We start from the raw sequence: 72,089 nt of genomic DNA, 5'->3' as shown, positions 1-72,089 counted from the left end.
TCATGGGGAACAGCATACGTATGAGTGGTTTGTTTGTTTGTTTGTTTACCTTTATTTGATTTGAGTGCTTAAAAAGAGTAAATAGAGTGCATTTGCCAAATGTGATATGTTGAAAGGCTTTCCCACTCAACTGTGCTAAAGACGCAACAGAAAGTGGAAAATCAACCTTTTCACATTTCTACAAGTTACACAATATATAGATATTGAATTCGGAAGGATAAATGACTATTTTTCTCAGATAATCATGTTCATCAATGCATACAAACAACTACAGCTCAGGGCTTTACGGAAATTCTACATTTACATTTACTCATTTGGCAGACGCTTTTTACCCAAAGTGACTTACAGTTGAGGAATACAACAAGCGATTCATCATAAGATGGCAATAATCATTAGAAGTGCCTATTATACAAGGTTTCAGTCTTTGTTCAGAATAGTAAAAGCTAGGAAAGAAAGGCATAAAGGGATAATGAGAGCATAGAAAAGATGAAAGCTTAGAGAATTTATATCTATTTTATTTTTAGGAGGATGCAGTTCGATGCTCACGGGAGAGATTCGTTTTCAGTTGTTTCTTGAAGATCGTAACGGATTCAGCTGTCTGGGTGGATTTTGGTGGGTCACTCCACAGTGTGCAAACCTGCATGATCGTGCTGTTTTTGCAATATGATATTTAAAGGTTAGCTGATCATCAAGATTCAGGCCGAGATGTCGGCCATTCTGTTGTAAAAAGTTTTTGCTTTTTTATGTCATCCAGTGAAAGCTGAGTAACAAAACGAGAACATTGTTGGAGATAATGTGGAACAATAATAATGGCTGATCATGGGCTTTTTTATGGCCTTGACTAAAATGTCCAATCAAATCAAAGAAGGCAAGCTTAATGCATTTTAATATCTAAGAAATGTTTTACATAGAAATGTAAAGTTATCAGCAGTAATATCCTGTGAAGCAAACTTTTTCATTATTATTATTATTATTATTATTATTATTATTATTATTATTATTATTATTTTATTTTACAGTTTTGGATTGAAAATATAGGATGACACAATTACGTGATTGAAGTAATTCATAACTGAATGTGATGAGAGAAGAAACCTTTAGCCATTTTAAAATACAAATATTAGTTAAAAATAGTTGAAACTGATTACAAAAAAATAATAATAATAATTAATTTAAATAAAAAGACAATTACAACATCATGTCAACTCTGCTGAACCCAAGGCGCTGCAATAAACTTAAATACTAATAAACTTAAATACTAATAATAGCTTTTAAATAGGCTACAGAAGTCCATTTAGCCTTAGAGCAAAAAAAGACCCACAAAAAAGATGCAACTTTATTTAACTATTACACTATTGAATGTATAGTTCACTCATGAAAAAAAGTTAATACTTGTGCTAGATGTGCAATTATTATGTATAAAATATAAAGGTAATATTAATTAAATAAAGGCCAATTAAAGGTCAGCAAAGTAACTTACCTTTTATTTAATTGTAATAACATGTAATTCATGAAAGCAGTTCACACTTAAGTATATTCTTTTAAAATGCAGTGTATACTTCAGTTTTACAAGGGTATATCTTGCAGTTGCTGCTTTATTTATCATAATTGCAACTTCATATCTCATAATAAGACTCTGTTTCTTATTTTAAACTTTGTTTTGCAGTTACCGTTTGATGCAGAAACAGACTTTGTTAATGTTTAAATGGCTAAAAATTCCAGAGAGTTAATGTGCAGCAAGATCACAAACATGTACTCCACTCATTTTCTGCCCTTTCTGAAATACTGCTAATTTAAATGTGAGTTCTAATGCAGTAAATGTAATAAATTATGATTGTAAATTCTGAAAAAAATAATGTGTGATTAATGAGATATATTGCAAGAAGCCTACTTGTATAATTACACATTCATTAGAATTTATTTTTAATGTTCTGTTAGTAATGTTTGTGTGAAGTAAATCATACTTAAAAATGATGCTTTATTGGCCCACAAACATCAGCATAAAATCATTAGCTAAACATGTCACACTATCAGTGGTGTCACAAAAGGACATGAACCATCAGAAAAATGACACCTCAGTTTTCAGTTTCTGGAAATATCACAGTTAGGTATATCACGGTTTGTTGGTCTTCCCCTGTGCAGAAAAGAGAGAGAGAGAAACAATTAAACTCTAATAATCATACATTTCATACTGAGTCATCGAGTTTCTCCTAATTTTGGAATGACATAAAACTGTATTGTGGATTATTACTGTGCTAATGCATTTGAAATGGTTCTCCCCTTTACTATTCCTATTCATCACTATGTATCATTAAGACACTCAACAAAATATTTGGATTCCCTTCTAGTGTGTCTAAATATTTAAAATTGGATGGCAAAAAAGTTCCTAATTTTAAATTAAGAAAAGACAGAGGTTATTGCTTTTGGCCAGCCAAACGATTCTACCAAATTACTTTTAGACTCAAGCCCATTGGCACCATATAAACATCGGTAAGAGATTTGGGTTTTCAAATTTAATATAATTGTAAAATATGTGTGTATGTGGTAGGCCTATATGCGATACCTTATATGGACCTTGACACTGTTATTTATTTGGCAGTCTATGGGACAGTCTCAAGCCTCCAGGTTTTCATCCAAAATATCTTAAATTGTGTTCTGAAGATGAACGGAGCTTTTACGATTATATAACCACATTTTTAAAACCCATAAAAACTAAACAGTACGAATGAGGATTTTCAAATAAATGCTGTAATGTAGGAAACTAAGATGATATGTTCCTGTTCTTTATACCCATAAAAAGTCTACCTGCTGCATTTTAAACTGTTTGCAGTCGAGAAATGGACGACTGACTAAAGCGAGTAACAGTAATCCATTCTTGAGGAGATCAAATAATGTATCACCATTTTATTTCAAGACTTCTGAACATCATGCACGATTTCATCTGGGCTAAATTACGGAAGTGAAAATGTTTTATTTTTCAACGCAATGTGCTTATCCAACATGAGGAGGCTTGATGGACATAAAAGGAAGGAAATAGAAAGCTATGAAAGCATAAGGAACCGTTTATCACTCATTCCGGACATTTTGTTGAAACACGTGTGTGAGCCAATCTTTGCCATATCAAAAACACTAATAAATTCTCCCTTTAATTAACCCTCAACAGTTCAACCTTTATGTTTTATATTCACTGACATTTCATTTTTTTTAATATGTCTTGTATGCTATATATCAATTTGTAGCCTTGATATACACCACAGTGTACTTTTAGTTTCGGTTTTCAATGTAAGCTATTTGTTCGAAGTTTTAAAACAAATTCATGCATAAATATCAATGTCCATGGCTTACAGGATTATAAACATTATGTTATTATGGTGGCAGTAAAAGTAACTAAACTAATCGCATGAATGTTTCTTTAAAAAGTTTCAAACTTAACAATGCATACGCTTATCGTCATGCCATTACACCACAAGGGTTTGAGGTTTAGCTCTATATATATATATATATATATATATATATATATATATATATATATATATATATATATATATATATATATATACACACACACATACATATAAACTTAACACGGCATACGCTTATCGTCATGCCACTATACCACAAGGGTTTTTTTTTTACTAATGTTATAGATAAAAAATGCTTTGAATACATTTAGTTCATGTTAGCTAATGCATTAAGAAATGTTAACAAATTAGACTTTATAAAAATTAATTAACATAATCACTAAATAAATAACAAAAACAACAAATATAACAAAAAAACAACTTCAAACACAATTATATACCCTCTATATATATATATATATATATATATATATATATATATATATATATATATATATATATTATATATATAAATAGCCTACTGTTACAAATGTTTTGTTCATTGTTAGTTCATGTTAGTTAATACATTAATGTTAACAAATGGCACCTTATTGTAAAGAGTTACCAACTAAATCTATTACAGCTGTCGCAAATAAAGTGAAAATGAAAAGTGTTGATTGCGGCATTACATTTAGATCGATCGTATCGGATCACGTTTCTTTTTACGCATTTTAACAACCATGGAATTTAAACAAAATAATGAAATAATTAGTAGGCCCTAACTTACAATGTATAAACTGTGATCACGTCCAATATGAATTCAGTTGTATAAATATTTTATGACAGGAGGACACCCATATCTGGTATTGTTTAAAAAGATGTGTTTATGATGTGCGTAGTTAATAGATTGCACAAACATTAGGTTCCTTTTAGCCTTATACCCTGGAGTTAGTTCACCGCTTATGCTGAATCATCTGAAGCGGTTTCTCAGTCAGACAAACAATCAAGAACCGAGAACAAACTGTGCTGGATGAAGTGGACAGACAAATAAACCACTGAAACAAAAGACGACATATTGTACATTTTAAAAGTTAACTTTGGTTACATTTTATTTTAAGGTGTCCTTGTTACAGTGTAATTATACATTTAAGTATGCTACTGAGTAATTTGGTTTGACTTAGGGTTACAAGTACATGTAACATGTGTAACAAGGACACCTTAAAATAAAGTGTTACCTTAACTTTAAAAAAATCAGCTGAGAATTTCGGCCCCTGAAGCTATAGGTGTCTTGAATGATAAAGTATTAACTTAAAGCTGCAGTCCATAACCTTTTTGAGTAAACCATGAATCCATTTTCCAGACGGTGTTTTTGGCTTGTCCTGAATCACTACGGTACACCTAAAATATGTGTTTAGAATGGTTCGGGTGGGTAGGCACTGCTGCAGAGTAGCCCGGTACCTGGGTGATTCGCCATTGACATAAACATAAAAAATTAGCTCCAAACACAATGTTCTTCCGCAAGACGCACGCAGTTCTGTTTATAAACTGCTAGAGCAGTTTACGGACTGCGGCTTTAAAGTCGGTGTGAAACAGAAATTGTGGTTGTCTTTTCTCCACTATTGTGATGTTTATCTGAGTGAAACGGCTTCTAGAACAAGAACAGATGTACATATCTCAGTTAGCAGATGATACAGTGCTGTTCTCGAAAGATGACCATCGGGTCCAAGCTCTTAAACAAACAGATGCATCCTTGGTTTAAACATTAGCAAATGTGAATTTTTGTCCACAGAAGACAGTCAGTTAACATATATAGATCCCAGTGAGGGAATCATTGGCAAAAAGGTCAAAAATCTAGGTGCAAGTTAAATTTTGATCCCATTCTTCAGAAAACCAAGGCAAAGTTTAATCTTTTGAATGATATTTGTCCCTAAAAGGAAGAGTTTTGCTATGTAAATCTGAGGGTCTGTCGAGATTAGTTTATGCTGCACTTCACTCAGTGTTTCTAATGAGATGTGTAAAGCTGTTGATACCACTTTGTTGAATTTTTCCTTGGAGAAACAAAACACATTTGTGACGAGTGCGTGGGAATGGAGCGAAACTTCCTGTTTTATTACACTCATTTTATTCTAATTTGTTGTAATAAAAATAAGCTTCTGTTTCATAAACTTGGTGCTGATAGCACCTTAACTTTACCATAGCCTGCCTTTGGGGTCTTTGCTATATTCCAATATCATTATGCCTCAGTTAGCTATTTATACTGTAGATTAAGAGTTGTTGTTTTAGGTGTACTGATGGCCTGCTACTATGTTTAATAATTTATGATGTTATGTTGTTAAAATAACATTCTGTTCTATTAATGCATTGTTTGCTGGTTTATTTAGCTACTTTTCAGTACACCGCATTAAGTATGCTACTTAGTACTGTAAGACTTTGAATGATAATGTACAAATTAACACCTGATCACTCTTCTGGGTTTGCTACTGTTACAGTTAAAAATCGTATAAGGGTAAAGACATGACAGGCACACAATGGTATGATGAAAGCAACACAGATACAAGAAATAAAACTGATAAGTGGTGTGTTAGACTTATAGTGTGTGAATAATCAAGCATTGACAATAATCAGTCGTATTGGCGACAACAAGAAGCCCCCAAATAAAATTCTGCTTAGGGCCCCATAAGGCTTGGTCTGGCCCTGAGTATAGTTCACTGGAATATTGAATGGTTTGTTATGGAAGGCCATCTGGACTTTACCAAACAAATATTTATTGGCAAACAAAGTGAAGGACGTAACCTTTAAAATATTACACAGATTATATATATTTTTTGTTAAATTAAAAAAGGATATTGGGTTGAACTGTATAATGAATATAATGACTGAAACTTTATTTCATTTATTTTGGCATTAAGGAAACTCTGATAAGATTTATTAAGATTTATAATAAATGATATTGAGTCCACTTTTCTTTGTGCTTGGAGAATGTTTTATTTGGTTTTACTAATATTCCCGCAAATAAAAGACAATGATGCTTTTGCTAAATTATATATTCACAAGAGTAAATTTTGTGAAATCTGACCTTTGTTTTTTGGTTCTTGAAAAATAAATTCAGTTATGTATTCAAACTATTTTTTTTTTATTCATATAATAAGCAATTAAGACACATGTTTATCTGTATTATTGCAGTTCTGACAGTATAATGACTATGTCTGTTTAATAAAAAAATAAAATAAAAAAAGAAAGAAAGAAAGAAAATGTAGGGCAGGACTGACTGACAGTAAAACACCAGAGAAGAGAAAAACATGCCACTGCAAGAAGGAGGGGAAGGTATTCTGTTTATAGATTACAAAGCACATGAATAAAAATAAAATAAAAAAATAAAAAAGATGTTCAGGGATAAATCATTTATTATAAATATGGCAATATTTCATTAAAAATAAATAAATATGGGATCGTTCTGTATTTAAAGTTGAAATTATAGTCCTGTATCATATAAACATGGCATGTGATTTATACACAGGCCTACAAATAATTTAATAAATAAAAAAAGACTTTGCAGTGTGCAGAATAATAACAGCAAATCAGTTTCACAAGAAGTAGCAAAGAAGCTCATGTGCAAACATGACTGCACTGAAGCATCTTTGCTTCCGTAGCAATAGAATCTAAGTGTCAGGGAAAATAAAGAAGGATTCAGTAGCGAGTGTAAATCTCAGTTCTTTATTAAGAAAACAATAAGAGTAGTAGCAGTGGGTCAGACGGGAGCAAGTACACAAGGGTCCTCTCCTGGCAGCACAGGGACGCAGATGGGCAACCAGTCTTCCGTGGAGCCCGAGGAACGACCATGAAGACAACACAGGAACCAGAACAATCACGCAGGAACAAGACAGCCAGAAACAGGACGACTCACAGTAAACTCCAAAACGATCTGACAAAGACAGGAAGTGGGATGAGAACATATATAGGCAGGTGAAAGTGACTGCAGCTGTTGGTGGTGATCAGGTGAGTGGTAATCAGTGGCCACACCTCCAACACAACCAAACACACACAGAGAGTATGAGCCAGCAAATTCAAGAACCAAGACAGTACCCCAGGAGAACCTACCCATCGATTGTAATCATCGATAAGGGAGTGATGCAGTATGTTCCTTGCAGGAACCCAACTCCCCTCCTCCGGACCGTAACCTTTCCAGTCCATCAAGTACTGGAATCCGCATCCCCTCCGTCTAGAGTCCAGAATACGATTTACCGTATAAGTTGTTTCCCCATCTACGAGTCGTGACTGGGGAGGAACTGGAGCAGGCGGATGTGTGAATGAAATACTGGCTTTAATTTGGAAACATGAAATACGGGGTGAATCCTCTCATACGCTGGAGGCAGTATGAGGTGTACTGTTACCGGACTAAGGATCTTGGCAACAGGGAATGGACCGATGAATTTAGGAGCAAGCTTATTACACACGGAGTGGAGAGGAATATTTCTTGATGAAAGCCACACCTTTTGACCCACAACATAGACAGGAGGCCTAGACTGGTGGCGATAGGCTTGAGCCTTGGTGCATGCCCCCACCTGGAGCAGAGTCTCACGGGCTCTATTCCATGTGTGACGACACCTCTGGATGAAGGCGTGAGCAGAAGGGACCGTGACTTCGGATTCCAGACTAGGAAAAATTGGTGGCTGGTAACCTAAACTAGCTTCAAACGGAGAAAGGCCCTTGGATGACACTGGTAACAAGTTATGTGCATACTCAACCCAAGAAAGCTGTTGGCTCCAGGAGGAAGGGAAGGAGGAAGGGTTCTTGGACACCAAACATTGCAGCACTCTCTCAAGATCTTGGTTGGCTCACTCGGTTTGAGCATTGCTTTGGGGATGGAAACCCGAGGACAGACTCACACTCACCCCCAGTAATCTGCAAAACTCCCTCCAGAATTTGTTTATAAACTGGGGCCCCCTGTCAGAGACCACATCTGTCGGGAGGCCATGTATATGAAAGACATGATCTACGACAGCCACCACTGTCTCCTTAGCAGAAGGTAATTAGGGGAAGGGAATAAACTGAGTTGCCTTGCCCCCAGTAACAAAATCGAGCACAATGTGGGACCAGGATCTCAAAGGGACTGGCAGCGGTTGGAGCAACCCATCTGGAGGTCGATTGGAAGTTTTACCTCATGCACAAACCAAACAGGCCAAAACAAAATCCCGAATGTCGCGAACCATACCTGGCCACCAAAATTGTTGCTTTACCAAAAAAACTGGTTTGATTAACTCCTGGATGACATGGCACTTTGGAGCAATGACCCCATCGAATAACGTCTGACCGTAATCTCTCAGGCATGAATAATCGACTTGGTGGACCGCCGGGCGGAGGCGTTACTCCTTCTAAGGCCGATTTGACCTTCGACTCGATCTCCCACGTGAGTATGGAAACAATGAGTTTCTCAGGTAAATTGCACTCAGGAGTAGATGGGCAATCTGGGCGGTCAAAAATGCATGAAAAAGCATTGGGTTTGATGTTCTTAGACCCCCAATAGTAAAAAATCTAAAAATCAAAAAAAAATAAAAAAAAAAGACCCCACCGAGCCTCCCAGTATTCTTTTAGCTGATCTGATATATTCCAAGTTCTTATGATCGGTCCAGACGATAAAGGGAACCCCCGACCCCTCTAACCAATGATGCCACTCCTCCAATGTAAATTTGACTGCAAACAACTCTCTATTACCAATGTCGTAGTTACGTTCGGCTGGCAACAGACGATGGGAATAAAACGCGAAGGGATGCATCTTGTCATCCGAAGGAGAGCCCTGAGAAAGAACCTCTGACGGGTCGACCTCCACCACGAACTGACGTGAGGAATCAGGGGCAATCAGAATGGGAGCCGAAACAAAGCGGCTCTTGAGTTTGGTAAATGCAGCTTCGGCTGCACCAAACCACCTGAACGTCGTTCGGGAGGATGTCAAGGTCTTCAGAGGTGCGGCTAGTTGGCTGAAATTCCGAATAAAACGTCGGTAAAAATTGGCGAACCCCAGAAACCTCTGTAGGGCCTTACGGGAATCTGGACTTGGCCAATCTACCACAGCCTTGATCTTGTCGGGATCCATGCGCACTCCCTCGGATGAGATGATGTACCCTAGGAACGCACATTTCTCTGCCTTGACAAAAAGCCCATTCTCTACCAACCTCTGGAGCACTCGTCTGACGTGCTGAACTTGCTCCTTGAGAGAAGAAGAAAATATCAATATGTCATCCAGGTAGACATAAATGAACTGATCAACCATATCTCTCACCACGTCATTGACGAGTGCTTGGAAGACAGCAGGGAGTTGGACAGCCCGAAGGGCATGACCAAATATTCAAAATGGCCCCTGGGGGTATTAAACGCAGTCTTCCACTCATCCCCCTCCCTGATGTGGACCAAGTTATATGCATTACATAAATCCAGTTTCATGAATACGGATGCTCCCTGCAACCTCTCGCAGGCGGAAGACATCAACGGCAAAGGATAGGTATTCTTTACCGTGATGTTATTCAGCCCTCGGAAATCAATGCAAGGTCGCAGAGAACCAACCTTCTTACCCACGCAAAAGAACCCCGTCCCCGCTGGAGAAGAAGAAGGGCGAATAAACCCGGTTGCTAGAGAATCAGAAATGTATTTCTCCATGGCCTCCCTTTCCGGGAAGGAAAGTGAATATAACTTGCCCTTAGGTGGAGACGTACCTGGTAGTAACTCTATAGCACAGTCATAGGGACCATGAGGAAGTAAAGAAGCAGCCTGGGACTTACTGAACACTTCCTTTAGGTCGAGGTACTCCTGGGGCACGTTTGATAAATTCACTGGCTCATCCTGCAACACAGAAGTAGACACAGACGAACAGGCAGACACAAGACATGAGGCAGAGCACTGAGATCATGTGCCATAACCTTCTCAAGTCAGCGCATGAAACATAAGATTCTCTTCAAGGCTGAATGGCTACTAATGGGGGAAAACATTAATGAATCAGGTAAAAGAAAAAAAAAAAAAAAAAAAAAACAGGGAAGTACGGGGGCGATGAGTTGACTCCAAACACTTTGGGAGTCTAAGATAAATATACAGCACCTGCCAGTATTTTTACGGGAGAATGCTTAACAAATTTTCTAGAAATCACTAAATCATAATTTCCATCATTAGACAACTATAGAATTCACACCCTCATCAAGATTAAGGTTTGATTGCTTTAGTTAAAATAGCTAACATAGCACATAGAGTATTTGCATTTAAACACAATAAGGGAAAAGATTACTTGTCACTATACTGCCTAAAGAATGGCAATTGTTTCTTAAATTTGACATAATTGCCTTTTCTTCCCTGTTGGTTAGGTGCATATAACAGCCATGTTGGATTTCTGGTCTTGTGAGTGTGTGCATAGACACTTCCGGTTTTGCTAAAAGAAGTGCAAAAAGCCAGAGAAACCCAAATCTTATCTTTGATATATGTTTACAGGATCTATACTATTGTTAATACTATTAATATTATTTGAGCCATTGGCATTTGAAGCTTTGCATATGTTTAGGTCAGTTAAATGAAATATATAATCCGCATTTGACTTGAACTCATGGTTTGTGCTCGTACACAAAGTCTTGTTCCCTTACCAATTATGTACATGTACAAATTATTGTAGATATACAAATAGTCTAAATATAACTAAAATACAAATTTGCAAAAAAACAAAAACAAAACACAAACAATACATAAAGATGTATGCGCTACTTATAGACACCGGACAGATAATGATTTATGCAAAAGATGCTCCTAAACTAATTTGCACAAAACAGATACATATGATTTAATAAAAAACTAGGGCTTTAAAGGGGTCACCGGATGCTACATGCACTTTTACAAGTCGTCTGAACTGAAATCTGTGTTGACAGTGTGTGTACACAACCACCCTATAATGATAAAAATCCACCCAGTGATTTTTTTTTTTTTTCAGATCTCGTTAAATCACTTCCCCTTTCTCAAATCGAGCCGATCTCAGATGCCTGTCTGTGTGATGTTGTTGTTGTATGTAATAATGAACACAGCAGTTGTCATTTACTCTCGACATCTGAGCCACTGAAGATGCAGTGGATAACGTTTGTTTTTGAAGGGAATGCACCCCTGATCTGCCTAAATGCATCTATGTTCGTGTGAATTCATTCGTGATCCAGCTTCACCTACAAAAGTGGGTGGGAAGATCATTCCACAAGCCAGGAATGGTGGACGAGAATGTTCTGGAAAGTGATTTTGAGACTCTCTGCAATAGTACCATGAGGCGTCGCTCACTAGCGGATCTCAGACTTCTGGAGGGGATGTTGATTCGTAGTAGTGAGTGGAAGTAGGCGGGTGCTGAGCCTGTGGCTGTTCTATATGCAAGCATCAGTGTCTTGAACTTGATGCGAGCCGCAACCAGTAGCCAGTGCAAGGAGATAAAGAGAGGTGTAACATGGAATCTTTTGGGCTTGTTGAAGACCAGCCGTACTGCTGCATTCTGAATTATTTGTAGAGGTTTGATTGTGCTTGATGGAAGTCCAGCCAGAAGAGCATTGCAGTAGTCCAGCCTAGAAATGACAAAGGCCTGGACAAGGGAAGAGAGGGGGGCAGGGTCAGCAGAGCTCATTTACATTTAAAGGAAAATGCTACAAAATGGCGTGCTCTAAAAAGAGCTGTTTTTGACAGGGTAAAAGGGTGTTTTTTACACTACAATTGAGAATTTTTTACCAAACTATGTTACAGAATTTTCACTAAGACCCTAAAGAATCATATCAACTTGTGGAAAATGGGCATCCAATTCGATTCTTTTAATTCGATTAATTACACAATGTGGTGATAAATTAGTCTAATTCATTGCATATTAATTGCAAAGATTTCAGAATTAGAGAGATTATCCAAACTTTAATTGAGGACAGTAAGAATGTGAGGGCTCTAGATACGGCTTTGGATGCGACTAGCTCAGGGAGTCCTGTACATTGTTTGGTTCTGGTAATAGCACCTCTGCAGCAGGGCAACTGGGTGACTGTGAGGCGCCATAGTCGGGAGTCAAAACACCGCTCTTCCAATCTGATCAAAACATTAAACAGGTTCCCCCACTAAGTGAAGCACCCACTGAGAAACCTGATGAAAGTGCTCTAGTTATTGGCGATTCTATTGTACTGAATGTGAAAATAGACACCAGCCACCATAGTCCAATGTTTACCAGGAGCCAGAGCGCCTGACATCTTGGCAAATTTAAAAGTGCAGGCTAATGCTAAACGTAAATACAGTAAGATTGTTATTCACGACGGCACTAATGATGTTCGACTTCGCCAGTCGGAGATCACTAAAAATAACATTAAAGAGGTGTGTGAACTTGCAAGCACGATGTCAGACACTGTAATATGCTCTGGTCCCCTCCCTGCTTACCGTGGTGATGAGATATATAGCAGATTGTCATCACTCAATGGCTGAATGTCTAAGTGGTGCCCGCAGGACAACATAGGTTTCATAGACAATTGGACAAGCTTTTGGGGCAGACCTGACCTGTTGAAAAGAGATGGTCTTCATCCCTCCTGGGGTGATGCCGCTCTTCTCACTAGAAATATGGCACATAGTCTTAGAGTTTGTACTTGACTAACTGAGGTCCAGGTCAGGAAGCAGACAGACTGGCTAAAACATTTTTCTATCTCAAAAATATATCTAAATTACTACCTATGCTCTCAATGTCAAATGCAGAAATGTTAATCCATGCGTTTATGACCTCAAGGTTAGATTATTATAATGCTTTATTGGGTGGTTGTTCTGCACGCTTAATAAACAAACTCCAGCTAGTCCAAAATGCAGCAGCTACAGTTCTTACTAGAACCAGGAAGTATGACCATATTAGCCCGGTTCTGTCAACACTGCACTGGCTCTGTATTAAACATCGTGTAGATTTTAAAATCTTGATTATTACTTATAAAGCCCTGAATAGTTTAGCACATCAGTATTTGAACGAGCTCTTGTTACATTATAATCCTCCACGTCCGCTGCGTTCTCAAAACTCAGGCAATTTGATAATACCTAGAATATCAAAATCAACTGTCTGAAATATCCTACCTTATATTGTTCAGGAGGCAGACACACTCTTGCAGTTTAAATCTAGATTAAAGACCCATCTCTTTAACCTGGCTTACACATAACACACTAATACGCTTCTAATATCCAAATCCGTTAAAGGATTTTAGGCTGCATTAATTAGGTAAACTGGAACCGGGAACACTTCCCATAACACACAATGTACTTGCTACATCGTTAGAAGAATGGCATCTACACTAAATTTAGTCTGTTTCTCTCTTATTCCGAGGTCACCATAGCGACCAGATCCAGTCTGTATCCAGATCAGATGGTCACTGCAGTCACCCGGATCCAGTTTTTATCCAGCCCAGATAGTGGATCAGCACCTAGAAAGGATCTCTACAGCCCTGAAAGACAGCGGAGACCAGGACAACTAGATAAGCCCCAGAGACAGATCCCCTGTAAAGACCTTGTCTCAGAAGAACCCCAGGACAAGACCACAGGAACCAGTTGATTCCTCTGCACAATGTGACTTTGCTGCAGCCTGGAATTGAACTGCTGGTTTCGTCTGATCAGAGGAGAACTGGCCCCCGACTGAGACTGGTTTGTCCTAAGGTTTTTTCTCCATTCTGTCACCGATGGAGTTTTGGTTCCTTGCCGCTGTCGCCTCTGGCTTGCTTAGATGGGACACTTCATTTACAGCGATATCGTTGACTTGATTGCAAATGATTGCAGATATACTATTTAAACTGAACTGAGCTGAATGATGACATCACTGAATTCAAAGATGAACTGCTTTTAACTGTCATTTTGCATTATTGACACACTGTTTTCCTAATTAATGTTGTTCAGTTGCTTTGACACAATCTGTTTTGTATAAAGCACTATATAAATAAAGGTGACTTGACTTGACTTGACGATTAAAAAGCACATTAAAGTGTCTACAGGCTGGGAGATAGATATATCACCAGGTCAGCTGCATTACTACGGGCAAATCCCGGCTCTTAATGACTGTGTTTTTCGTTATACAGTATGTACCAAACTTGCTATCTGGCTCTACAAGACATGGATGAATTAATTCTGCCTATCAAAGTAAAAAACCTGAATGGAACTGTTTCCTGAGCTTGAGAACATGTACGGTACTGATGTGGGCTTTGAGTTTGAGAATAATCAATTCTGGTTTACTGCAAAGCCTCATGTGGATCACGACATGGAAGCATGTAAAGGGAATAAATATTTTAAATTATATTGATTGAGTACCCAACATCCCCGGTGCTTTCAACAATTACAAGATTATAGTAAATCCTCATCTGGTTAAGGAGGCTACTTTCCATGGCCTGCTGAAAAGTGTGAACGGAAAGCCCACGGTCCGGGTGGATAATGCCATCGCTCGCATGTACCACTTCAAAAACTTCACATACTCACCAAACACAGACCTTATAGGAGATGATCATCTCTGGGACTACACCAATGATCTTATACCAGCTGTTTCTAAAGTTCTACAGGATTACAAGATTATATTAAATATTAAAAATAGTGTGTCATAATGTTTCTACAGTATGCTCAAATGTGTCACTGTAAAAACCAAGTTGTTTATGCACTGTAAAAAGTTTACTGTGAAATTTGCAGTAACTTGCTGGCAGCAATTGGCAAGTAAGTTGCTGTAATATATTCCATACTATGCTGGCTGTAAGTTTAATCACAGTAACTTACTGTATGTTTTATTACAGTTGTTACGTCCCAAGGCATAATTATTTTTATTTGTTTTATGTGGTGTTATAGCTGTGCAGTATTTGATATTGCTGCTATGCTGATACAGTTTGTCTTGGCAGTGTTGTGTTTTGTTTTCTGTCTCTCTCTTCTCTCTACTCCATGCAAAAGCTTAATGAAGATCAGCTGGTCCTAGTTATCATCAACCACTCACTTGCTCTGATTGGCTGCTGGAGGGAGAGCATGTGGATAAAGCTGGAAACTCCAGCTGAGGTGGTACCCTTCTTGGCCTTTGTGGCACTTGGAGACTGGTTTTTGCCCACCCCAGACAATAGCAGGTGTGCTAGCTATTGCCTGTTTGCATTGTTGTCAGTGTAATAAAATAATTGTTGTCATTATTTGCTCTGTGACTAGCTCAGTTTTTTTTTTTTTTTTTTTTTTTTTTAAACTTAAACCAATTTCTAGACTGTTATGAAAGTCTGTGTGTGATTTCTGTGGAGTGCTGGGACCGAGATAGACAGGGGAGGCATGTAACAATTGGGGGCTCGTCCAGGATTTGACCCTGGGACCGCTCGCACCCCAAGCGAGAATCATACCCCTAGACAGTACCATAATTGCAATCAGAGTAATAAAAATATTATTTTAATATTACTGTTTATTGTGTGTAGTGTAAAAGGAAGACATGGTTTTTGCCACAAATAACATTTATTGACTTTAAAATGTGAAAGTACATAAAAATGAGAGGAAAACAGATTTAAATTTTGTATTCTTTAGTCAGTAAACACTATTTTGCATAAATCTAAAAATATGTAGGTTTTTTTAAACTATAAAATCTTTGACCAACTTTGTTCCAGTATGGGGTATATGTCAAACATCACATGAAAACACTACTCATTACTGCCACTTGCCAAAGAAAGTTTTAACAGCGTTATAAAATAACAGCAACATCTATTGATTTTATTTTGAGGTAAAAAACTTCGCTAAGTGTTTTTTTTTTTTTTCAGTGAGAAGAAAAATGAACACTTCATCAGTCTTCATAGTTGCGGTCAAAAGTTTATATACACCCTGCAGAATCTGCAAAACGTTAATTATTTTACCAAAATAAGAGGGATCATACAAAATGCATGTTATTGTTTATTTAGTACTGACCTGCATAAGATATATCACATAAAAGACCTTTACATATAGTCCACGAAAGAAAATAATAGTTTATAAAAAATAACCCTGTTCAAAAGTTTCCATCCCCTTGATTCTTAATACTGTGTTGTTACCTGAATGATCCACAGCTGTATATTTTTTGTTCCGTGATAGTTGTTCATGAGTCCCTTGTTTGTCCTGAACAGTTAAACAGCTTGCTGTTCTTGAAAACCTGATTTGTGGTACTTGAAAAATCCTTCAGGTCCAACTAATTTTTTGGTTTTCCAGCATTTTTGTGTATTTGAACCCTTTTCTAACAATAACTGATTTTGAGATTTATCTTGTTACACTGAGGACAACTGAGGGACTCATAACTATTACAGAAGGTTCAAACGCTCACTGATGCTCCAGAAGGAAACACAATGCATTAAGAGCCGGGGGTGAAAACATTTTGAATTTGAAGATCAGGGAAAGTTTAGCTTTTGTCTTCTGTGAAACATGTAGCTTCTGAGGGGCAGTATTAAATAAATAAACAATTAAAATTAAATAAACTTATATTTAAGGCAAGGAAGAAAAATGTACACCTCTTCATTCTGTTAAAGTTTTCACCCCCCTCATGGCAAAAAAAAAAAAAAACACAATAGTTACATTTATACAAGTTACATAAACACAAAATAAAAACCATGCAAACAATAATTATGCAGTTTAATTGTTTTAAATTGCATGATTAAAAAAATCTAAATTCTTCTAAAAATCATACTAAAGTCTCTAGTCATGTGTTCTAACACTATCCTTAAACATTATTAAAGAGTAAGTTCAACGATTTTCAATCCATTTTATATTGTTACAATGTTGGTAACACATGTAATAGAACAATGTTTATTTTTTCTCTGAGATACTCGGTTTATTTTAAACAGCTTTTTTTTTTCCTTTTTTTATGCTGCAAAGGGTGTCTTTTTGTCAAAACTCGTCATTTAATTAAGCATCATCCTGCAGTGTGTTGTTTACAAATAAAAGGGGACATATAGATACACATAACTCTAAATATTGTTTATTTACAGATATTAGACACATTGCAATAATACAAAGCAGGTTAAAAAATTGTCAAACTTACCCTTATAGGCAATATAAGGATAATATTTGTCAGTTTTGTATGGCCATTTACAGTTGCCGCCATCTGTCTTGTGTGTGTTGGCGTCATCTGAAGTCTTCACAATTGAGGCTGTATCCAAACTTGGATGGGCAGCCTGAGAAAGAAACAGAAAATCAAAAGGAAAAAGTTTAGCATAGCTGCTGTTCATATTATTTCAGACAAAAAAAAAATATTTTTTTCTTTACATCACATTTAGCAGTTTTTTCATTTATTTTACTTGTTTTTGTTGTCCTACGTGTTCGATGTAGTTTGTATAACTGTCTACGATAGACACGCTTTTAAATATAGTGTAGTGTTCTCAGACAAGGACAAGGCGTTTTGACGTACAAGGGGTGTTTATTTGGGCTGTTGTCGGCCACAACCCATGCCGTACACACTCCGACTTCTAAGAGAACCGCACTTTAATCAGGGAGGCACTCTTCTGTCCCCTCCTTCTCTCTGTTTCCCCATACACACACACACAGGGGCAGAGCCTCTTTTCACATCCAACTTGAACATCCAATAACAGTTCGCAACACAAAAATTTATAAAGTGCAACATTAACATTAAGCACATTGTTATCTACAACACAACAACATTTTGAACATGCTACACTAACCCCCTCTTATTGAAGTCCTCGACCTCGAGGAAAAAGTCTCTAAATCTGACTGGGGGCCCCCTGGGGAGCGTGTGAGCTTGGCTTTCCGGTAATGATTCCTCTGAGCCCTGTAAACGATCACCCTGAGGGGTGTTGGACAGCGATGTCACCTGCTGGCCGTTACTAGCCATATCAGCTGAGTCGATAACCCCCTCTGACCCCCTTGGAGTCCCAGCGTTTTGTGACAGAAGTACTGTGCTGCCCTGCGGTGTTGCAGTGCCCCGGTAAGGAGCCAACCTATCTCGTTGCAGTACCACTTTGCCCCGAGGAGGCAACTGTACACGATACACAACCTCCCCCAGCTTTTTCAATACTAGGCATGGTCCCACCCAGTGGCTGTCCAGCTTCGGGCACCTCCCTTTTTTCCTCACTGGGTTGTAAACCCAAAGTAGCTCCCCCACCCCAAAGTCATGCCCCCGAGCATGCAAGTCTTAAGCACTCTTTTGCCGCATACCCGCAGTCACCAGCTGCCTCCTGGCATATGCATGGGCAGAGTCCAAGCGGTCCTGGAGCTGTCTAGCATATTCGGGTCCAGCATGAACAGGTGGAGCATCCGGGGGCCGACCAAAGGCCAACTCTGCAGGGGTCCTAATCTCCCTCCCCAACATGAGCAGGGCTGGTGTGCATGAGGTAGAGTCCTGAATAGCAGAGCGACATGCCATTAGGACCACCGGCAGATGGGTGTCCCAATCATGTTGATGAGTAGATGTTAAGATGGACAACTGTTCAGCTAGTGTCCTGTTGAATTGCTCCACACTTTGGAGGTGGAGTGGGGTGGTGCGGGTCTTGATCCCCAAACGCTCACACATAGAAGAGAACACCTTGGACTCAAAGTTTCTGCCCTGATCACTATGGATACTTTGGGGTGCCCCAAACCTACTAAACATGCCCTCCACCAAGGCGTTGGCAACAGTCTCAGACTCCTGGTCAGGCAGCACAAAGGCCTCAGGCCATTTCGTAAAGTAATCCATAGCTGTCAAAACAAAGCGATTCCCCATCATGGTGTAAGGAAATGGTCCCATGATGTACACCCCCACCCGCTGCATCGGCTCCCCCACCGGAAACTGCTGTAGCTGGGCCCTAGACTGACCCTGCGGCCCTTTGTGTGCTGTACAAAGATCACAGCGCCTGCAGAAGTCCTCCACATCCCACCTCAGCCGTCCCCAGTAGAAGACCTGACGTAGATGTCGAAGTGTCTTTGTCACCCCAAAATGGCCTGATCCAGCAGAGCCATGCATGGCCTTTTACACTGCTTCTTGCATGTCCCAAAGCACCACGACCTGCAATCTCTTTTCTCCTGTTGCTGGCACCACCCATGCTCGCTGGAGAACCCCCTCTACCAGCCGTAGACATTTGAACTTGGCCCACATTCCCTTGGTGAATGGGGAGAAGGCCGCTACCTCCTCCCATAGTGGCCGCTGCTGTGTCTCTACCCCCGCTACACCAGGCTGCAGGTCTGGGTCTTGCCTCTGATTCTCCATCCGTTGAGTGACATCCACCTCTTGTAGCTCCTGGCAGACTACAATTCGGCCCCACCGCTTCCATCCACCTTCAGGCTAAGCTCCAGCTCTCTGGCTTCTCTGCACTCACAATACTTACATTCCTGCATGCTACATGGCCGTCTCGATAGAGCGTTGGCATTGCCATGCCGTTCCCCAGCACGATGTGTTAGATTGAAATCATAACTATGCAGTTCCTCCAGCCAACGAGCCACCTGGCCCTCTGGTTCCTTGAACTTCATCAGCCACTGCAAGGAGGCATGGTCAGAGCGTATGGTGAAATGCCGACCACACAGGTAGTACTTAAAATGCCTGATGGCAGAGATGGCAGACAACAGCTCTGCATCTTGCTGAAATAGACCACTACTCTCTCTCTCCATCTGGCCACGCCTGGGATAAGACTGCACCTATTCCATCCCCACATGCGTCCGTGTCCAACACGAAGGGCAGTGGGGGGTCAGGAGGTGCCAGGATGGGTGCACGCACCAGGGCTTATTTCAGAGTACTGAAAGCATTTTGACAGCTCTCCATCCAGACAAAGTACTGATCCTTCTGCAGGAGCTTATATAAAGGAGCAGCGATACAGGAAAAACCCCATACAACTTTCCTGTAATAGGATGCCAAACCCTTTGGAACTGGAACAGGCCACTCCTGTACAGCACTCACTTTGTCCTCCGCAGTGCCAATTCCTTCACTGCTTATCCGATGCCCCAAGAAGGTCACCTCCCTGCCCAACAGTCTGCATTTATTGGGATGTAACTTCAGACCCGCCCATCTGATCTTCTCCATCCCTGCCATCAAGGCTGTGATAGCTGATTGGAACGAGCTTCCATGTGCAAGTATATCGTCCAAAAATACCAGACACTGCTGCCACAGAATGCTTTCCAGTAACTTCTCCATTAAGCATTCAAATGTACCCGGTGCATAGCAAAGACAGAAAGAGAGGACTTTAAATTGCCACAGACCTCTACCTGTGCAGAAAGCTGTCTTGGGTCGAGCTTCTGGCGTCAGCGGCACCTGCCAGTACCCACACCTCAAGTCCAATGATGAAAACCAAGGCGAGCCAGCCACAAGGTCCAAACATTCATCCACACGGGGAAGAGGGTATGAATCTTTCGTGTCACTGCGTTGAGCCTCCAGGAATCAACGCCAAACTGCCACTCCCCCCCTTTCTTCGAGACCATGGCTAATGGGGATGCCCAGGGGCTCTCACAAGGTTCTATTATGCCAGCGCGCTGCAACTTCACCAACGCCTGCTCCGTAGCCTCCTGCCATCCTAAGGGCATGCGTCTCGGAGCTGTGTCCCCTGTGTTGATATTGTGTTGTACCAGGGAAGTTTGACCCAGGTCCCCTTCATCACAGGCAAAAGAGTCACAGAGCTCCAATAACAGCTCCCACAACTGTTCTTGTTGTTGCATGCCCAACTCGCTGGAGCTTCTCTGCATTATCTCTCGCAGCACTCCCATCGTTTCACCCTCTGTCCCAGAAGCAGACCCAGGTCATGTGTCTAGTAACAGGGGCTCCTGCAGGGACGCCCTTGGTGGCACTGTGCAGCACGAGTCATCCTTGTCATCTAAGTGACATGCCCAAAACCCAACCACAACACCACCATCTCCAGTGCCAACTCGTGGCCTCATTTTTACCACGTGACCATTGCCAAAACTCAACGTGGCCTTGGACAGGTCTAACTGACAGCCATGGTCCATCAAAAAGTCCAATCCCAGGATACAACTGTCCTGCACATTAGCCACCAAAACTGAATGCTGCATGTTCATGCCCCCCACAAGTCCGTGTTAACAGCCCCTTCACTTTCATTGGTGCCTGCTCACCGGTTACTGTGCAGAGCTGAACTCCTGTGTCTTCTAGCTGCGTTCCATCTGGCACCACATCAGGACGAACCACAGTCATTGTATACCCTGTGTCAACTAGGGCGGTGCATTCAATGCCATCAATGCAAATGGGGATATGGCAAAAATCTGATATGGCTGTTCTGCCCACCACAACCGCCCCATGTTCTTTATTTCCATTATTCATGGTGGGCCAGTCTGTCTGTTCTGGTGACGAACGGGACATGGGCATGGGGGTCTGCAGCATCCCGCCTACTGCGCCCCCTTCCTGTTTCCCGAATTCTTAGCCAGCATAGGACATTCCTTAACCAGATGTCCTGGCTGACCACACCCCCAGCAGTGGCGGGCCTGTGTCTGCTGCCTGGGTGGAGGCAACGCCAACCCATGAATCATCTCTGTTATCTCATTCAGCCACTCAGGTTTTGGAGATGCTATATCAAACCCTCCAGCTGCCCTGATGGTGGGGGAGGGGCCAATTGCTGACCCTTGCATTGCTGCTTCAACTGCCATTTCTCTCTCCAGTGCCAACTCCAAGGCCTCTGCCAAATCACGTGGGCGTGCGAGTTGTGTATGTATGCGCTGCTCTGGTGGAGAAAGAGCTCTAATGAACTGATCACGGGCCAGCTCGCTCTGCACTGATGGTGGAATATGTGCATAAGCCCGCCTTGCTAGGAATTCAATATCGTTGGCAAGAGCCCGTAATGGTTCTCCTGGAATTCTCTGATGGCTGTGTAACTCAGACGGGAGAAGTTCAAATCGGAAACATTGTCCGAAGCGGCGTTTCAACGCACCAACCAATGCACTATAATCAGCCCTCTCACTAGTGTCAAGCAGCAACAAACATGAAAGTACATCATCTGTCAGACAAAGAGCAAGCTGAAGGGCCAAGCAAATGCATGAGCTAATAACTCAAATTGGGCATGAAAAGTGTCCCAGTCCGATCTGCCAAAGTATTTTGGTGTTTTTATTCCAACTGGCTGATTCAGTTCATGGGCACCACCATTATTGTTTACCTTTTAGTCCTGTCACTTCTCATGAGATCGATGCACCAGCAGCGACTGACTGAGGCTCACAGCCGCGGCCTCACCAGGCTCCCTTTTCACTGAATTTGCCATGTACTGATTGGAAATCGCCGCGGTGTGCACCAGCGGCCGATAGAAGCTACTCGGCTAACGCACGCTCAGTCAGGACCCAATCAGTGACTGCCCTTCCTGCTGTCTTCGATTCTTTTACTTGTGACACCAGTTGTAGTGTTCTCAGACAAGGACAAGGCATTTTGATGTACAAGGGGTGTTTATTTGGGCTGTTGTCGGGCACAACCCACGCCGTACACACCCCAACTTCTAAGAGAACAGCACTTGAACCAGCAAGGCACTCTTCTGTCCCCTCCTTCTCTCTGTTTCCCCTTACACACACACAGAGGCGGAGCCTCTTTTCACATCCAACTCGAACATCCAATAACAGTTCGCAACACAAAAATGAATAAAGTGCAACATTAACATTAAGCACGTTGTTATCTACAACACAACAACATTTTGAACATGCTACACTAGTTTCCTACGTCGCGACATGCAATCCGAACTTTCAGTTCTTGAACACCGGCACTTTGTTTACAAACACCGCATCAGAGCCCTTTGTCTGGGCTGCACGGTCGCGACTGAGGAAATGCCGCGGGAAAAGGGGGAAGAGAGCCGGCGTCCTTGTCAGACTCAGACATCTTCCCCTCTGACCTCCTCTCCCAACCATTTTGCTTGCTAACGTTCAGTCACTGGACAACAAACTCTGTGAACTGCGGGCACGTATCTCATACCAACGAGAAACAAGGGACTGCTGCATTATTTGCCTCACCGAAACCTGGATATCTGCAGTGGTTCCAGACTCATTTACAAATTTAAACTAAAAGAGTGTGCCTGAGCCCCAAACATCATCAGGAATGCCATTCCAAAAAGCTCTACTTCCTTTAGTGAACTGTGATAAATCCTTGGTATTATCAATAGGCCAATATTTTGTGACCTCATTACAGGTCAAGCACCATAGCTGCTGCTGCCCCCATTTGTGCTTATCCTTCTGTATATATCTGGTTCAACCACAAGAAGGTGTAATATGCGCAACTTTAGGCAGGTGTTCACAAAAATCAGCACACTGCCACTAATGCTCTCAAAAATCAATTTATTGATAAAGTGTTTCATGTGATCCCTTAGTAAATGTATTATTTGTCATCATTATTTGGGGAGCAGACAGTCTCTTTATGGACTTCACATGCCACATTATCATTTAAGTGGGTGAAACATCATAACTGTAATTTACACTACCGTTCAACAGTCTTTTGGAAAGAAGTCTCTTTTTTTTAAATAGCCTTTGCACAGCCAGCCTTGTAGGCTGTTCTTCTAGGTTCACAAAACTGTTGTCCATAAAATGCGTTGCACAAATTCAAACATCCAGGTTGTGCTGTTCTGTTGTAAATAAATCTTAACCAATGATTCCTCATTGCATCTACTTTCGGAAGGCCAAATAAAGTGCACACACAGCATTTCCCTGACATGGCTTCATCAACACTATTGTGGTTCCTGAAACCACACCTTCTTTCTTTGCATTAACATTTGGGTGGCATTACGCAAATATTTCCACATCGCGACGTAGACATGTGGGTACGTGTTTGAACAAGGCGTTTTACCCCGGTCTGGATCAGCCTTCTCTTTTAGATTGAATAAATCCTTTTGTGGGAGACTTTGAGCTTTGTAACTCTGCAGATCTTATACATGCACAAATAGCTACATAACACACTAAAGAAAAGGAAAAATAGAAATCCCATCATATGACCCCTTTAACAGATATCTGAATACTGACGAAGAGCTCTGGGGATGTCTTAAACTGTGCCATGAATAAAAACATAGTCCTCTGAAAATTGTTGTGCAGTTTTAAAGTCTTACCTGTTGCGTTTTCTTTCAGTTTTAAAGCAATATCTTCGCGCAGTATCTAGCACGAAAAAAACGGCTAATGCACAAACACACACAGACACAATTCCAGATTACTTTTTATCCAGCAGTGATAATCCTTTACCGATCTAATGAAGTTATCAATAAAATGTTGGCAGGAATGAAAATATCTCAAAATTTAAGTTTTTTTTTTTTTTGTAATAATATGCAAACATTTACCGGCTAATATGGATGTCCTTCTCCACCTCTATCTCACGCAGGCACTCTAACGGTGGACTCTGAGAGTGAAAAATGTATAACATTAACTTCACGAAATAATGAAAAACAAATTATAATGAAAGAAAAAAAAAAAAAATAATGAAAAAAAAAATAGCAACTTTACTTTTCTGAGGTCGAATTAAAAAAAAAATCCAGCTCAAAATTACCGTACAATGATATACAGGAAAATATAATTTTACTGTAAAATTACCCGCTATAGTAATCACTGGTTCTCACACTAGCACTGGTTTTTTCACAAAAATACATTATGTTCTAGAGTATGGATTTGTTCATTTTACAGTAATAATGCTGTGAAAACTACGTACATAAATTTGTTACAGAATGATTATGATGATCACTGTTGGGGAAAGTTACTTTTAAGGCAAGTTTATTTATATAGCACATTTCATAAACAATTATTATTCAAAGTGCTTTACATAAAAGAAAATAATAATTTAAAAAAATAGTCACAACAATAAAACAAAGAATTTAAAAACTTTGAAAATGATTTAAAAATTGATTCAAGAGGTTTAAAATACATTTTAAACAGTTAAGAACAGAAAATGATAATACATAAAATACAGTGCAATCAGTTCGGACATTGCACAGTGCTCATTCAATAAATGCACAGCTAAACAGATGAGTTTTAAGTCTGCATTTAAATGTGACTAATGTTTTAGCACATCTGATCTCTTCTGGAAGCTGATTCCAACTGCGGGGGGCATAATAACTAAAAGCGGGCTCCCCTTATTTTGTGTGAACCTTTGGTATTTCTAACTGACTCGATCCTACTGATCTGAGTGGTATTTTAGGTTTATATTCAGTGAACATATCTGCTATGCATTTAGATCCTAGGCCACTGAGTGATTTATAAATGAGTAAAGGTACTTTAAAATCAATCCTAAATGTAACTGGAAGCCAGTGTAAGGACCTGAGGACTGGTGTGATATGCTCATATTTTCTGGTTCTAGTCAGAATCCTAGCAACAGCATTCTGGATGAGCTACAGCTGTTTAAGTAAGATGGCGGCTTCTCTCTGTCCCGACAGAACGGTGTTTTCGTGTTTTTTGTCTTGTGAGTCGCAGTGTTTTTGCACGTTGTCGTCACGTCTACCTGTCTGTAAGCGCAATTACAGTCGCGAGTTTCTGCTCGATGTCGGCAGAACCGCATTTTTACAGTTAAACTCCGCGCAAGCGGAACAGCTGCGGGATCTCGATCTGCTACGGAGGCCTTCACCATCATCGACCCCCACTACTGCATCTCGCCCGCAGCGGAGGCGCCACAAGTGGCGTGAGAGGAAGCAGAAGAGGGGGAAGCGCGGAGGTATCCGGGCTAGGCTAACGGCTAACCCACACAAGCCATCTGTCCCCACCATCGTACTGGCTAACGTACGCTCGTTGGACAATAAACTGGACTACATTCGTTTACTACGCTCAACTCAGAGGACTGTAAGAGACTGTTGTGTTTTTGTGTTCACGGAAACATGGCTCAGCAACAGCGTTCCAGATGGCGCTATTCAGCTCGACCAGCTGACGTGCTATCGAGCGGACAGAGCTCGCGTCGCGGGAGGAAAAACCCGCGGCGGCGGCGGGCTTTGTGTTTACATCAATGACGCGTGGTGCCGCGATACTGTTGTGATCAGCAAACACTGCTCAACCCTGGTGGAGTTTATGATTATTAAGTGCCGGCCGTTCTATCTGCCGAGGGAATATACTGCTATACTGCTCATTTCAGTGTACATTCCCCCATTCAACATCACCAGCAACAGGAACGACGCACTAAATGAACTGTACCAACACATCAGTGAGCAGCAGACAGCACACCCGGATGCTTTTCTCATCATAGCTGGGGATTTCAACCATGCTGACCTTAAGAGTGTGTTTCCAAAAATACACCAGCACATCAACTTTCCAACACGAGGTAATAACATTTTGGACTTTGTTTACACCACACAGAGAGGAGCTTACAAAGCCCTCCCCCTCCCCCACCTCGGAGCCTCAGATCACATCACTGTTATGCTAATGCCTGCATACAGACCACTCATTAAAGTCGCCAAACCAGTTTACAAACAGATTAAAGTGTGGCCAGAAGGATCATCAGAGATTCTTCAGGACTGCTTCAACACAACTGACTGGGACATGTTTAAACAGGCTGCCACATGCAATAACACCACTGACCTCCAGGAGTACTCAGAGACTGTTACTGCCTACATCAATAAGTGTATTGATGATGTAACGATCACAAAAACTATCACTGTCCGGGCCAACCAGAAGCCATGGATGACGGGGGAGGTCTACAGACTCCTGAAGACACGGAATGCTGCCTTCAGAGCTGGAGATGAGGTGGGCCTGAGAACAGCTAGGGCCAACCTGTCCCGCGGCATCAGAGAGGCTAAGAGACAGCACTCCAGGAGGATAGCTCACCAATTCAGCGACAGCAGAGACACTAGGAGCCTGTGGCAGGGGATACAGACCATTACGGACTACAAGCCCCCACCACGGACCTGTGACAACAACATCTCTCTGCTGAACGAGCTGAACACCTTCTTCGCTCGCTTTGAGCAACAAAACAGCACCACTGCACAGAAGACTCCACCTCCTCCCGGCGACCAGGTGATGACTCTGACCCCAGACAGTGTGAGGAGATCCTTCAGCAGGATCAATGCCCGCAAAGCTCCGGGTCCTGACAACATCCCTGGGCGTGTACTGAAAGACTGTGCAGCAGAACTCACTGATGTCTTCACAGACATTTTTAACATCTCACTGAGTCAGGCTGTTATTCCCACATGCTTTAAAAACTACCACTATCATCCCAGTCCCGAAGAAGCCATCTCCATCCTGCTTCAATGACTACCGTCCTGTTGCACTTACCCCCATCCTCATGAAGTGCTTTGAACGGCTAGTCATGCACCACATCAAGTCTGCCCCCCCCCCCCCCCCTGGACCCATTCCAGATTGCATATCGGTCCAACCGGTCGACCGATGATGCCATCTCCACTGCCGTCCACTCAGCACTCACCCATCTGGAAAAAAAGGACTCTTATGTCAGAATGCTGTTCATAGACTTCAGTTCAGCATTCAACACAATCATCCCTCAACAGCTCATCTACAAGCTGAGTCAGCTGGGGCTCAACACTTCGCTGTGCAAACTGGCTGTTAGACTTTCTGACTGGAAGACCTCAGGCAGTACGGGTCGGCAGCAACACATCCAGCACCATCACACTGAACACTGGGGCCCCCCAAGGATGTGTGCTGAGCCCCCTCCTCTTCACTCTGCTGACCCACGACTCCACACTGTCACACAGCTCCAACCTCTTCATTAAGTTTGCGGATGACACGACTGTGGTGGGTCTCATTAGCAACAGAGATGAGACAAACTACAGGAGCGAGGTGAGCCGCCTGGCCGGGTGGTGCAGTGACAACAATCTCTCTCTGAACGTGGAGAAGACGAAGGAGATTGTTGTAGACTTCAGGAGAGCACACACTCAGCACGTTCCTCTGACCATCAACGGTGCGACTGTGGAGAGAGTGAGCAGCACCAAGTTCCTGGGTGTGCACATCACAGAGGACCTCTCCTGGACCGACAACACTGCAGCACTGGCCAAGAAATCACAGCAGCGTCTCTACTTCCTCCGCAAACTGAGGAGAGCCAGAGCCCCACCCCCCATCATGTACACATTCTACAGAGGCACCATCGAGAGCATCCTGACGAGCTGCATCACTGTGTGGTATGGCGCCTGCAACGCGTCCTGCCGAAAGACTCTACAACGCATAGTGAGAGCAGCTGAGAAGATCATTGGTGTCTCTCTACCCTCCCTCCAGGACATTTATGGAACACGTCTCACCCGCAAAGCCCTCTGCATCACAGGTGATCCCACTCACCCATCACACAGCTTCTTCAGCCTGCTACCATCAGGGAGGAGACTGCGGAGTCTCCAGGCCAGGACCAGCAGACTGAAGGACAGCTTCATCCACCAGGCTGTCAGGAAGCTGAACTCCCTCCCGAACCTGCCCCCCCTCCCCTCTTCTTCTTCCCCAGGCACCACTGAACTATGAACCCCCCCCCCCCCCCCACTCTAATTATATGATGACATGCACGAGTCACTTGTGCAGCATTGGTCTGCTCACTCACCGCTCACTACCTCATTCGGCATGGAACTACCTCATCAGTCAGTTAAATAACTGCTCTTGGTCACTTGTCACTTGTCACTTTAATCAGACTTAAGATATTTTTAATAAGTGATTTTTTTGCACTAAAAAATCTTTTAACTGCACTGTTGTTCACTTCATTGATTTGCACTATATCTGTCATTTACCTTGCGCTGCTTTATTTAACTTTAACTTTATTTTTAACTTTTATTTTTATTATATGTCTTTTTTTTTTTTTTTTTTTTATATATAATTCCCCTTATTGTATAATTGTATCTACATTTTATATTTGATCTAGTTATTTTTTAGGCTTTAATGTTAATGTTATCTGTATGCACCGGGGGTCTGAGAGTAACGCAATTTCGATTCTCTGTATGTATGTACTGTACATGTGGAAATTGACAATAAAGCAGACTTGACTTGACTTGACTCAATGGTCTTCTTGTGAAGGCCTGTGAGAAGACCATTACAATAGTCCACCCTGCTGGTGATAAAGGCATGAACAAGTTTCTCCAATTCCAAGATGATAGTATGCTGATTTAGTTACTGCTTTGACATGACTACTGAAAGTGAGGTCTGTCTCCGGAATCACACCAAGATTCCTGACTTGATTTTTAGTTGTTAGATCCCTAAAGTCAAGGTATGCATTCACCTTGAGAACTTCATCTTTGTTTCCAAATGCAATGACTTCAGTTTTTTCCTTGTTCAGCTGAAGAAATTTCTGACACATCCAGCTGTTAATTTGATCAATGCATTGGCAGGGCGAATCATTGGGGCTGTAGTCATTTGGTGATAAGGCTAGGTAAATCTGGGTATCATCAGCATAGCTGTGATAGGCAATTTGGTTCTTATTATAGTGGGAGCATATACAGGCTAAACAAGAGCGGTGCAAGAATTGAGCCTTGTGGGACTTCGCATGTCATGGATGTCCACTTAGCTCTCCTATACTCACATAATAACCTCTCCTTTCGAAGTATGACCTGAACCATCTGATGACTATCCCAGAAAGCCCGACCCAGTTTTCCAGTCTCTCTAGTAGTGTGTTATGATTGACAGTGTCAAACACAGCACTGAGATCTAATAGTACCAGCACTGATAATTTTCCAGAATCAGAATTTAAGCAAATATAAATATAACTTAATGAGCACTGTCTCTGTGCTGTGATGTGGTCGGAAACCAGATTGAAAATTGTCCAGGTATCCATTTGAGTTTAAGTATTTGTTTAGCTGATTAAAGACTACCTTTTCAATAATCTTGCCTATAAAAGGAAGATTTGGTATTGGTCTATAGTTGCTGAATAAGGTGTTATCAAGATTGCTCTTTTTCAGAAGGGGTTTAACAACTGCAGTTTTCAGGGAGTTTGGAAAAGTCCCAGAAAGAAGTGAGCCATTCACCACTTCTAAGATATCTGTTTCTAAACAGTTAAGCACCCTTTTGGAAAAAAAATAAAAATAAATAATATATATATATATATATATATATATATATATATATATATATATATATATACACACAGGTCCTTCTCAAAAAATTAGCATATTGTGAAAAAGTTCATTATTTTCCATAATGTAATGATAAAAATTAAAACTTTCATATATTTTAGACTCATTGCACACCAAATGAAATATTTCAGTTCTTTTATTGTTTTAATACTGATGATTTTGGCATACAGCTCATGAAAACCCAAAATTCCTATCTCAAAAAATTTGCATATTTCATCCGACCAAAAAAAGAAAAGTGTTTTTTAATACAAAAAAAGTCAACCTTCAAATAATTATGTTCAGTTATGCACTCAATACTTGGTCGGGAATCCTTTTGCAGAAATGACTGCTTCAATGCGGCGTGGCATGGAGGCAATCAGCCTGTGGCACTGCTGAGGTGTTATGGAGGCCCAGGATGCTTCGATAGCGCCTTAAGCTCATCTAGAGTGTTGGGTCTTGCGTCTCTCAACTTTCTCTTCACAATATCCCACAGATTCTCTATGGGGTTCAGGTCAGGAGAGTTGGCAGGCCAATTGAGCACAGTAATACCATGGTCAGTAAACCATTTACCAGTTGTTTTGGCACTGTGAGCAGGTGCCAGGTCGTGCTGAAAAACGAAATCTTCATCTCCATAAAGCTTTTCAGCAGATGGAAGCATGAAGTGCGCCAAAATCTCCTGATAGCTAGCTGCATTGACCCTGCCCTTGATAAAACACAGTGGACCAACACCAGCAGCTGACATGGCACCCCAGACCTTCACTGACTGTGGGTACTTGACACTGGACTTCAGGCATTTTGGCATTTCCTTCTCCCCAGTCTTCCTCCAGACTCTGGCACCTTGATTTCCGAATGACATGCAAAATTTGCTTTCATCCGAAAAAAGTACTTTGGACCACTGAGAAACAGTCCAGTGCTGCTTCTCTGTAGCCCAGGTCAGGCGCTTCTGCCGCTGTTTCTGGTTCAAAAGCACACGCCTGTGCATGGTGGCTCTGGATGTTTCTACTCCAGACTCAGTCCACTGCTTCCGCAGGTCCCCCAAGGTCTGGAATCGGTCCTTCTCCACAATCTTCCTCAGGGTCCGGTCACCTCTTCTCATTGTGCAGCGTTTTTTGCCACACTTTTTCCTTCCCACAGACTTCCCACTGAGGTGCCTTGATACAGCACTCTGGGAACAGCCTATTCGTTCAGAAATTTCTTTCTGTGTCTTACCCTCTTGCTTGAGGGTGTCAATGATGGCCTTCTGGACAGCAGTCAGGTCGGCAGTCTTACCCATGATTGTGGTTTTGAGTAATGAACCAGGCTGGGAGTTTTTAAAAGCATCAGGAATCTTTTGCAGGTGTTTAGAGTTAATTAGTTGATTCAGATGATTAGGTTAATAGCTCGTTTAGAGAACCTTTTCATGATATGCTAATTTTTTGAGATAGGAATTTTGGGTTTTCATGAGCTGTATGCCAAAATCATCAGTATTAAAACAATAAAAGACCTGAAATATTTCAGTTGGTGAGCAATGAATCTAAAATATATGAAAGTTTAATTTTTATCATTACATTATGGAAAATAATGAACTTTTTCACAATATGCTAATTTTTTGAGAAGGACCTGTATATATGGGAAGTGTGTCGAGATAGCAGGTTAACGATTTAAGGTGCTGTATTATTTCTTCCAAAATTTTGCCATCAATTTCTTCAAAAGCAGACATATCTATTTGATATTGTGGTCGAATCTGTCTGACCTCTGCATAAATTGCGGATGTCCTAATCACCTTCCTGATATTATTGATCTTCTCAGAAATGAAGGAAGCATACTCATTGCATTTGCTGTCAGAGAGCATTTCAGCACATTAAAGGCATGAAGGCTGTCTTTATATGGTGCTATATTGAATTTCAAGCAGAGATCAATATATCAAAGAAAATACAGAAGTGATCAGATAGTACTATGTCCTTAATAATAATGGATGGAATGTTTAGACTTCTACTGATGATTAAATCTAGAGTATGTCCACATTTGTGTGTAGGTTCATGCACATGCTGAATCAGGTCAAACGTCTTTAAAAGTTATAATTTCTTTATATTATTTTTTATCCCTGTGCATTATCTGCATTATCTGAATATTAAAATCCCCTGCAATAGAAAAACAGTCAAACTCTGAGGAAATCATTGATAGCATTTCTGTGAATCTTCAACAAAGGCTGGAGAGTATTTTGGAGCCCTGTAAATAATGATAAACAGAATGCGTGGAGAACCTTTCAGCACAATCCCTAGATATTCAAAAGACAAGTACTGACCAAATGACACTTGCTTGCATTGATAGACATCTTTCAATACAGCAGCCACACCTCCACCTCTCCTACCAGTCCTGCAGACACTCATGAAAGTAAAGTTAGGAGGGGCTGCTTCATTGAGGACTGTTGTACTGCAGCGGTCTTCTAGCCAGGTTTCATTTAGAAACATAAAATCCAAATTGTTCGTGGTTATTAAGTCATTAATTGGAAATTATTTTTTTAGTGAGCAAATGATTAAAAATGCTAACTTGATGGCATTGCATTTTGTCTCAACAGCAATATTAGCTTGATGCATAACAGGCCGCAGATTAGACGAGTCATCCGTATGGCTTGAGAAGGCCTTAGACTTTCTATAACGTGATAAAACAGAAATAGAGAAAGTTACAGGCACACTGGGTTCCCACTTGTTATGTAAACATTTGTGAATGTTGCTGCTATTATAGCAGGGACCTGACACATATCACCGAGAGCTGCTATCAGTTGTTTTTGGTTCACCTACAGCAGATGGAGGGTTTGGGCCTTGGCGTTGTGGCAGCGGCTGGAGAGCTCTCACTGGAGGAGGAGGATGAGCTGGGCACACAGGCTTTGGTGGTTGTGGGGCCCACCGTTTTTTAGTTGATATCTGGTGGCTTGCAGCAAAGGAGGGGGAAAGTTTGGTCCCAGCTTAAACCAGTTCCTCCATTTTCTGTGAAACTCTTAGAAGTGGAGAGGCTGGAGAGAGGGATGATGTGTCTGGTGAGCGGGGCTGTGGCTCTGGTGTTTCCGGTGGCTGTGATATGTTGTCCTGGCTTCCCTGGCTGTTTTCCAGAAAGTTGTCCTTGGGTGCGGAGTCTTGGAGCTGTTCTGATACGTCACAGTCTGTCTGTGATGAGCTCTTTGGGCAGGGCTCAGCCGGGATGGTGTCCATCAGCAGTTCTTGTTGTGGCTGCGTGATGTTATCAGTGTCCTTGTGGGATGCATCAACCACATGATGACTCGGAAGCTGATATGAAGTCCTGTCATCACTCATACTCTGTCCAGGTGTGTGTGTGCCATTCAGATTGAGTAGTCTGGCACACACTATTGAAGGATGACGGAGGGAGAAGTAGATATTGGCCTTTAGCACTCTTGGACAAAGTTTGTTTGGGTGGAGGCCATCCAGTTTAAACAGTTGTTTATGGCCCCAAAAAACGATTGAAGTTGTCAATGAAATTGACTCCTTTTAAACTGTAGATTCTTTGTAACCATGTGTTCAGCCCAAGCAAACGTGAAAACATTAGTTTCCCTTGCTGGGACTGGTCCACTGATGAACGACTGAACTTTAAGTCTTCAAAGTGTTTCAAAGAGTTCACTGAAGTCCTTCTTAAGGAGTTCTGACTGCTCTTTCTGAATATCATTCTTCCGCACATGGATGATGATGATTCGATTTGCAGTCTTCTGCTTCATTAGAATTTTCCGAAGTCCTTTGTTCACATCAGAAACTTTAGCTTGAGGAAGGCAGTATGTTGTTTTATTTCTGCTATTGATGTTTCTGATAATAGAGTAATCCACTACCAGAGTCCTGGGCTCAGCTGCGCTCTGAGCTGAATGCCGTTGTCTGCTCGACCTCGAGCGCCTGTTAGTAGCGATGTTTAATCACATTTGAGGATTTCTCACCCGCATTCATTAATGTTTCAAATCTGTTCTCAAGATGTATAAGGGGTGGTAGAATACCAGTATTCACAAGCTTTGTCATATCCGAATCTGGGGTAGAGGATGCTACGGCAGCAATACTAGAAACTCGTGACAATCTGATGTCTTGTGTGCCTTTGGGTCTCGCTCCCTGTTTGTGCCATCGATTAGTGTGACAATCAGTTTCGGCTTGTTGCTCTACACTTGGTATAAACTGATGGGATTCACTAGATACACAGGACTCACCGGCTGTATGCTGAGGGGGTCTGTGACGACGGTCAGCTGAGTGTTCCGCCTGTTTTGGAAGTCCAGCAAGTAACTTTGTTTCAAGAACCACAATCCTTTGTAGAAGCTCATGCAGCAAGAAGATTCAACAGGAGGCATTTTCTTTCTCTTAAAAGGTAATGCATTACAATATTGCGTGACTTCATTAAAAAAAAAAAAAAAAAAAAAACTTTTTATGGAAAGTAATGTTTTTTGTACCTTTTGTGTTACTTGTTACATGGGCAGTTTTTTTTTTTTTTTTTTTTTTTTTACATAAAAATAACCTCAGTTACATTTTTGGCAACTGTAAAATCCATTCCATACCAAGAATAAAATCACTATGCCTCAGCCTGAAGAAAGCGCCTCTGTGCTTACTCCAAATTTCTCTCAACATTGGGACAGGAGAGCTGTCAGTGAATAAACTGGGAAAGAAAGTAATTGCGTAGCTTATTTGAAAAAGTAACACATTTTGTTGTAAATTTTAAAAAGTGATGCATTGATTTATTATTTACTTGAAAAAAAAAAAAAAAAAAAGTGATCTGATTATGTAACTTGCATTACTTGTAATTGTGAAGTTATCTAGGGATTCTCCTCAATATCTGCCCAAACTTGAAAAAGGCTTCAAACAACTTGAGAGGGTGCATGGAATAACTCAAAACTTCTGATTCTTCGAAGCAATTTATTGAAAAATTAATTACAAATAAAAGACTATATATCCTCAAAAACACATACATCAATTAAAAATAATAGCTTAATAACCTATACAGAGAAAATATATAAATATGAGTCACTACACACAACAATACAGTCATTTAAAGATGTTTAACTCATTTAAAATTACAACCAATGTTACTAGAATAGTTACAGATCACAAAGTACAGTACATAACGGTTCAACAGCAACACTAAAAATCAAATGCATGGCCAGTTAGCATGTTAGATGTTAAATCTGCTAGCATTAACAAACAACTTGCAAGATATTCACAATTGGTCTTTTAAACAGTCTGTATTCACTTACATAAACTCATAAGCATGTGGTTTACTCCAAACTCAATGGTTACATCCATACATGCTTAAGCAATCTTTCTCCTTTGGTTTTATACCAGTATCAACACCAACTTGGGTAGGAGAAGCAAATTCACTTTGCTAACAGAGATCCCTCTGCACACTGATAATCAACCAAGCACACCTGGTTCTATTTAACATGTGAAGTTCTGATGGCCAATCAGCTTCCTTATTTCCTCCAGGTTACTACGGGTTCACAACCAATAGATTTGCTGTTTTTGATCAAGGTTAGTTTCATTTTATCATATAGACATTTCCTTACTTTAATAATGATGAGAATATATATATATATATATATATATATATATATATATATATATATATATATATATATATATATATATATATATATATATATATATATCACTCAATTCCTAAATGAACTTAACAGTAATGTGTTACCAACAACACTGATAATATATTAAAGTAACACGATAACCCAGCAGGTACCAAGATATCAGTTTGACATCATATATTCGTCAAGACTCGATCAAAATGCTGTAACATCATTTTAAATTCAGTTTGGATGGCAATTTCTTCCAGTGGTAATTGGGTGAAAATAGGAAGTTAATCCCACACTGAAATTGGTTTAATGTATATGTAGGCCAATATGTTTGGTGTTCAATTTACATCACATCAACATCATGTCAAGTTTTTGATGTCAGTTTGATTTGCATATTTGACCTGATTCTTATGTAAATTTGATGTCTTTTCAACATCAATTGCCCTCTGGGGACAAAAAAAAAAAAAAAAAAAACACTAAGAAAAAAAAAAAAAAAAAACAGTATGAAACGTACAAAGGTTAATTGTTTAAGCTTGAATTGATTTTGCACGTGTGATAAGGTTTTTTTTTTTTTTTTTTACATACCCCTTTTTTCTGCATTGCATCATGATTGTTGTAAAGCATCTGTTAGTGTGTCAACACTCAGTAGGTACTTGAAAGAAAATTTGGCAAATCAGTGCAACTGCACAACTGTGCACAACAGTCATGTACACTGTATGGTTTGCATGAAACCAAGAACAGTACATTTTCACCATGTTTTTAGGAATAAAATGTTATATAAATCAGTGTGAATGATATATATGAACAAACCCCTCAGTAAAAATCTTCACAATATAGGAAGATAGGAATAAACCTGTGAAGTCTTATATTTGAGTAAACAGATATTATAAGTGAAATCTACAGAAATAAACCCTATAAGACTTAACATAAAATAACTTTCTTTAATATTTTTTGTGTAGCATCTTCCCTTAAAGGCCTGATATGAATTCACTTTCTTTGTCTTTACTTACAGTAACATAGATTAATATCATAACTGCTCATTTATTTCCTGCTAATATTAGTTTTATAACCCCTTTTGCTGCTGTGATGCAACAAAGTCACCTGATGGTTATAAGCCAGATTTCTGCATTTTTCAGGAAGTATTAAACAAAGTTGGTAGATTAGTGCGATAATGCACTTAAATTGATTATAACAACATACTACATCCACAATTATTTATTATAACTTGTACCATAGTAACTTAAAGTAATATACAAACTACTCTCGCATTCAAAACTTTTGGGAACATCCATTTATTTCGTTTTCACGTTATGAAAGAGTAAAACTGTAATTGACCCTGAAATGTATGAGGCAAGTCCATTTAAAAAAAAGAAAAATGAGCCACGAAAGCTGTCTAACCTTAAGACTGTGTCTTTATGTGTCTGCTAGCATGTCAACAAGGACGGAGCGCTTTACTGGTTTAAAAGAAATAAACCACAGACATCATATGAAGCCAGTTTCATTGGTTTGCGGCCGTCAAACAGTCACATTCATGGCAGGTGAGGAGCCACAGCACCTAGACAACGGCCTTTGATTGCAAACAAACACAGTTTTACATTAAAAAAAAAAAAAAAAAAAAAAAAAATACAATTACACTGTACATTATACAAATCAAAAGCCAACAGAAACTCCTAGAAATGTACAAACCAAAGACATACAAAAGAGCGCTGGGCAATTACAGTTCAGGTAATTCATATTGTGCTGTGAAGCTGTCCATTGGTTTATTACATGTGTGCAAATAGGCTCATGTCTCTACAGTCGTTTGTGACTGCTTGAAACAACACAGCTGTTCCTCTACGTCGGCCGTGGCTCTTATCTGACCAGATGGAAGGTCAGCCAGTACATGAAGATGGGCTGTGCTGCAGCGATGGCTATCGTCAGGTACATTCGCAGCTGGTTTTTGGCTCCTCGCACTAACCGACCCTCTGCAGCTGCTTCAGACAGGATCTTTAAACGCATTGTGCGAATCTGAAACAGAAAGAAGCTGTTTCACATCTTGAGATCAGATCCTAAATGAGATTCAAACGGAAATCCGCTGTACTATTTAGACACTCAAACATATGCTGCAATGCTAAAAATATATTTAATACATAGGGGCTGCAGTCATTTGATAAAAAATACAGAGAAAAAAAATAATAATAATATTGTGCAATATTATTACAATGCAAGATGTTATCTATGTGAATATATTGTTAAACTGTAATTTATTTCTGTGATGCGCAGCTGTATCAGCATCATTACTCCAGTCTTCAGTGTCACATGATCTTCAGAAATCATTCTAATTTGATGATTTGCTACTCAAGAAACATTTCTGATTATTATCAATATTGAAAACAGTTGTGCTGCACAATATTTTTGTTGAAGCTGTGATGCATTTTATTTTTCAGGATTCTTTGATGAATACAAAAAGCTCTTTTTTAATATTATATATGTATTTACTATCACTTTTGCCCAACTGAACGCATGCTTAATGAAAAAAATGTAACTTAATTTAAAATTAATAATTATTATTTTCATTATGGAAATTTAATTTCTTTCACATGGCAGTTCCCGTGTGTAACTGATTTTATTTATATATATATATATATATATATACAGTACAGGTCAAAAGTTTGGAAACATTACTATTTTTACTGTTTTTGAAAGAAGTCTCTTCTGCTCATCAAGCCTGCATTTATTTGATCAAAAATACAGAAAAAAACAGTAATATTGTGAAATATTATTACAACTTAAAATAGTAGTTTTCTATTTGAATAAACAATAAAAAAATAATTTATTCCTGTGATGCAAAGCTGAATTTTCAGCATCATTACTCCAGCCTTCAGTGTCACATGTAACATCCAGTCTATCACATGATCATTTAGAAATCATTCTAATATTCTGATTTATTATGAGTGTTGGAAACAGTTCTGCTGCCTAATATACTTGATGAATAAAAGGGTTAAAAAGAACTGCATTTATTCAAAATAAAAAAAAAATTCTAATAATATATATTCTAATAATATATTTTCTTTACTATCACTTTTTATCAATTTAACACATCCTTGCTGAATAAAAGTATTGATTTTATTTAAAAACAAGAAAGAAAAAAAAAATTACTGACCCCAAATTTACTGACCAGTAGTGTTTATTGTTATTACAAAATATTTATATTTTAAAAACATAGCTTCTTTTTTTTTTTTACTTTTTATTCATCAAAGTATCCTAAAAAAGTATCACGTTATGAAAAAATATTAAGCAGCAGAACTGTTTCCAACTTTGATAATGAATCATCATATTAGAATGATTTCTAAAGGCAATATATGTTCAAGCCAAATAGATTCAGCTTTGCATCACAGAAATAAATGATAATTTAAAGTTTTTTAATTTAATTTAAACTATTATTTTAAATTGTAATAATATATCACAATACTACATTTTTTTTCTGTATTTTTGATCAAATAAATGCAGGCTTGATGAGCAGAAGAAACTTCTTTCAAAAACATTAAAAATAGTAATGTTTCCAAACTTTTGACCTGTACTGTATATCTGTGTATCTGTATATATATATATATATATATATAAAGAGATATATAAACAGTGAATTCTTTGAACATTCGTAATGTGTGACGCAATCAGATCAGACAATTTGAATAAAACAACATTTCTAAAATAAAGATTGTGGGGAAAAACAGAAGCATATCCACTGGCTGTATGAACAGCCAAATGAAGAATATGTTTGCTTTGAAATGACAGCTCTGTATCTGTATCAATACGCACCGTAAAAACAAAAATAGAGACACAGCACCAGAGCAGTGAGAGGTAATATCCCGTCCGGCCGAACAGGAGTCCCGCTAACACTCCCACAAACATCCTGAGCACACAAACACAGCAATTATTCACACAGTAGCATTTGCTTTGAGGAAAATGGACATTGTATGAAATTACTTTATCAAACATTCAACGTCCAAGCTTTCTCCAGGCAGGGACTTGGACTTTAAAAGCACACAGCTGGCAATTAATACAGTTTAGAGTAAACTAGGCTTACAGTAATACTGGTTAGAGAAGTTATGAGGGCAGTACTGCTATGAAACTATACACTGATTTAACATCGGAAATGGATTATGAATGGAACTATATTAATATTTGAATAAATAGAATAGCCATAAATAATGCATAGCCCTTCATTTTTGGTTGAAATAAAATCCAGAAGATTACTCAATAGCACCACCTAGAGTCCAACACGCTGACAGAATCAGTTTGAACATGGTGACAATTATGATAGTGTTGCAAGACTAGGCTAAAAACCGAATAACTAATGGCCTTACCCGACGTATTTGTACCCAGAAAAGGCCACCAGGTCGATGGTGGTGAGGTCAGTGTTAACCGTTACCAGATACAGACTGAGAAGAACAGCCAACACCTCAATGATGAGCCACACCAGCGCCGAGCTGGCCTGAATGCCCAAGATCTCCGGAGAAAACCTGCAAACAAGAACATCAGGCAGAAAAATGGCATTCATAAGCAAAACCAGAGAACAGTGAGGTCAAGAGAGGTCGGGACAATTGCAGGAAGTCTCAGCATTTCCCCTTTTCCCTCTGAAACTCATGCATCATTAAAACACAGTTCCTCTGCGTGACGATGCATCTGACAAATGAAGCTTCACGGCTTGGTAAACAATAATCATATAGTGATTATTCTGAACATCTGAATCAGGAATCAAACATTCCTTTCAAGGTTTTTTAAGAACTCCTTGTATAAAAAACATTTACAATATATTATCGTAATATACCACTGAATAATAATAATTTTAAAAAAAAATCTATATCTTTTTTTTTTTGTATTGAGTTTTAGTATAATTTTGAAACTTTATTCACTTTCACACGGCAGTGTCTGTGTGTATTTTTTATTCATTTATTAATTTTTTTGTAAAAAGTACTTTTAGATAATAATGAAATATAAGGCTACTTAAGTGACTTAAAGAGAGACACTTTCATGTCTATGTTTATTAACACTTAAGTAGTCTTTTAAAAAGTGCACTTTGTAATAATGTCAAATTAAAGTTTTGCTTTAAATTATATCTGAAATCATTAGGTTTTAATAATCAATTCTTGCAAATGCTTTGAGCGTTCATAGTGTGTAAGTCAAATCGGAGAAACTAATTTCTAAACACTTTTAAAATTTTTAAACACTTATTATTTATAAACATAGAGCCTAACAGGCTAAAAACAAAATAAAAACACGCCTAACAACACCCCATACATACGCCCACTCATACAACCAACATATATCCCACGCTGGTTAATTCTCACAGTATCAGCTGTAGATAAGCGTTCAGCGCTCTTACCGGTTCTGTGTGCCCAGAGCCAGTCCTGCTACCAGGATATACGTAATGAAACCCATCACTGCGGAGTCAGAACCAAACAAACACAGATGCATGCATGTAATAAACATCTCCATGACTGCACGCTTTCCCGTGAATATGCAACAACATAAACATTTTTAAATTGTGCAAAGCATTAGAAACATATGGTTTGGAGTCATACGGGGAATGTAGAGATCGGGGGCGTTGATATCAAAGCGCGGGGCGACCGGAGTGTCCTGCTGATAACTCACCTCCCACCACTACAAAAAACAGCACAACACAAAAAAAATCATCCATAAATAAATCAATCAAAAAAAAAAAAAGAGTCTTGTGCTGCTTGTGTGCTGTACGCAGCATTTTCTGAGCTTGACAGAATGTGGTCACAATACAGTCTTCAAAACCTCTCCTTTTTGAGTTCCAGGGCAGAAAGCAAATGAAGGGTTTGGTGATTTTTGATTAATTTTTAATGCCATGTTAGAAACAAAGCTGTTCACACTGCAAACACAAAGTCAGCATCATAATCCACAGAATTTTAAATTACTGTTTAAAACATTTTAATTAGCCACAAAACAAAAAAAAAAATCTAAAATACATTCAGGTGACACATCCACTTAAACATAAAAACGTTTTCTGGCAGTATTATAAAAATTCAAAATCCAGTCGAAGGAACTCAAAAAGTTTGGGAGCGGTAAGATTTGCAATGTTTTAACAGAAGTCTCTTCTGCTCAACAAGGCTGCATTTATTTGATCAGAAATGCAGAAAAAAAACAGTAATATTGTGAAATATAACTGCAATTTAAAATGGTTTTCTATTTTACAGTTTTTCTCAGTCACTTTGGTGCATTTCTCAAATCAGAAATGAAATTCTCGAACTACTTGTACAACCTCCACATCATCTAGTCATCTATACACATCATAAAACCAGTTTCTCATTCTTTTGAACAAGTTGCGATTGCTTTTGTACATTCATGCAATTAATTATGCACATTTATCTGCGGTTTCCTACATCATCAGTTGCTAATGTCATGTTGCTCAAAATGTATTATAGTTTTCTGTGCAGTAGTCTTACCTCTCAAAACATCTAGTCTTTAGTTCATCGTATAAGTCATTAAATGCAGAATGGTTCATCTAGTTGTCAAACTGCCAAGCACATTTTTTTTTTTTTTTTACACATTATTATTAGACTTTTTGTAAATTTGGCATGCATTGTGCAAGTGAATCTTGACTAATGAAGAGAATGTGGATCAACCGATGATAAAGCATTTAGCTCAGAGATTCATCTCATGAATCTTCAGCTGGAAAGCATATACTGTATAGACAGAGGACAGCATAAGAGTTACAAAATCTGACAGTGGACTTATTTTTAATTTTCATCTTTGTGCCCATATTTCTTTTTCCTTTTCTATATCACAATGACATTGTAAAGGTTTTTTGTTTTTGGTCAGACCACTAGTAGAAGTGTAACTGGGAATTCTACCCAGTCTCTTTCAATCAATATCCCACATTACAGTAATGTGTAAATGTGTACTTTTGAAATAGATATATGGCATACATAAGCATATGGCATACTGTACAATACAGTAACTGTCATCCAAAATGTTGCCATAGTTTACATCAGAACATCCCTCCAGAGTACACTGTTATATTGACAACATGACTAAGCAATTCGCACTTACTGTTTTGCAAATGTCAAGATGATTCGAGAAATGTACCAAAGCTACTGAGAAAAACTGTAATATACTTTAAACTGTAATTTATTCCTGCGATCAAAGTTGTATTTTCAGCATCATTACTCCAGTCTTCAGTGTCACGTGATCTTCAGAAATCATGCTGATTTGTTATCAATGTTGAAAACAGTTTTGCCGCTTCATATATTATAGAAACTAAATATTCTGTAAAGTTGCTTTGCAATGATTTGTATCGTAAAAAGCGCTACACAAATAAACTTGAACTGAATTGAATCATATATTTTTTTTTTTTTAGAACCCGTGATACTTTTTACAGAATTCTTCGATGAATAAAAAGAGCAGCATTTATTCAAAATAGAAATCTTTTGTAATAACACACACTACTTTTTAAAAGTTTGAGGTCGGTATTTATTTATTTATTTTATTTTATTTTATTTTTTCAGCATTAAATTAAATCCATAAAAAGTGATGATAAAGACTTGTTAGAAAAGATTTCCACAATTGTGCACCAGCTGTGTGGGTCTGTAAGTGTGCTCTTACGTCATGCATGAAGGGAAACACCAGCAGTCCGAGCTTCTTGCCCACATATACAGTGTCCACCGCAAAATAGTACTTCAGCAGAGATGGGGATGAACCGATCCAGCTGCGGACCAACAGAGAAACAAATCATTTAATAACACAGTTCATCAAGATACAGAATCAAGCCTGCGGCTCTGGAAAGACATCACAGACGTGCTCTTCTGCACCACAACAAACATGTGTGGAGGCACGACGTACGTTCTTGTCCATCATCTCTCTGCCGTGGGAGGCGAGGCTGCTGCCGTAGACCATGGCCAGGTTAGACATGGGGTCCGAGAGCAATGCCTGTCCCGGATACACATCAGGGCCTTTCCCCACACCGCTGTGCCCGTGTCTGTCCCCTCCAGCGCTCGTGTCGTCAAACAACAGCCTGGGGTCACCGGGGTCCATCGGGGTCCCTCGCATCCTGACCTCCGGCTCTAGAACACAAACAATCACAAGTCAGCTATCATCCATATCACTGTGAATGCTCAGCAGACAGTCACAACACGCCTGTAATGCAGCTCATTTGAGTTTATCTGAAGGGAGATTTCACGTAGATGACCAGATTCCGATGTTTTGATCCACTGAATGTTTGTAAACAAGCAAATAACTGCGAGAAAACCGAGCAAGAATAAACACGCTTTTAATCGCGTGATCACACACTTATTTGATAAGCAAACAAGCACACAACTGACCACATCATATTCAACTGATTATGAGATATGCGTCTCATCTCGCCCGTGAGATCCGTCGTTCGCTCTCTGTTAAAGCTTCTAAATCAAGTAACGTTACGTAACTTACGTCCTCTGAACTCCATCTCTCCCCAAAACTGTGTCTTTATTTAAAGAGTGAGGTTAGAAGAGACGTGTGAGTATGTGTCAGCACATTCAGCCGTCGAAGCGAGAAGCTGCCGGTAATGAAACTAAAATTAGCTGGAAACCTAGAGAGCGGAAGAGCTATCGTGTAACTGACATCACTTCCGGGTCACGCATGCAGATTGGCTTGGGATTGGCTCGTTCCGCGCCGTAATGGAAGATTTTCTTAATTTTGCAAACAAGAAAAGAGAGCTTTATATATATATATATATATATATATATATATATATATATATATATATATATATATATATATATATAATACTGTATCAAGCTAGTGTTAAAAACATCAAAAATCATCACCCATACTTTAATTAATTAAAAAAATCCAACCAAATTGTTCTTCAGGTGCCTGTATTTTACTGAGAGGGATTACAGTTAGTTTGTGTACTAGAAAGTTTAATAAGATTTAGCACTCATAGGGAAATATGATAATGTTTTTGTGTCATTTAAATCTGTCTAATTTTCCAATTGTTTGTCATAAAGAAAAAAAATAAAAATATCTCAAAAAAAAAAAAAAAAAAAAAAAATGTTAAGGGGTTTCAGATCGGAATCTGTAGAGGACACCAGGACAAACATGTTTTAATATATATATAATTATAGTCTGCTCCAGTAACACTTTAATATGCAAATTGGATGCAATGTATAGATACATTTTATAGAATGGGAATACCAATTTATGGACATTTTATGCACATATTGCATAAAGCAAAATAGTTTATCAAATCATTCTTTTATAACATAGTTGAGAATCATCTTTGTATAAAGTTTGGCTAAAAATAGCCTGAATCTTAAAAACTGATTGGTGAAGAAATAAATAAATAAATAATAAAACATTGTTTTTGCCTATACATGCCTTTTCTAATTAATTTGAATAACGTAGTCCTGGCGTCCTCTTCGCAGAAAATATGAATAAAATATATTTTTTCAAAAACTTTTTTTTTTTTTCTCCATTTGTTTCTTATGCACCAACCAATGTAATGACATAAAAAAAAATCACTTTTTTTTGTATGTTTCTCACGAGAATACAGATCAGTGGTTTGCTCTAAAAATTTGTTTTTTTATACACACCAAGTCTATTGACAAAAACCGCATGTGATTGGATTATAACCCTTATCAAAATACATCTCTGTGATCTTCAACACATGATTATGCAAACAATTTTATTTACATTTTTAATTATTACAATATAACAAAGAATGTCCAGCATTTGTGTTTAAAAACAATCATCGTTTGGAATTAAACAAGAAATGTATATGTGCAACAAAAATGCAATATTTACATAGCAATAACCTGAATTATGTTTGAAAAAGACAGTCTGAAAAATCCTTGATCTCATGATTGCTGGATGAATATACTTTAATCGGTTTTTGTTTGAATTTCACCATCCCCTCATATGCGACCGTGGACCACAAAAACAGTCTTAAGTGTCAATTTTTCGATTTTTACTGCATCTTGAAGTAATAATGTTATATGCTATAAAAATAATAATAATGTTATTTAAGAAATAATGTTTCCGCTGAGATACAACTATTTAAAAATCTGGAGTCTGAGGGTGCCAAAAAAAAATAATAATAATAAAAAAAAAAAAAAATAAATATATATATATATATATATATATATATATTAGATATATATATATATATATATATATATATATATATAAAAATAGAGAAAATCACCTTTAAAGTTGTTCAAATGAAGTTCTTAGCAATGCATATTACTAATCAAAAATTAAGTTTTGATATATTTACAGTAGGCAATTTACAAAGTATATTCATGGTACATGATCTTTACTTAATGTCCTAATGATTTTTGGCATAAAAGAAAAATCTATAATTTTGACCCATACGATGTATTTTTATCTATTGCTCTAAATATACCCCAGAGACTTAAGACTGCTTTTGTGGTGCAGGGTCACATATATGAAGAAGAACAGTTAATGCAGTGTCTCAGTTGTGTGAGATGATCAACAACCCACACCGCAGTGTGAATAGTGCACGATTCAGTGCGAGAATGTTTGATTGATTAGTATTATATGTGAATGCAGTTACTGTAATCATATTTTTGTTCTAGAATAGTAAACTCTTGCCATAGATCTATATATAATTTTTCTGCATTCAAAAATGTAAAAATTCGGATTCTCTTTTGGTTTCGTTAGGGGTATTTCCAGTTTGCATTATTTTATAATTGGTCATGATTTTTTTCTGTCTGTAAACAGCAGATGTATTTTTGGTCTGCATACATGTGGCATCATAACCGACATCGAGTCATTGTCTTTCACTCCACTGCATGCTCATAATGGCCACACACCACCCCTACATCCTCGTCGTGAGAGCAGTTGTTTTTGCCCAGTTTGGCGTGTTTGCAGTGCAGTAGAGTTCGTTCGGTTCCTTCACACTCCACGTCGTCCAGCAGGATTCTGACGCCGATGCCTCCCGCGCCGAGCTCGGCTCTCTTCGCCACCCGCAGAGCCACGGGAAACCCCATCTGCCTGCAGACCACCGCCGCGGCCTGTATGTTAAACATGTCGTCGCACACCGTGCCCCATTCGCGCCGTGCGAAGATCTCCACTCGGCCGCGGTCCTTCTGTCCGTCTGTGCTGACCAGCCTCGCCGTCCCGGCTCGAGGTCGACCCCTCCGGTCCCCTTTCCTCCGGGGTTTGCCTCGGCCTCGCTTGCCCGGTCTGCCGGATTGGGTCTTTGCGGTGGTTTTGGGTGCCGTCGTCCAGAACACGGGTCTGGGGGTGGTCCGGGACGGAGGTCTGGGCCGCGGGGTCGTGTGGAGAGCACGCGGCTGTGGTGTAGACAGCTGGACGGTGGTCGCTGGAGGAACCCGGCGGGTCGTGTGTTGTACTCGTGGTCGTGGGGTCATACTGGGTTTGGTGGGTTTTGGTTTGGGAATGGCAGTTGTTGAGGGCTTTTTGTTAATTACATACTCTGTGAAACAAAAAGATAGTGTCAAAAAAACTGCAAATGCTCTAACAGAGTACCTCAAGACTAGGGCTAAACGATTTAGGGGAAAAATAAAATTCTGAGTGAAATAGTGATTGTGGTTCAAAATGCGATTAAAAAACAACTACAGGTTTGCTGTGCTTGTTTGTCCCAATTCTGCACAATTTGGCCTAAATTTTGTGATTCTACATCAATATGGTTATAAAATAATAAAATGTAATTATTATTAATAATAATTATTATTATTATTATAATTATTATTAATAATAATTATTATTATTATTATATTATTATATATTTAATGTAATTATTATTATTAAATATTATAATAATAATATTATTATTATTATTATCATCACATGTAATATATCACTGAAAAAAATAAATAATAATAGTATATAATAATAATAATAATAATTGTATTATATTATTATTGCTACTATTACTAAACAAAAATATATATAAAAAAAAAAAACTAAAGAAATATTACTATTGTGATATATCACTGAAAAATAAAAATAAGAGTTTTTATGAAAAATAATTTAATAATGATAATTTCATTTGATATACAACAGCAAAATTATAACACTAATATTTATGGCCATCTTAATTTCTCCATTTTCAAATATTATTATTATTGTTATTATTAATATTATTATTATTATTTATTTATTTTATTTTTTTTAAACCATCAAAATTTTATTTTGGTCAAATCTGCAGGGTGTCCTTAAGGCTCCTCGTTTGTTGATAAGCACTTCTCATTATAAGTTTGTACGTTTGCAAAGCGCACGTTAAAGCTGAAAAACACCGGATCGTGAGATGCTCATGTGTACTGTGCTTCACTCTGAAACACGCACCACACATTTATTTAATTAAATGACAGCCTTTGCAGTTTGATAATCGTACTAAACCATATCACAGTGGTTGTATTTTTATTAATCATACAGCCCTACTCAACACACACACACCTCCGATGGGATAAAGGTATGGCTCTCTTACCTTCTTTAGGACTGAAATGAATCAGTTTGCCCTTTATGTTGACTGGAGTGGGCTTGAAGTTACATTTTCCTGGAGGAGCCCTCCTAAAGAGTGAAAAAGCTTTGCAATCAAAAGTACAGACACAAACCTTTACACCCTACAGTGCATAATAGGGTAAACATCACTATTAGTATTGCTCATGTGAGTGAATAAATAACAGGGTTGAAGTTTTCCGCAAACTTTTCCTTTAATATAGCTTCGGAAAAGCTGTCTCACTTTATTTTGGGATATTGTAAGAGGTATTTCGGTATACCATTCAAGCATTCAAAAGTTTGCGGTCAGCAAGAAAAATACAGTAAAAACAGTAAAATTGTGAAATATTATTATAAATTCAAAACAGCTGTTTTCTATGTGTATTTCTGTTAAACTGTAATTTATTTCTGTGATGCGGAGCTGTATTTTCAGCATCATTACTCCAGTCTTCAGTGTCACATGATCTTCAGAAATCATTCTAATATGATTTTCTGCTCAAGAAACATTTCTGATTATTATCAATGTTGAAAACAGTTGTGCTGCACAATATTATTGTGGAAATTGATACTTTAATAAATAGAAAGTTCAAGAACAGCATATATTTTACATAGAAATCTTCTGTAACATTATAAATGCCTTTACTGTCACTTTTGAACAATTTAACGTGCCCTTTCTGAATAAAAGTGTAAATGCGTATGTGTACCTGGAAGGATCCACTATCTTATACACGACTCCTGCTCTGGCCGTGGCGCTGGCCGCTCCGGTCGCAAGGAAGTAGAGCTCTCCTGAAACACAGACGACAGAGATGAGTGTGTTTCACTGAAGATCAATATAAAGACATTTACAAGAAGCAGTCAAACACAGAGCTGCTCTCATGTTACCTGCCTCATCTTCACCAAATGATATGATGTACTTGTAGTAGCTGTTTATTAGTTTAGGGAAACTGCACGTTTTGTCAGCGCCCATACAAATCTCCTTATAGCTCCACTTTCCAGTCTCAGGGTTCTCCTTTAGGGACATTAGTCGCCTGGGATGCATAGAACGAGAGGAGTGTGATTTAATCAGTACGTATAAAGCAGTCATTACGGGAAAGTACTGTAAACATGCAATCATCTTGTGTTGATACACTGAAAAAAAAAATGGTGTAGAAACAATTTTCTCTCAGAAATTGCTAGTAAATTTTACAATTACAAAAACTGCAAGTAATGCATTGAATTCAATGTGAAAATTATAAGCACAAAGACTGAAATAAAACTTACAATAATCTTACAATTATTTACATTTTTTTTTTTTTTCAGTGTATTCTTGTTTATAATTTGTTATACTGGACTAGAATTCATGTAAGTAATTCATCAAGTAAGGTCCATAAAGTAGAGAATACATACGTACCCGCTCATAAAATCCCCAAAGACGTACAGGCCATTAAGATTGGGCATCTGGCAGCCTCTGTAGATGTAGCCGCCGGTGACAGACTTGCCGATTTTATGTGGGTAAGCAAAAATCGGAAGGATATCATCTTTGGAAATTTGTGAAAACAAAAAGTTTAGATGTTCACTCTCATGTACTCTTCAAAACCCACATGAAACAACAGCAGTATGTGAAAACTGGGCCTGGATTCACGAAAGTCTTCTTCCTACTTGTGCATTATTTTCTAGAATGTACATTTTAATGAGAATACAATGAGAGGCTTTGGTGTCGTCTGATTATATTCTAGCCTGCATGAGAGATCGCCTCATCCACTACAACAAATTCAATACTTCAACATTGTTTGAAAGTGCATGAAATGTGTTAACATCTTTAACTGTCAGAAGTTAGCTTGTTATTTGACATGGAGAAATAGAAAACAACAGTAAACAACTCTATACATTTCTGATAAAGGAAAAAGAAACTGTACTCATCATCAGGCCATCCCAGATGTAGATGAGTTTGTTTCTTCATCAGATTCGTAGAAATGTAGCATTGCATGAGTGTCTCAGCAATGGATGCTCTGCAGTGAATGGGTGCCGTCAGAATGAGAGTCCAAACAGCTGATAAAAACATCACAATAATCCACACCACTAAAATACTAAAATTAGGCTTTCTCCAGTGAAAAAGTCATCTGTTCTGAAACAGGAGAGACATTTGCCTCTGTTTACAGTCCAAAACAGCTCTAAACAAATATGTGGAGGATTTTAATGTGAGAGACAACAGAAGATGAAATTATGGACTCATATTATAGACAGAAGCAATGGTTTAAAATTAAAAACATGTTAATGCTGGATTTGTTTCAGCTTTTGTCTTCTCCAGATGTTAACTGATGGACTGGAGTGCTGTGGATTACTTGTGGATTATTGTGATGTTTTTATCAGCTGTTTGGACTCTCATTCTGACGGCACCCATTCACTGCAGAGCATCCATTGCTGAGACACTGACGCAATGCTACATTTCTCCAAACCTGATGAAGAAACAAACTCATCTACATCCTAACTGGCCTAAGGGTGAGTAAATTCTCAGCAGATTTTCCTTTTTAGGAGAACTACTCCCTGAATGAATTAGAACAATATAAGAAGAATGTTGCAATTAATTTTACTCTTCAATCTGGCTCCCGGTCCCCAAATCAAGCTACGCTAAACATAAACAGCCGAATTTGAAAGGCGTGCTCACTGAGTGTCGAGTTGGTGCAGAGTTTTTTGTCGTAACAGGAGAAGCCCTCCTTTGCCCTCCATCCATAGTTCCCTCCTTTTTCGATAAGATCCACTTCCTCATATTTATTCTGCCCGACGTCCCCGCAGAGCATTCTGCCGCGGCCCTGACCGCTGACCGGATCGCCCCTGTCGATGGAGCACCTCCACATGTTCCTCACACCGTAGGCGTAGATCTCTGGCCTCGCATCCCTCTCTCCCACAAAAGGATTGTCTGATGGGATACTGTAGGGGGCGCCATAGTCATTGTTGTCCACATCGATTCGCAGGACCTTGCCTAGGAGAGTGGACCTGTAAAACACCAGTGTTTGTTTTTACACAAAGATGTGGTTTTCTTCATAAATAAATGAGTTGGGGTATTATATAAAAAAAAGTTTGCATGACATTAAAATAATAAAAATAATTTGTCTTTCGGATTGCACTCATAAGACCATAGTTTAAACCTGCCCTGAAAACATTTGCACCATCTGCTTTCTCTCACTCAACCGCATCCTTTCTAACCTCACATCACCCACAATGCCCTGTGTCAATATTCACACTGGCGTGAGTTTGAACGTCTCTGAAGGGCCTCTTTACTCTTTACTCATTTCCCCTCCTGTGCTACTCCAGGCTTAGATCAGTCCTTCATTCAGTCTAATGTATTCTTTTCTGCTTTGTTCTTTAATCTGTTGTTTTTATCTGATTCACACGCTTAAAAGATCTTCTAGAACAACAGAAGCTAACAAATAAACATCTAAACATATTTTGATCTTCATCAAAACACAAAGGCAATTTAATGCAATTATTAGTATTGTTGCTGTTGTTGTTTTCTTTAATAAGTTTGTTATTTTACAGTGAAATTACAACAGTAATATTTCCTATTTTATTATTATTATTATTATTATTATTTAGTCATATTGACACATAATCAAAAACATACAAACAAACACAGAAAACCTAGAGTTTTAAATAAATAAATTATATATATATATATATATATAACGTGTGTGTGTTTATATATATTTTATTTATATATATATATATATATAGATATATATATATATATAATTTGTGTGTGTGTTTATATATATTTTATTAAATGATAAAAAAAAAAAAAAAAATAAAAAATAACAAAATAGGAAATATTACTGTCGTAATTTTACTGTAAAATAATAAACTTGTTAAAGAAAACAACAACAACAACAATAAAATAACAAAGTAAAAAAAAAACAATAATAAAAAATAAAATAAATAAAAATAAAAACTATATAATCATATTTTTAAAAAAAATGAAAATACAATTAAATTGGCAAGGCAGGTTAGCGTTCTCATAACTACACCGTTCTGTAAAGCATCCTGTTTTATTTATGGGCATTCAAAAGTAACTACTGTATGTACTGACAGACATTCAAAGCAACTGGAACTGAGTGCCCATTTAATTTGTAATAAAAAGTTACTGTGATTGCTGATCATGTTTATATAAGGCTGTAAGAAGCACAGAAGACCACGAGTAGCTACTCAATAATGCGATGAGACTGAACCTCCACATTCAACATGTAGTGTCAATATAGCATGCTTCTCTATTCGTCATCGGCAGCAGGACTCCAGGACTTCTGTGGCTCTGACAGCTCTCTCTGTGAGGATGAAAGGCTCGCTGTGCGCTTGTGAAGCTGTGAGTGTAGTATATTCACCAGGCTCTGCCAGCTCCGCTTATGTCACACGGGGAAAGCAGGGCGGCAGAGCCAAGGCTAATATTGTGAGGCTGTGTGTCTGTCTGGCTAAACCTGCATTACTTTACAGAGATCGCCAAACTTCTCAAACTGCCAGAATAATGCAAAAATGACAAAAACATCATTATTCATTGTGAAAGTTATCCATTCAGCTTGCACATTATATTCCATGTCTTTTGAAGCAATATGAGAAATTTTTTGTTGATTTTGGACTATTTTGATGGTACTTTTCTTGTCATACTTGAAGCTTGACAACACCAGAACGGAAAAGAGCAGCCAAATCATTCACAAAAATATATTTATTTGTGTAATACAGAAGAAAGTATAACATAAGGAATTAAAATGACATGAGGGTGTACAGTACTATCCCTTTAAGAGCTGAATTTGCTTCATTATTTTTTTCTGTAGAATGCAGCAAGCAGAGATTTTTGTCCATTTACAGTCAAAATGTTATTTTCAATAACAAATATGTGTATGTATATATATATATATATATATATACATATATATATATATATATATATATATACACACATAATGAGCTGATATAAATACATTCACTGGCTATGGAAGCCCATTTTCAAGACAGAAAATAAATAAATAAAGGTATTGCAACTTTTTATTTACATTTTTTTCCTCACAATTCTGAGGAAAAGAAATTGAACTCAGAATTCAGTGTAAGACTTTTTTCAGAAGTCAGAAGTCAAAATTGTGAGATTAAAAAGTCACAATTACCTTTTTTTATTTTTATTCTGCAGCATTAACAAGTGTAATGTGATTATAAAGCTTGGAAGAGCCAGGACACTTTTTAATATTTCTCCGATTGGATTCGTCTGAAAGAAGAAAGTCAAGGGAGTCAAAATAAAGATAAATAAACATGACTTGCTTGTTTTGCGAATTCCCAAACTTTCCAAAAGGGTCTCCCGCTCTGCCACCGTCTCCTATGAATATGTACAGATATCCGTCCAACCCAAACAGTAATTGACCTCCATTGTGGTTTGATGCAGGCTCTTCAACTTCTAAAATTGTCCTGCGAACCAAAATAAGCATCAGTAGTACTACAGTTTCACAGACTGATAAAAAAGGGTGAAAATCACACATCTAAGAGAAAGTCTTGCATTTAAGAATCTGTTTATTTTGAGCTGCTGAGTAATTAAATAATGCATCATTTCCAGCAGCTTTGAACAGGTTCTCAACTCTGGCCCTCGAGGTCCATTTTCCCTCAGAGCTTTGCTCAAACCTTGATCAAACTCAGCAGCCTGTAATTTTGTAGCTGAAGACTAGAAAGGTAAAATGATGCCTAAAAGATCTGTGTGCACAGGGTAAGTTTGTGCAAGTTACGTGCGGATGCAGTTTATGGTGTGTGGTTCCGCTTTGTTGACTGTGATTGTCACCCAGTGCTGCTCCTAGACTTCTGGGGGCCCTAAGCAGAATGGCGGAGTGGTGTATGAGTGATTATGAATGAATGAATGATACACATTTGTCCGTGTTTCACTCCGTCTCGAATCGCGCTCGCGGAAAGCACTTGAGAAACAGTGTCTCTTCCGCGGCTCGGTACACTTTCAACTCATTTTTTTTAGTCTCGAGCAAGACTAAACAACATTCACATTACATGATTTGAGTAATTTTTACGTAGAAAAGGCGACAACACATCGTATTAAAAGAAATGATCATTCATGTTTTCATAACCCTGGCCTAATTCAAAAACGAAACTAAAATTAAATCATCTTTGAGAGTAAGGGGGCCCCCTGGTGTTTCGGGAGCCCTATGAAGCTTGCGTATATTGCGTATAGGGAGGATCGGCTCTGTTGTCACCACACAAACAAAAATAAAACATGATTTATTAATTTTTTTAAATGGTAGCCTATATAATTTTTTATTATTTTTTTTTTTTTTTTACTATTTTTCTACAAATTATTACCGTAAGTATGTTTTAAATATACATATATATTTTAATATTCTGGTGCTACTTATGTGGTGGTCAAAAATTTTGTTTGCTTGATTAAGGGAATTTTATGAGACTAAAAATATTTATGGAAGGACAATTTAACCTTTTTGAATCATGCATGATTTTGTTTAAACAAAATGTGCTATATTTTATTTCCAAAAAGTTTTTTACCTAAAAAAACTTTTACAAAAAACATTTTAACATTTTAATCAAAGGAAGTGAGGGGAAAAATGTAATGACATATAACAATAGACAGTATATATATATATATATATATATATATATATATATATATATATATATATATATATATATATATATATATATATATATGTATATATATGCATGTGTGTGTGTGTGTGTGTTTTCTTTCTCAAGATAAATGTTTCTTTGATAAAGGTGTCTGATAAATGTAAATAAGTATTTTTTAAAAATGAAACACTCTCAGAGAGAAACTGGGTACCAATATATATGTATAATGTTTTTATTTGTGTCTGTGCAGCTATCTTTAACCATTAAATATTCAGGTCGAGTTGAGTGGAGCATTGCGTGTGAATATCTGATATCTGTCTCTCACCTTTCTGAGGAGTGATCCAGCATATTCATATCCGAGTCGGACACGAGAAACTCACTGATGCGAATCTTCTCCTGCTTCTTCACAGACACCGAGTAGTAAACGTAGGCTTTTTTCACTGTTGTGAAACGAGGGTGCAGGGCGATGCAGAGGAACCCTCGCTCATCTCCGGCCCAAGGTGAGGTCAGAACCGCTCTGGTCAGGTTCAGGAAGGGCCTGTCGATCCGTGAACCGTTGGCCAGGTAAGTCCACACGTAACCCAGCTGCTCCGCCACGAAGAAGCGGTGCGTGCCGTCATTGGCGTGTACCATCGCCACAGGATTGCGAAGCCCGTTCGCCACTTCTTCCAGGCATAACTGAATGCAGCCCTCCGGATCCGCCTTGACGTCTCCCAGGTTGGCGTTGAGCTCGGCGTTGGAGAGGACGTTTGGGTAACAGTACTCAGGATCTTTCAGCTCAAGATATTTGCAGAACTTGCTCCGATCTTCTTCGATAGCATACGTTTGGTTGTTATTGATCAGAAGGCTGAGAGTGTAACGGCAGTGATGCCAGAAATCCTGGCAGTAGTTTCCGCAGAGGCCGGGAAGCTCCCGCATCGGAGTGTTGGCGTCTTCTGCATCGTACAGATGCGCTGCGTAAGGAGAGCATTCCTGAAACAAACAAATCAGAGCATGGACATTTATTCAACAGTGTTATGTGAACTTGAAATGCTCTCTAACTGTTTCTAAGACAGATCAAGATTACTTCAGGACACTGAGGCTAAAGGCCAAAATATACTAAGGTTCATATGCGAGGGTCCGCGTGCAGTGCGCATGAAGCCCAAAGCACAAATCATACTTCTATTTCCAACACACAACGTCTATCAAAACATACCAAACCATAGTCTATAAAAGTATAACTTTAGTTGATAGTGTGCACAAACGCAGGCGGAGAGTATGCTTTGGGTTTCAGCGAAAATTCACCAAACAAGAGTAAATATGACTACAGCTTAAATATGGGATTCTGTCATCAGTTACTCACTCTTAAGTTGTTGCAAACATATATAAATTCTGCTGAACACAGAGGTTTTTGCTGGTAGCCACTGACTTCCTTAGTATGAAAAAAAATTTATATTAAATATGTATATATATATATATATATATATATATATATATATATATATATATATATATATATATATATATATATATATATATTGAAGTCAGGGGGGGTCAGAAACTGTTTGTTTATCAACATTCTTTTGTTTTTGTTTTAATAAAAGAATGTGAAGAAAGAAATTCATACAGGTTTGGAACAACCTGATGCTCATTTTTAATAGTGTATGAGATGCATTTTTAATTGTACTGTACTATATTTTTAAATCAATTAATAGATCCATAAGAACATATTTTATGTCACTGACCCATGAACAAAGACTTGCTCCTAGCATCAATAAACTTTTAAAGGGGTCATATGATGTGATTTTAGTTTTTCATTTCTCTTAGGAGTGTTACAAGCTCTTGGTGCATAAAGAAGATCTGTAAAGTTGCAAAGACTAAAGTCTCAAATCCAAAGAGATATTTTTTATAAAAAGTTAAGACTCTGCCACGCCCCCCTAAAGCGGCTCATTCAAACACGCCCCACATCTCTACGTCACTATGTGGAAATATTTGGGTAATGCTGCCCAAATGTTCACAAAAGAAGGCGTGGTTTCAGTAACCTCAGTTAGTGTTGAAGCAGTCATGTCAGGGAGATGTGTGTGTATCTAGGAGAAAGCAAAATCACTTTATTTGTCCTTCTGAAAGTAGATGCATTTATGAATCTTTAAGATAACCCTAACCCTAACCCTAACGCATTTTAAAGATGACCGTTTCGTGAATCTAGGAGAGGAGGTACTTCTGACTTTACTACGACAAGCTGGCGCTTCTGAATCAGCTACTGTAAGTATGTTTTGTTATTAGTTTAAGTATTTGCTGTTGACTGTTTAAATGTGGAGTTTTGAATGTTGTGTGTGTGTGTGTGTGTGTGTGTGAGAGAGAGAGAGAGAGAGAGAGAGAGAGAGAGAGAGAGAGAGAGAGAGAGAGAGAGAGAGAGAGAGAGAGAGAGAGAGAGACACACAGTGGAGTCAGCTGTCTTAACCGTCCGTGGCTTGTGTACTGCAAACACATACGAGCTTCATCACTGTGTCTGTCACAAGACTCTGTTCCCCTTTCAGGCTTGAACTGATGATAAAACTAAGGACATTAACTGTCTTTACATTTATTTTGAAATATGAAGCTCGTGATTATGGAAAGGGGCGTTACATTTCCGACGAGTGCTTGCAGTGATCGGCCAATCACAATGCACTGGGTCAGCTGGCCAATCAGAGCAGACTGTGCTTGTCAGAAGGAGGGACTTTGTAGAAAATGACATGTTTGAGAGAGGCGGGGCATAGAGGACCTACAATAATGTACAGTAATCTACAATAATGTATTTGAAAAATAATGTTTTTTTTTTTTAACATTAAAGCATGTCAACATATTCTGTTACTGCAAATACATAAAAAATATCTTTAAAAAAGCATCATATGACCCCTTTAAGTTAATCTCAAATAACAAATTCATCTGAAACATATTTGCAGTGTAAGCCTTTCTGACTCTCCTCCTCATAGTCTGGCAAACGTGGCACTCTGCACGTCTTCTCTACAGCCGGGATCCCAGGATTCAATCCAGCAGCTGCTGAGGATCGTTTGAGCTATAAATACAGTAACTCTTGGACATTTTGGACTAACCAAGCCCTCATTAAGTCTTAACCACAACACCACACCCATCAGAGGACCGAGCCAGCCTTGGCAAAGATACTGCCAGCTCGGGACTGGAAGATATCCGAGATTACTATAATGGCATTAAACAAATTATGGACCTGGAAGTGGCTTGGATCAATGGGCTAACTCGCTCATAAAACATAAAAGGCATTGTAATATGGCCAAAATGTGAATGAATAATGTTTCAATGCTCTCTAATGATGTTTGACTGCAATTCAAACTAAATATAGACCTTTTAAGGGGGGTTACGTGGTATAAAGAAGTCCAGCATTTCATAAACAACACACAATGTTATGTAATATCCTGTTAGCATAGAGGGAAATCCTTGCAGAAAGGGCTGAAATGAGTTGGACTGGGTGTCTATGTAAAGGAAACTTTTGAGTCTACAACATTTGGCTTTAGTTTTCAGGCTTAATAAAACACTGAAGGTCACGGGTCAAGATTTCTGAGGGCATGGGTCAAAATATTACTCTCAAATGTCTAACAAAAGACTTATTTTTCTTATTTTTCTTCATGGATATCATATAAGGTGAGTTGATATCTTACACTGAGTGTGTTTAAATTACTGTTTCACATGCAAGATTATAGTAAACACTTGTGTTGAACAATGCTGGGAAAAGCACCAATTCCCATGCGCTCTTTTCTTCAGATGTGCTGTATATTTTTGTCCTCCATACCTTCTGATCCCATTGTGAGTTCTTGTCCAGCCACTGTTCTTCTGCATTTGTCCCTCGTATAATTTTGTTTATATGGTTCTGTAATTATGAGACTCTGTAGGAGATTACAATCTCTGTTGTTAACAAACTCCTCATGGGTTTTGTTCAACAGATGGTCCCTGCAGGGCTTCGCTCATCCGCACATTTGCTCCACTCTACTGGGCCTCAAATCCCATAAGCTTATATGTCTGTGCCCATCGCTCATTAGGCAATTATGAGTTTACAGATTTAAAGCATGTCTCTGATGAGTCATTATTTTAACCGCTTTAATAGGAAATGCCTCTTGAAACCACATTTCTACCACTTCTGTCTGGTTTTGGTTCTCAGGAACCACAAAACAAACTAAGAGGGCAGGCAAAGGTTTGACCAAAACTGTGGCATAGCTGGGAATATGATCATATATTCATCATTTTGAAAAATGTTGTTTTTGTTAATGCAATAACATGAGCAATAATGCATATTTATATTTTATAAAACACACAGTGGTGGCATTACGTTCCTGAACAAATCATAATTGTTGCACAAATCGATTGAATGACTCACTCATAAGACAGTCACCTGTTGCAATCAGCAATTAATCAGTGATTTTGAATGAACTGGTTGAGTGAATGATTCAGTGAATGCATTTTTTGGTCTTTAAGCAACACACAGTAGTTTAGATACAGTACATTCCTGAATGAATCAGAACTGTTGAATGAATCGGCTGAGTGAACAATTCAATGACTCTCTCATAGAGACAGTCACCTGTTTCGATCCAGAAAGAATGCATATTTTTGAATGAATCAGTTGGGAGTGAATAATTCAGTGATTCACTTTTAATCCTAAATAAATCAGCATATTAAATGCTGAATGGTTGAATGATTCAGTGACTCTAAAGACAACCACTTGTCGCCATCTACTGGTGAAAGTCTATAAAGCACAAACACAGGAAAGGTTCCAGTGCTGCTGAAATTAGTATCAGCTCTCTAGGAATGATTCAGATTCATTATGAATATTTAGTAGCCTATCCTCTACTCTTGCTCTTTCTTTCTCTCTTTCTTAAGTATCTTTGCTGTCCTGACCTTTCCACGGGAATATGATATGCCTAGTTAGAGAGGAAGCATATATTTTGCTTTTCTGCAGGTTGGAGAACACAAGCAGCTCCCTGTATCTAGGATAAATGTTCCAGCAAAGACAATCATTGAGCTCAGCTTCACAACTAATAATCAAATAAATCAGGTGTTCCCTTCACCAACCGCAATCCCCCTGCAATCTCAAAACCATATGCTATATTATCATTGTTTAATCCCGGCAGCCTCGAAGTTGCAATGATGAATCTAGTAGGTGATTATAATTTGGATGCTAGTTTTGGTTGGCCCCAAAAAGGAATTGAATGGTTTTGTGTAATAGTTTGTTCCAGTACACCAAAAATCAGATAAACATTTTTTAAAGGTTTATTTTTAAGACTGAAGAGTACAATTCACACTAAATCACCATAGCTAGTAATATCTTGCATTTAAACTGAAGTCATCATCACTAAAATAGCTCATTACAAATTCAGAAGTCATCCAACCTTCTAAAAGCATAGCCAAAACAAAAATGACGTAACCTCCTCTGTAAACACGAATGAATGAGGTCTGTTACAAAAGCTCATCATTTACTAACAAAACTGAATAATTAAGTTAATATAAATATCAAATATTTAATTCATAATATTTTATTTAATAATATAATTAATATAATTAAATAATCATTAAATATAATAGAATATAATAGAACTTATTGGGCTAAAGTTATAGGGACAGTTCACCCAAAAATGAAAACTCTCATAATTTTCTCACCCTCAAGTTGTTCCAAATGCACATGAATTTCTTTTGTTAAACACAAAATAAAATATTTTGAAGAATGTTGACGGTAGCCATCGACTTCCATAGTATCTTTAGAGTATTTCATACGGAAGTGACCACTGGTTTGGTCACCAACATTCATCAAAATATAATCTTTTGTGCTCAACAGAACATTCATACCAACTTGAGGGTGAGTAAACCTGCATATACAACACATGCAATGTAAGACACATCCACCAGGATGAATGCAAAATAAATGAACATAAAAGATAACAAGGAGCGGACAGCAGATATAGACCTATTAGGTGAACTGTGCCTTTAAAATAAATATAATTCAACAGCCCTCTCCATTGATTTAAGTGCATTTCTATAGAGAAATGCTTAAAGTAGCAAAAGAAAAACAAATCCTGACCCGAGACTCACCTGGCAAAGAATGCTGCGGATGTACTTCCCACAGGCCATGAACCCAGTCTGATCGAAGTAGTCCATGATCTGATAGAAGCGCTGGGATATTTGGTTATCCCTGTCTATGTCACAGCATCCGAATTTGGCATATTCTTTGCAGAAGAGCAGGGGCTCCGGAGGCTGGAACGGAGGCTTGTAGTCCAGGCACTGTGGGTGGGCATTGCCCTGCTGAGAGATCAGGAGGACCACCAGAAACACACTCTGAGAGAGAACGCAATGAGCTCTCCACGCTGTCATTCCTCTCATCGCACAGCAGAAAGCTCAGACGTGTCTGCGTACAAAGGTGGCTTGTGCTGAGTTTGAGAAATACCAATGGTGTGCAGTTTCTGCGGTGGCCGGTGGTCTGTCTCCCGCAAACATGTGTGAACACACTCACAGACACACACTGCTCTGACAAGTGGCTCTAGGGCAGAGAAGCAGCTACACAAGGCCCACTCATTCAGCAGCCATGCCACACACACACATGCATGCTTTACACACACGCTTCTCTATTCCCTCCCTTTTTCCACCCCGTCTCCTCCTCTGCGTTTCCCTCGCTTTCTCTCATTCTTTGGCAGATGCATTCCTTCTTCTTGCGGCTGGCCTGCATCACACACTCGCAGCCTCCCTCTTTCTCTCGCAGAGCCTTTCATTTCGCCAGCTTTTGTCTGTGATTGTCCAGTGCATGTTAATCTTGAATGGCTGTGTGAATCTTCAGCAAAACTTCTCAACCTCCCATTATGTTGTCAAGACTGTGTCAGTCTTGGTGTTAAAATACATTTATAGTATGATGTAACATTGCTTTCTGTGTGTGGTGGCTGCTGGGGTTTGTCTACTGATTGTATGGCTCTTTTCCAAACACTAGTGGGCTGTTTTGCTCTTGTCTGATCTGATGCTGCATCCTAACACTAAACTGGAGCTCAGTGACCTAATGATCTATTTGGAAAGGCTTACATACCTTGTTTTGTACTTAAAGAGAGAAACGTTCATGACTGTTTCTTAACACTTTTAAAGAATGCATAATAATGCCAAATTAAATGTTTATCTTTAAAGTACATTTTAATTCAATATAAATTACATTACATTATTGGATTGAGTGGTGCAGATGGTAGTGCAATTGCCAACAACAATGAAAAATAAATACGTAAGTAAATGAATAAATAAATATAAATATAAATAAATTCCTGCACTGGTTACAATGTATGTTGTTATGTATATTTAGCATGTATTTATTTTTAAATATACATACATTTTCCATATGGATTTTACTTTTCATCATTGATTGAAATATATTTCCATATGTCTCTGTCTTCATCTGCTGTCTTGGAATTTATTTATTTATTTAGTCAGCTCTGTTGATGATCTCTGCTCTCTGATTTTCTCTCTGTCTGCTCTATACGTTACTCAGATGAAATCCGAATGTGTGTCAGTCTCATCTGTTTTTGATTCCCATGTCAGACAGCCATGAGGAGCATCTGTTCTCTCACGTAAGTGCAGATCATGAGCTCGAGCTTCTTCACTGCATCAGCCGCGGTTACATAAATCACAAAATCTCAAAAAGAAGAACTGCAACAAAAACTGCTGAAGGCTGAATTCTGGTGTAGGATAAATGTCTGTTTGGTTTAATTGTTTTGGGGGTTTTGTATGGCTCTTGATCTGACTAAAACAGAATTGAAAACAAGCTCTTGAAGTTAATCTGTGACATCCTTGAAAAGCCGGATTCCGGTCTGGAGAAATCAGATAATATGATGCCTTGTTTTGTGCTGTTGATGTTCAGAGTTTTTATAAACCCAGATTCACTTTTGTTATTAGCCTTATCTCCTCTGTCTGCACTGAATGTGATAATAGATTTGCCTTTTGGAAAGTAAACTTCAATCCTTGCATGCTTATGTAACTAATAAAATATTTTTTTTTTTCTTGTAATCTTAACAAGAGCTCCAGTTGCTTTGAATGTTTTTGCCAAAGACTGCCTGCCAAAGGCTTAATAAACTTGAACTCTTGCTACAAGTGCATAACAAAGTTTGATCCATGTCCCACAGTGCCTGAGAGAAGCAAAAGAGGCCTTTTTTTGTATATGGTGAGCGATTCGTGGGAGGAAGTCCAGTAAACCGAACCTGGTGATTCAGCACCACACCATGCGGAGACCTTCTGGGAAACTACGTCTTATGGCTAACTTAACGACTGCATGCTGTCAACGTGACCAACACTCCTAAATGCAGCAGATAGAGAAGATGAACGTGGCAATGAGAGTTTGTTTTGGCCTACACTTAAAGAGCAGCATTTCTTAAAAGAACATCCTGAATAATAAGATGACTTTTGGGAGCTTCTCAGCTTCACATTTGTGTCCTTAAATCTGAAGGATGATCATTGTCCTGTCATGAAAAGCTTCTTTGAATCCATTTCAAATGGGTTTCTCTGATGCCGTTCTTGTGATTTAATGCCTGTATTTGGATACTGTAATTAGACATAGGAAAAATGACATTTATACTGAATAAGCAACAATGCACAACTTTTGAGAAAATGAGACTACAAATAAAACAACATTGTAAATGTGTTGTCACATTTACTGTTTTACATGCATTCTAAATTATAAAAATCTTAAAGACATCTTCTAAACGTCTATTTGACATCTGATAGAAAATGTCCTAGACATACTGCAGATGAGCAAAAAAACAAAAAAAAAAGATTAAAACATACACATCCAAAAAGAAACCTCCATGACATACTATTCCCGTCATTTTATAACTTTTTTTTTTAACTTTTTGATGGTAGACATTGATTTGCATCAAATAAATCAGAATCACCAAGGACCGCGGTATCAGCAAAAAATCTTCTTTGCCATTCTACTGAAGAAAAACATCTTGGATGGCCTGAGAGTGAGTAAATTAACAGCAAATTTCATTTTTGGGGTGAACTATCCCTTTAAATGTTCCAGCGTGTTTGTTGCAGACAGGAGGACGGCGTCGAACTGCACTGGTTATCATAGAGATAGCCTGATGTGAGACAGACCTTACTAGGCAAATGCTTTTAAAAGTCTGTTGAGTCACTGTCTCTGTTATGACGAGAAGTTCAGATGGGCCTTGAGGAGGGTGAATAAACAGAAAAGTGAGGTATGAGGCTGGAGATAAAAGGGTTTTGAGAGGTCAGGATGACACAACGGCAACGAGTAAAGAATCCCTGCTGTTAGTTCAGCAAATAGTATCTGTTACTCAGTTCATTCCAGAAAGAATCTTTATGCACCTTTTTTCATACAAGAATGAAAAGTCAATAAAAGACAATAAACTAAATACTAAAGTATGAATGTTTGTTACTGATTTTGCAATTTATGTTATGCTTACAACAATTTCTGAAAATATGTTTTCTGTAACTTGAATCCTACTTACTATACTGTTTGTGACTTTTTTTATTTCATTGTTAAAACAAATTTAAATAGATATAACTGGGTAAATATTATTTACCCATAATCTTACTATAAAAACCAAAAAAAAAAAAATAAAAAAAAATAAAAAAAAAAAATAAATAACAAAAAAAAAACTAAATTTAAAAAAATAAACTGACTAAACAATTACATATCATACCTTTAATCCTACATTTTTTAAATAATATATTGTTTGTCAAGATTACTTTTACAAGATTACAAGAATTTCGCTGTTAAAACATGCATAATGGAAATGTAAATAAATAACAATTAGCAGAATAAAAATTACAATTGACAAACTAAATGTCCAAACTTTTACTGATTTTGCATGTTATGTCATGTTTACTCTGCACACACACACACACACACACACACACACACACACACACACACACACAAAGTATATAGTTTGTCAAGATTGTTTATGGAAATTGGGTAAATAATGTTATACTGATTGTTTTAACTGTTAACCTGTTTTGAAAATGATAAAGAACATCGGAGATTATTATAATCCTCACAAATTGTGTTTAATTAGAAATGGCCTCCAGCTCTACATTTAGTCGTGGTGTGGAAAAACAGACGCGGTCGAACACGCTCTGAAGCAGTTCTGTGATTACAGACAGCAGAAATGACTGCAGTTTAACTGCACTGCATCCTTCTGTTGATCCTTTACCAGATGACAACCGGCCCAGCATTTTAATGAAACTGGACAAATTGTGATGATTTGTCTTCGAATGCATTTGGCTGGCTATAGCATGGTCCAGTTGGCTCCTGCTGGTTTAGTACAAAACTACAGAATCACGGTTACCTTCTGGGTTGAACGCGAATGCTAATGGTTAGCTCTCGGCTCTAGACTTTATCTATGTGTGAGAGAGTGTGAGACAGAAATAGTGTTACATAATCTAATGCACCTTTATCAGTGACCTCTGGCTGGTTTGTGGTGTGTAATTACTATTGAGTGGCCATTAAATGCAGAAACGCAATTCACGGTTAATTTCCAGCAGATGGTCAAGCCTCCAGACAGCAGACGCAGGTCATTCCAGGTCAAAAATACCAGAGTAGAGCGTGCACATTATTGCATTTGTTCCCAACAAACATTAGACTAGTCATTGTGATTGAACTGTAGTAGATAAACAGTCACTGAAGAGTATCTGGACACTCGTGTCTAACACGTCTTTATATTATCTTGTACTTATGGTACAAAACAAAAATAAGACAGAGGTATGCTCTCAGAAAAAAGGGGATGGAATCACTAAGATGGTACTTTTTCATAAGGTACTCCTGTATAGGTGCATATTAGTACCTTCTGAAATGATCCCACCGCAGGGACAGCTTCTGTAACTTTTTTTTCTTCAAATAATTTGTCTTTACCATAAATAACCTAAATATGGTGAAAAAATAATGCATGAATTTTGTGATTCAGCGGCAAAATACAAGAGAAAACAAATTCATTCTATTAATCCTGACATTTACAGACACGCAGAGCACATGAATGATTTTACAATCATGTCTCTGCTCTATTTCTCCAACAGGAATCCACCTGAAAATCTAGCAGTTATTCTGGATGCCACTGTTTATTTGAAGCTCCTCCACTTCTGTCTTCAGTCACAGTGTCTCAAAGCATTACATTCTTTAGAAAATATGTTTTCATTAAACGTCCTTTAGGCTGCAACATGTTTCTTTCAATCTGAAAGACAAGAAGTGACATTAAAGTACCATGTAACATATAACGTCTCATGTCACAGTTCAAACAAAGAGTAAACAGAGCCTCAGTGATAATGTGGAGTATGAAGACGTCTTAAATCATCGGCAAAAAAATAAATAAAAAAATCAAAGCCTGTGAACAAACACATGCCGATGACGAACTCCAGATTTGTGGCTGTCAAGGACTCTTCTGATGAGCTCTTATCATGTTTTTGAAATGTGGATATCTATTATTTATTGCAGGATGGATTCCAGGACTGAATCTGATTCAAGGCAAGTTCAGTTGGAAGCAAATATTTAAATAATAAAAGTAAATAATCATTCCCATTGTTATTATCACAAAATAAAGCCCAACAGGCTGATCGGGACCCTGAAACCTGACTGTACATAAATTCTTATATTAAACGGCTACTTATCAAATATATAAATACATCGGCGTGACATTGAATGGGTCAAAATAAAAAAACAATTAAAATAATATTTCTAATATAAGAAAAACAATGCCAAAAATCAGTAACAATTAAGATTTATATTTGTTTTAGAAAGAAGTCTTCTGCTCACCAAGGCTGCATTTATTTGATGAAAAATCAAGTATCCCTGAGAGATGAGTAGCAATGCTACATATCCTTATAGTATTAATTAGATAATACAATCTGTTCAGTTCATCCCTGCTTATCCAGTGTTCTTTACATGTAACACTGCTACCCCTGAAACTAGTCCACATAAGGTGTTTAAAGAGCCTTAAAATGTACTATAAAGAAATCGTACCTCCAAAATGAGACGGATCATTCCACACTGGAGCTTACGGATGGGCAGCATTATGTTCCCTAAGGCACATTGTGGTGTAGTTGAGGGTGTGATGGGCACCTATGTCTCCACTGGCTCCGGAGCCAAGCACACAAACAGGGATAAACACGGCTTCGGGCTGTGCCACATTTCTGAGATCAAACCACGGCCAGAAAAACACCACAGCCCTGCTGCCAAACTCCTGAAGGAAATTACAGGACTTTTCATCCCTATCCTTTCCATTGCTTCTTAACATATAATTGATATGTCTCTAAATACATTAAATCACCACCTTTCACCCTTTTCAGTGCAAATACTCAAAGCACCCCATTAATCTTTTATGTATGGGCTAAGAAAAAGCTTTTTTATCAGTTTACTTAATCGCATCACATCAGTATTAACCATCCTATATGCATTTATGTGTTTGCTATGTAAAGACCCCTGAGACAGCATCGTGCAACAGAAGGTTTAGACTGTCAGAATTTACACTCTATCATCCCTGAACTAAAACCCTGCAAAAACTTAATAATACAGAGCAACTGCATGCTAAATGTGTTTTAACATCTGAACTTAAACCTCCTCCTTGTGCTGGAACTAAAGTTCACAGATCTAAAGTTTTTTTTTTTTTTTTTTGCAGTGGTTTGAAGCACATTGTTTCCAGTCAATCAACTGATGGAAACTGTTTTAATAGTCACTTCAGCTACAGATGGTGTGTTCAAGACCTCATGGGAATTTCATGTTTTTATGTTGGGAAGTCGTAATTATGACATCAGGTGCGTTCAAATCACTTTAGTTGGAGCAAGATGACAAAGTTCCTTTTCTATTTAAAATTCAACATACATTTACATTTAATAATTTTAGCAGATGCTTTTATCCAAAGCGACTTACAAATGAAGACAACTGAAGCAAATCAAACCAACAAAAGAGCAACAATATATAAGTGATGTGACGGCTCCCGGTTACTCTAACACAGTACATGTAGCAAGGTTATTTATATTTTTATTAAAACAAAACAAGTATATGGAATAGAAAAAGAATAGTGAATGCTAGTGTTAGAGGGACACATTTTTTTTTATAATAATTCAAAGAAAACAAGTAGATAGACTAGAAATAGAATAGAGAGTGCAACAAAAAGTATCATTTAAAAAAAGATGAATAAAAATGCACTGGGTGCATTTTTGCTTTGTTTTATTTAGTTTATGGAGATGCTGTAAATTGAATCATTATATATTCTATCATAATTACTATGGTATTCTGTGCATGCACCTTAGATATTGTTTTCTGTTTACAATACTAAATATTTCATTCATTTTAACAAATGTACTCTTTTATAAAGACCCTGCATCCACTGCATCCGACATGTTTGCATGTCCTCAACTTAGAAACTCTGGGCTTAAAGAAAACTCAGAGTTGCACACCTGCAGCTTCATGGCATCGTTCCTATGCATTCAACTCAATCAAATGCAATATTTCTGACTTGACTTGAATGCACCAACACATTCTCACACTTGCACCTAACGTATGCCATCCTGCATCATATATTGGTCCTATATTGACCCCAAAATGGACCAAAACAATGATGACCACACCAGAAGAGGCAGAAGCGAAGAGAAGTGGGCAGAATGACCAGAAGCAGTATGAGTGGATGCCAGTTAACTCATGCTTAATGCATCGACCCGTTGGACAACCACCATCTGTCTAATTTAGCAAGAACTGACACCCACAAACATGCTCACTTAGTTGAATCCTTTCCGGAGACACATGTCCCATGGATTACATGGACACATGTAAACTGGCCCACTGTTTTGTTTAGTCACAAATCAAACCTATAGAATAAGTGCTAATAAAAAATAAAAAATAAAATAAAATAAAATATCAAATCACCTTAAAAAATTAGAAATCAAATGCCCTTAAATGCACTCAAAGGGGACACTTTTGCAGAAAGGAGACAGAAGGTTGTTGTTTGCATACTACATACTGTGTTAAGGTGCAAACGGGTGAAGGATCAGGAGTTCAGGCTGTGTTCTTGCAGACTACAGGGTCTAAAAGGCACAGGCACACACCACTGCTACCACCACAATGTTGCCAATGGTTGCAATGATGGCCACCCACAGCCAGATGGCGTCGCTGGAGAACTTGCCCTCCTCTTCCTGCTCGACTGGTCTGGGGAAGCTGGTGTTGAGGTTGGAGGTGGATGTCTGAAGGGACGTGCTGCTGTTGTATGGAGAATCCATGAATGATCCGCTGACCGCTTGAAAATGCTGTAAGAAAAGGGAAAAACAACTCTTTGTAATGGAGCAAAGATTAATGTAATTAGTTTCCACTAGGGATGCACCGAAAAATCTGCCACTGAAGATTATCGGCTGAAATGGCATTTACCATTTTTGGCCTAATATATATTATTATACTAAATATATTCATATAATATATTGATATTTAATATTAATATATTTTCTGTCCAATTTTATTGTTTTACTTTCAGTAAAAGTGTGGCTATTTTATTGCCTTGTATTTTTTACATTTAGAATCATTACAATTACTGAGTTAAATTAAAAAGTCTTACAAAATTGTTTTAGAATATTTAATAACATAATAAATAAATATTAAATAGCATTTTTCGGTTTCAGTTTCGGGTTTGGTTTTCACCCAAGTGCATCCAGAATTTTCATTTTGGTGGATCCAGTTTCAGCCTGAGGATACGTTTACACTAAAATAATATACAGTAGGTTCTACAAAAGGCAAAAGTTTTTTTTTTTTTTTTTTTTTTTTTTTTTTTTTTGCATACAGATGACAATGTTTTTTTTTGTTTTGTTTTTTTAATAAATTCATTAATTAATTAAAAAAAAATCACAAACATTTATTGATGTATGATGCATGCCAGACCAGTTGGCAATGTCACTAAAGAACACATAATACACCTTCACATGACATCACCATTTTCAAAAATCTGCATTTTCGTAGTTTACACAGAGATGATAATGGTATCGATTTTAAAGACTTGCACTTTGAAACCCGTTTTCAGACATTTGTGTTTTGAAGCCCCAAAAACGAAACTGAACAGTAAAAACAGCTGAAAAGTTGTTATTTTTTTAGTTGAAATTGGTGTTGTGGTGTTGTGTACTACAGAAAAAAAAAAAAGAAAAAAGAAAAAAAAATACCATAATATGTTTGCAGATATTTAGGAAACATTATAGTTCACATATTTGTTTCTCTGAAAAACAATGCTATAGCCAGTTATTCTGCTTTGAAATATATCTTCTGTGTTGAAATGTCTGTTTTTGTTTTGGCCTGTGTGACTCTACCCACTGACAGTTTACCCAACAGTATTTTGTCTCCCCGGGTTGCCAGTTGGCAGAAAACACAGTGTATTGCAGGCATGGAAGCCAGCAAATGAACTAAGTCAGAGATAGCAGATTCTACCCGACCTAAAAAGCCTCAGCATCCATCTGAAAAGCTCTATGGCCAAAGCAATATTAAACCGCTGACAAAACAGCTCATCAACTTACAGTGTGTCATGGCCCAGGCCTCTGTGGCTCTCTCCAACGGCCACCGGTGGCCACCTTCACCTGAGTACTGATGCTGTGCTGGACTTTATTACCCATATGCCCCATTCCTCAGACTAATCACAACTAGGTGTTCCTAATTCCACTCCCTATATAAACTTACTGGTAAAGCTTTGGAGTGGGCTACAGCAATGTGGCAGAGTAATCGCATGTCTTTTCCCACTTACAACGGTTTCATTCGCCAATTCCGGGATGTGTTCGAACACTCCGCTCTGCTTCAGAGAAACAGCACTGCTGCCGAATACACTCTTGCTTTCTGAACACTCGCTGCTCAAACGGGCTGGGATAATGAACCTCTCCGGCTGTTCTACCGAAAGGGACTCAACAGCGATCTACAGTCGGAGCTAACCTGCAGGGAGGAAGGAAAGACCCTCGAACAATTTATGGATTTAACCATCTGTCTCGATAACTTGATACGCTCACGATGCACCCGCCGGAGTTCTCCCAAATGGCCGGTCGCTCAGAAGTTCACTGAGCCGGAACCCATGCTGATCAGCGCCACCCAACTATCAGCGGAGGTGCGTGAGAAACGCATTTAATCAACATCTGTGCCTATACTGTGGTCAGGTTGGTCACCTGAGGGCTTCCTGTCCCAGTCGGCCCCCTCGTCGTGATTCCACCACGGTGAGTGCTGTGGGTTCAAATAATCATTCATTTGGCGTTCCGGTTGCTCTTAGCACCGGAGGGAGGAGGGTTGAGACCATAGCTATGATTGACTCTGGGGCTCTGGGGAATTTTATTGATATCTCTTTTGCTGAAACTCATAATATTCCTCTCATTTCGTATGAATCCCGGCTGGCAGTGGCAGCACTAGATGGTCGACTGCTGGGCTGGGGGAGAATCAAATTCATAACCCCAGAGATACGACTTCTAACCGGTGCTCTCCACACTGAATCCATTGAATTCTGTTTCCCATTGAATCACCCCAAAACCCTGTCATCCTTGGACTTCCCTGGCAAGAGAAACATAACCCACGCATCTCATGGTCAACACAAGAGATCATTCAGTGGTCAAGATCCTGTCAATGCCATTGTCTCATCTAACACCAACCATCCACTCATCTCCTGGAGGGGGAGATCAAACCCTGTGACCTCTCAGGACTGCCCGCTGAATATCAAGATCTATCTGAGGCCTTCAGCAAAGCCAAAGCTTCCAAACTTCCTCCTCACCAACCCAGCGACTGTGCCATCGACCTCATCCCAGGCTCTATTCCTCCCAGGGGCAGGATTTTCCCCCTCTCACAACCCGAATCTGAAACCATGAGGAAGTATATTGAAGAGGAACTAGCCAAGGGCTTTATCGTTCCATCCAAATCACCAGCTTCAGCAGGATTTTTCTTCGTTAAGAAGAAGGATGGGGGTCTTCGGCCCTGCATTGACTCTCGGGCACTCAATGAGATAAGCATAAAGTTCCGCTACCCATTGCCCCTGGTGCCTTCGGCCCTAGAGCAGCGCTAAATACTTCACCAAACTGGATCTACGCAGTGCCTACAACCTACAATGCATTCGCAAAGGGGACGAATGGAAGAAGGCCTTCTCGACAACATCCAGGCACTATGAATATCGGGTTATGCCATTCGGAGTTGCCAACAGTCCATCAGTGTTCCAGGCCCTGATTAATGATGTCTTCCGGGACATGTTGAACCAATATGTCATCGTCTACATTGACGACATCTTGATCTACTCTGAGTCCCTCGAAACCCATGTCAAGCAGGTCAGAGCAGTCCTTCAATGACTCATC

General features: G+C 38.5%; 1 protein-coding gene and 1 pseudogene across 1 annotated transcript; both read right to left on the bottom strand.

Annotated features, from left to right (window-relative positions):
• Nucleotides 1-37,002: 37,002 nt before the first annotated feature.
• On the bottom strand, nt 37,003-44,328 carry LOC109110337 (annotated as a pseudogene).
• Nucleotides 44,329-46,475: 2,147 nt separating this feature from the next.
• Nucleotides 46,476-61,812, bottom strand: si:ch211-136a13.1 (HHIP-like protein 1). The gene is made up of 9 exons (XM_042774765.1): nt 60,858-61,812; nt 55,114-55,760; nt 53,475-53,618; nt 50,842-51,170; nt 49,588-49,714; nt 49,080-49,225; nt 48,902-48,983; nt 48,187-48,269; nt 46,476-47,172 (listed from the first exon to the last, which is right to left on the bottom strand). The coding sequence occupies exons 1-9, from the start codon at nt 61,143-61,145 to the stop codon at nt 46,514-46,516; spliced, it is 2,505 nt and encodes an 834-aa protein (XP_042630699.1). The 5' UTR covers nt 61,146-61,812; the 3' UTR covers nt 46,476-46,513.
• Between the last annotated feature and the right edge of the window lie 10,277 nt (nt 61,813-72,089).

Source organism: Cyprinus carpio, chromosome A18 (genome assembly GCF_018340385.1).
Source record: "Cyprinus carpio isolate SPL01 chromosome A18, ASM1834038v1, whole genome shotgun sequence".
NCBI classification, from domain to species: domain Eukaryota; kingdom Metazoa; phylum Chordata; class Actinopteri; order Cypriniformes; family Cyprinidae; genus Cyprinus; species Cyprinus carpio.
Note: the sequence above shows the minus strand (reverse complement) of the source record. Positions and strands in the feature narration are given on the sequence as shown.

Bases quoted from the DNA above. Each gene is read 5' to 3' on its own strand.
- si:ch211-136a13.1 (XM_042774765.1), bottom strand. From the start codon at position 61,145: ATGAGAGGAATGACAGCGTGGAGAGCTCATTGCGTTCTCTCTCAGAGT. The intron at 53,619-55,113 runs GTGAGAGACAGA...TTTGGTTCGCAG, and splicing joins CTGGATCACTCCTCAGAAAG to GACAATTTTAGAAGTTGAAG. The intron at 49,715-50,841 runs GTGAGCACGCCT...AAATTTCCAAAG, and splicing joins CTGCACCAACTCGACACTCA to ATGATATCCTTCCGATTTTT.